Genomic DNA, 72,089 nt, shown 5'->3' with positions numbered 1-72,089 from the left:
TGAAAACCTTTGGCTTTTCCTTTGCTCATGTTCTCCTTAATTTCAGCAATTTCCTTATCATCCTTTTGAGCTTCTCGAATCTTTCCCAATAATGTAGACTGAACCTCCATTGCTGCAACAAAACCTCTTGGAACTATCTCCAAACGAAGTTCCTTGAGATCATCAACTAACTCATGCGGTAATCCTCCTCTTACAATGGTATTGGAATAACTCTTGCGGCTCAAAGCATCTGCTACGCCATTGGCCTTTCCTGGATGATAATGCAACTTCATATTGTAATCCTTTACGAGCTCCAACCATCTCCCCTGCCTAAGATTCAACTCCTTCTGCGTGGAAATGTACTTCAAACTCTTGTGATCAGTGTACACATAACATCTGTTTCCAATCAGAAAATGTCTCCAGGTCTTTAGCGCATGCACTACGGCTGCTAACTCCAAATCATGTGTGGCATAATTCAACTCATGAGGTCGAAGCTGCCGTGAGGCATATGAAACAACTCTTTCGTCTTGCATAAGTACACCTCCAAGTCCCAAGCGAGAAGCGTCGCAATAAACTTGGAAATCCTTGCATATATCCGGAAGAATCAGCACTGTGGCTGTAACCAAACGTTTCTTCAACTCCTGAAAACCGGCCTCACAATCTTCGGTCCATTTGAACTTGGTGTCTTTCTTCAACAACTCTGACATGGGTTTCGCAATCTTGGAGAAATTCTCAATGAACCTCCTGTAATATCCTGCGAGTCCTAAAAAACTGTGGATCTCTCCAACTAAGGTGGGTGCCAACCACTCAGTGATAGACTGAACCTTGGTAGGGTCTATGGCTATACCTTCTCCTGATATAAAATGTCCAAGGAATCCAACTTCCTTCAACCAAAACTCACACTTGCTGAACTTGGCAAATAGCTGATGTTCCCTGAGCTTCTCGAGAACTAAGCACAAGTGTTCCTTGTGTTCCTCTTCATTCTTCGAGTATACCAAAATATCATCAATGAACACCACAACAAACTTATCCAAGAATTCCATGAATACCTTGTTCATCATACTCATAAAATAGGCAGGGGCATTAGTCAATCCAGATGACATGACCGTGTACTCATATAGCCCATACCTTGTGGTAAAAGTTGTCTTAGGTATATCATGTTCCCGGATCTTCAACTAGGGGTATCCTGATCGAAGATCGATCTTGGAGAATACTTTAGCTCCTTGCAACTAGTCAAATAGATCATTGATCATCGGTAGTGGGTACTTGTTTTTGATCGTCACTTCATTCAACGCCCGATAATCAACAACCATTCTCAAAGATCCATCCTTCTTCTCAACTAAGAGCACTAGGGCTCCCCACAGTGATGAACTTGGTCGGATATAACCTTTCTCCAATAACTCCTTAATCTGCTTCTTAATTTCCTCCAGATCATTTGCGGGCATCCAATACGGTCTCTTCGATATTGGTCCGGTGCCTGGCAATAGCTCTATCAAAAACTCAATGTCTCGACCTGGCGGCATGCCTGGTAATTCCTCTTGAAATACATCCGGGTAATCCTTCACAACATGCACTTCTTCCTGAACAACTCCCGAGAGAGAATTCACTTGGGTCCTCCTTGGCGCATGCCTAGACACGTACTTGATCCTTTTTCCCTCCGGGGTGGTAAGGAAAATTGACTTACTAGCACAATCGATGTTTCCTCCATACTTCGATAACCAATCCATGCCTAATATTATATCCAATCCTTGGGAGTCCAAAATTATTAGGTCTGAGGGGAAAACGTGGCTACCAATGGCTAGGGGTAACCGATCACACCATCGGCTGGCCATATACTCTGCTCCTGGCGAGCTTACTAATATGGGTGACCTAAGGGCTAAGGTTGGCAACTTAAACTTGTCCACAAATTGCCTTGATATGTATGAATGTGATGCACCAGTGTCAAAAAGAACGAGAGTGGTAAATGACTTAATCAAAAACTTACCGATCACTGCATCAGGTTGTTCTTCAACCTCCTCCACATTGATGTGGTTCATCTGACCTCTGGTGAAAGGGTTTGGCTTCTTCCCTGAGCTTCCATTGCCATTTCCATTCTTTGCTTCAGGACATTCAGTGGCGTAGTGTCCAGTCTTCCCGCACTTGAAACAAGTAATGTGACTTAGATCCTTCCTGATGGGTGTTGCTGGGTTGGAACGGTTCTGTCCGTTGCTTCCTCCATTCCCATTCCCATTCTTAGGGCCACTGTGGTTATGCAAACTCCCTCCATTATGGGTATGGCCTCCATGGTTATGAGTGTGTCCTCCCAAGTTCGGGGTAAAATGAGGCTTCTACTGAGCTCCAGAATTGTACTTCCCTTGTCCATACTTCCTTTTGCTGCTCTCTATCTGTTGCTGCTTGCCTTCAATCATAAGGGCCCTGTCTACCAAATCCTGGTAGTTATTGAATGTTTCCACCATCAACTGCATGCTCAGCTCATCATTCAGCCCTTCCATAAACTTCCCCTACTTCGCGGCATCTATGGCCACATCATCCGGGGCATAGCGAGCTAACTTACTAAACTCATCCACGTACTACCCCACAGTACGATTCCCCTGGCGTAAGTTGCAAAACTCACGTTTCTTCATACTCATTGCTCCAGTTGAGACATGGGCTGTGCGGAAAGCTTGCTGAAACTGATCCCATGTGACATTGGCTATGGGAAAAGTAGTTGTGTAATTCTCCCACCATGAGGTTGCTGGTCCATCCAATTGATGTGCGGCAAAGCGCACCTTCTCAGCATCTACGCAACCTGCGGTGGTCAGCTCCCTTCCAATCCTGCGGAGCTAGTCATCAGCAACAATCGGCTCGGTGCTACTGGAAAACACCGGCGGATTCAACCTCAGAAAACGGGCTAAGTTGTCAACTAGAGGTGGTGGCGGTGGGTTGTTATTGTTGTTGTTGCCTTGGTTCTGGACTAATAGTTGCATCAAGGCATTCTGTTGTTGGATCAACAGAGTGAGCTCCGGCGGGAAGACAAATCCAGGGTCACGTCTCGGAGGCATCTGATAGGTTTAGAGGGGTGAGAATAGAATAGAGTGGGGTATAAAGAGAAAGCACTACCCATATGCACATGAGACAAACACATTCATACCACACCACTCAATTCAAACAAGGGCATACAATCGATCTAGCTACCGTTACAAAATACTCGGACTACTACTATATACATGGGGGAATACTACTGATAATATGGTGGTCGACTAGAAATTTCCATCGGAAGAAGACTCCATGATATCTGCTCTAGCTTCGTCTTCATAATCATCATCACCGTCGGGGGCGGAGTCGGTGTCGTCGATGATGATGTAGTCTTCGGGATGGTCGTCACCTCCTGGCACAGGGTCTCCCATGAATACTCCTAGCTTCTTCTTCAGGTCTTCATTCTTCTCCAGTAGTACTGCAATTTCCTCTTCATATTCATCGCGTGTAGACTTGAGTTCCTCTTCTAGCTCCATGTTCCTGGTCATCACCTTCTTTAGGTATATCATGCTGGCGCACATCTGGTTCTCCTGACGACGAATGTGTTGGTTCAACTCCTGGATGTAGGCTGCAATGGACTTGTCCCTCCTGGTGCAAATCATCTACCATTTCTCATCTTGGCGTCCACATATCTGGTAGATGGTGTCATTAAGATCCTTGTAGTAAGCTTCGTCCATGTGTCCCATGGCGATGTGAGCTGCCATGCTCTTTCCTAGACTCCGGGTTGGTGCATCAAAGGAAAACTCTATGGGCTCCGTAACTGGTGTGAATGTCCTTCCTGAAACATGTACTCGTATTGTCCAGCGCTCTTCTTCCGGTGGAGTGGTGGTGTAGGCCTCGGTGAAGCTTGGTATTCCGATGTTCAGGTATCTAGTGGCCTCCTTCAAGTGTCGTCCAAAAGGGGTGTCTTCATCCGGTTGAGCAAACTTGTTCCTTGGGTCCGCCATCTATGGAGTAGAAAGTGGAGAAGAGTCAGAAATGAGTAGAGAAGAGTGTCCTATGGCTTATCTTAGTGGTCGCGTCCTACAGTCAGCGTGTGCTCTGATACCATCTTCTAGCGATCCGACCTCAAACAGTCAAATCTCTGTGTATATGTGTCATCCCTGGATCGGTAATGCTGACACACACGGTACTCTAGGATTTATAACAGAGTTCAATCACACACTTATTACATCGAATGTCTCAAAAGAGAGTACTTATTACAATAATATGGCTGAAGGCCATCTAACTAAGATAACAACGGAAGCTTCGAAGGTAAAATGAGTCCATCAACTCCAACGGCATAGTTGAGTGCACGACAATGACCTAGCGCACCTTACTCTTCGTCTGAAAATTCTGCAACATAATACGTTGCAGCCTGTCTAGGTCAGCACATGGAATATGCTGGCAAAATAACATTGTAGAGCAATGAACATGTAACAGCTATAACTATGTGCATATTTGGCTGGTGGAGGCTCTATGGTTGTTTTTGCAGAAAGCTAGTTTTTTCCTACAACAAAGGAATAGATTTTATTTAACTACAAAGTTTGTTGAAAACATTGAGAAGGTTCCTCCAACTCAATCCCAAATTAAGTAATCATCAACCCAACAAATTAATTAAATAGAGTGATGAGATCAAATCAATAATTCAAATACCAGATACTCAAGATGTCCATAACCAGGGACACGGCTAACCATGATTAGTTTATACACTCTGCAGAGGTTCACGCACTTTTCCCCACAAGACTCGATCTCCTCCGTTGGATTTCTCGCACTACATGGTGTTTGAGAAACGGATGACCGAGACACAGTCTTCCAGAAGTATTAACTCTTTACTCTGGGTAGACAGTACCACCTACATCCCCTACATCTGCTAGCCTACCACTGAAAGAGGTCACACAACTTACTTAACTATGCAAGAGCCCATAATGGCTTGTGGCTGCACATGGAAGTTTCCAGCATGAATAATCTTATTATCCCTTTGAGCCTGGGTGGCAAACCGTAGGATGATCACACGGGTACTCCGGGATATCCCAGGACAACACTGGATTGCTCCAGGTGCCCAGACAACCACTGGGTGCTCCAGGGTGCCTCAACAAATCCACCCAGATGTGTATTAGATTATCCACCTTAAGTTTAACCATTAATTAAACTCTCACATCTGCCATGTATCACTCAATCCAAACCACATCTACTAGCATAGCAGTATAAGCATAACGTAGAAGTAACTCCCAGGGTTTGAAATAAAGGCAATAGGTACTACCTCATCACTACTTCCCAGTGCCCACAAGTATTCAAGTCCTAACCATGTAGTGTTTGAGGATTGAACTGATGAATAAAAACTGGGTAATAAGGGGTATGATCAAAGTGTTACTTGCCTTGCTGACGATCTAAAAACCCTAGTGACTTGTAGTAGCACGCTTCGCACTCAGGAAACTCTATCGAACAAACAATAACATACATAAGCAATCAAGCATAGGAAGCAAGAGTAAAACTCAAATGAAAAGATTCAAACTGAAAGTTCCACTATAGAGCTTCGATTCGCAAAAAGAATCAACCAAATCGGAGCTACAAAACTCAAACTACGATCAAAAGAAGTTCAAAATCAAATTTGCTTGAAACCAAAATTTAAATTGTCAAAACCATGTTCAAGTTGATTATCTGGAAAGAAGGGAACAAGACGAAGATTTTGGCGTTGGTTTCACTAGATTTGGACGAACGAGCAAAAAGTTGCGAGGGTTCGAGACTTGGGACTAATCTTTGAGAAAAGAAATCACGGATAGGTCCCTGGCCGAAAATAAAATAAAAAGAAAAACCTATCGAACGAACGTTCGCTAGCAGAACCAAACAAACGAACGTGTTCGTTTAAATGAGCTAAACAGTAAACATTCGCTAATAAGCGAACCCTAAAAAATGATCTAAACCATCGAACCGAAAAGAAAAACCGACAAAACCCTAAAAAACCGGTCTAGGTTTTATACCTAAAACCGGCAGGCGGCGGCGGTTTTCCGGCGAACGGCGAGGGGCGCGGCTCCGGTGGACGGCAGTGGCGCGGCTCCGGCGAACGGCGGCTTGGGCGGTGTGGCGTCGGGCGGTGGGTGGCGACACTAGGCGGCGGCTGCAGCAGCAGCGGGACGAGGTGAGGGAGGAGGCGGCGGGGTGGGGCGGTATTTAAAGGGCGAGGGGGGGTTGCGGCTTGCGGGAGGGGCACCGGGGCGGAGTCCGTCTTGGACTCGAGCTCCAGCGGCGGCGCGGACTCCTCGCGCGGGAGGAAGGCGGCGGGCGACGCGGGCCAGCGTGCTCGGCTGGGCCTTCCGCCAAGTCGGGCGGGAAGAAGATTTAAAAAAAATCCGCCCGAAGAAAAATCCTAATAAAATATAAAAAAATCTAAAAATACCAGAAACAATTTTCTTCGCTTCATTCGTGCTTCTGGGGAGCACCTTATCTTTCAGAAGAATTTCTTTGAAAAGACCTAACACCTTTGTGAAGCCCTTGTTTGATAGATTGTTTGCTGCTTTAAATCTGAGAAGCGCCAGGGTGGCACTCAACCTGGAATATTTCATTTTGCAACCTGGATACAATTCTTTCTTGGAGTCTGCATCAATGGTTGGCAGATCCTTGTACCCAATCATATCCTTTTTTGGGCCCTCAAAATCTGCAATCATAGTAGCAAAATCTAGCATATCAAGATCGTCGTCATCTGCGTCGACGTCTTGGTTTTCCAGTGGGCGTTTCGGCTTTCTAGTGTTCCATTAGTAGCTTGACGCCTCTGCCCCGATGTTAGATTCAACATCCATGTGACACTAATCGGGGTTTGGCATCTCGCTGCCCTGGGTATCTTCATCCATGACCTCATCTTCACCGTGTCTGGTCCAACGTGTATATCCATCCATGAATCCCCTAGAGTCTAGGTGCATCTGGACATCTGCAACTTCATGTGACTCTGTATTGGCACAATCAGTACATGGACATAGGATGTAATACACATCACCAATTCTTATCTTTGTACTTTCAGCCAAATTCATGAACTCTATCATGCCACTGATAAAATCTGTGGTTTTCGGTTTTTCGATTCTTCACCCATCGAGATCGTCTCATCTGCAGCACATGAATGGTAATTAAAAACAAAATAACAGCATTAATACACGGATTAACTGCTGCCCAAAGATGCGTGCATAAATCACAAGGTTTTATTTTAATAATTAGTGAGGGCGCTCCATGTTGTTATGCAGACGTGCAATGACAAAAATTAATGACCAGTCAATTTACACGCAGAGTACTAGTACAACACTACCCTTAGGAATTGAATTCCTTAATTAAGCCACTCACGAAAAGAATACCCTAATTAATTAGCCGTGCGGCGACCTCCACCTAGCAGACAGACAAGCGTGATGCGACAGCACACCGAGACAGCAAGGTCGAGGAGCAAAGCTTAGTGCGGCTGCCGCCTGAAGTTCGACCGCGATGGATGTGCTCGAATCACGCCTTCACCGAACTCGATGGTTGAGCTCCTCCTATCTCCCGCCGCAGACCGAGGATTGACCTCCTATGACGCCGCCACCGCCCACTGACCGAGGATTGACCTCTTCTCCGGTAGCTGCTGCCTGGGCCACCGCCGCCATCTTTATACGCAGAGCGGCTGTTTTTTATGGATATATCCGCAGAGAGGCTGTTTACACGGTATCTCACCGTAACTCAATTATATGGACAGGGTAGTACATCACATATGGTTATGTAACGGAAACCGTGTCTAACCTATGTTGTATTCTCACACGATTTAGTGCGAAAATCGTGTGTGACGTTGTAATACCTAATACACAAACGACATGTATAAACAGTGTGCCGTATAAAACATATAGTGCCATAAGTAGTTCCCGACCGTTAGCTTATCTCCACAGTTTCCCCATTTCCCCCAAATCCCTACATAGCCTCCAAATTCCCTCGCGTGGCGCTGACATTGGGGGAATGCGGACGAGTGGTGCTGATGGTTTCGGTGCGGCTGCTCCTGCTCGTATCACCGCCACGATGGCGGTCGCCGCCGAGCACTTGCCTAAGGTCATCAGAAGGCAGGTGTACTACAGATCCAAATCGTCCTGCCAGGTTCCAATCTATCACGATCTATTTTAGCATGTCCAAAGTATAGCTCCTTGCTGAATCCGTCCTGCATGACCCCCCCCCCTAGGAAAGCGATCTGCCGCCGGATCCGGAGCATGACTCCAGACTCCCGCAACACGAGTTCAACTCCGTGTTTTGCGCCACCGAGAAGTACCAAAAGCTGAGTTGTGTGCACGGGCACACTCCCGCTCGACGTGTATGCACGGAGGGATTTGACATTGGCAGGCGGTTTCTTAGTTGCCCCTTAGAGGTTAGTGCTAATTAAGTTGTCTCATTTTACTTCAGTTAATGCCACCGCTCATCCAGAATACTATTTAACATTGGCAAGGATATGAGGCTTGTGCCTTTGTTAACTGGCTGGATGAAGAATGGCATGGCAGGGCTCGGAGTGTTATTACCAAGCTCGCAGAAGATAACATAAAGCTGAAGAAGAAACTGGCTGATCTGGAATGTACAATCAATACGATGAAGCAAGAAAGAATCAATCACAGGCAACAGATGAAAGAAAGAGACAAGAAGGAACTAGCATGTGTAGTTGTGGTTGTCGCATTAGCCATGTTCTATGCTCTGTTTGCAATGATGATTAGGGGTTTTGTTTGACAATATTGCTAAAGCACATCTAGATGTGCTCTAAGTAATGCACATCTAGGTCCTATGCCATTGATGTTACGCGAAGATTCATGCGGATATTTTTCTTTGTATTTTTTCTTTTCCTTTCTAGTTTGATTATTAGTGGCTTTATCAATAAGAAGAGCTCAAAGTATTGCTTGCCAACTGTCCTACTCCGTTTGTACTGGTACTTGTGCATAATCCCAAAACGTGTTCCTTATTTTTGTCCTGAAAAAGGAAACCAGCCAAATAGCCAATAGGAGTCCTGCGCAACCCCGGGAATTTGGAGCGACTGGGTACAAATAATTGCGGTTGATTATATCAGCGGTTAGATAATATGTCAACCCCCGCTTCAATCCCCCATGCGCGCGCAAGAAAAAAAACCCCGCTTCAATTGGTAGTTCCTCTTCTCTGCATACCCCGCGCTTAAGTGTCCACCATCTTCATCGTCCCCGGCAGGCCGCGCTACACACTCGCACACACTCTGCAGCCATGTCGAGCGACAGCGAGGACGATAGTTCGGCCAGCAGTCTGGCGCCCAATGATAGGTCAACATTGGAATCATCCCACCCGTCTTCCATGAGTCCGGCGTCGAGCCTAGACCTCGATTATATCCCGTTCATGGAAGGGACGCCGCCTCCTTAGTCGTCAGATGACAACCAGACGGATGAGGAGCCGTCGGAGGATGAAGAAGAGGACGACGAAGAAGTGGACGACGATGAGGAGGAGGAGGAATCGTCGAACGAGGAGGAGGATGACGACGACAACAATGACGATGATGGCGGCGGCGGCGATGAAAAGCCAATGGTCAACGGCAAGAAGCGTCCTCGCCAAGACGATGTCGCGGGGGCATCCAACAACAACAAGAAGGACTAAATTAAGTAGAATGTATATATCTCTGTTTATCCTGTCAATCTCATCGCAGACGGTTAGTAATATGTATTCGATAGAGATCTTCTACATTATCGCCCACAGGTTGGTTTGTTGAACTGTGTGCCCTGACGAGCACACAATTCACAAAAAAAGGCCATATGGGATGTCTATAATGATCGCACACAATTCTGATTACCAACCTGTTTACCAGGTATCACACACATCTTGTTACGCCGAATCATTTGTGTTCACCTCAATCATCACAAACGGTTCATCGGAGTGAACTGTATGCCGTATATCGCACACACCTTGATCTGGCTGCCCATTTCTGTTGTTCTGTCTCATCGCAAATAGTTCGTACAGATCAACTATATGCCCCTCATCACGCATGCAACTAAAATTTGAACTGTGTTTGATGTATCATCCATCACAAATGTTTTGCAACTTTTTTGACGGTTTTTTACATCACCGTTTGCGACTAATGCATCGCACACAGTTTGTTCAAAGGCTCTCTGATCGTAGTGTCGCGTTAGTAGCATCCTGCAGTAGTGTATGGACCCGTAGGTCTCTGGTAAACTACTCATGCTTCATCAGCAGGGCAGTTGATGTAGATGCCCTCCGTGATCGAATCCCCCTCCGGCAGGATGCCAGAAAAGGCCCCAAGATGGGATCGCGTAGAAACAAAGGCTTGCGGTGGCAGGAAAGTATTTTGGTGAACGCTTGTGTTGCTTTGCGAATATTTGGGAATTTATAGGCCAAAGATTAGGATTGGTCGAGTCCCGTGGGGCCCACAAGCCAGCAGGGTGCCCCCCTAGGGCATGCCCTGAGGGCTTGTGGAGCCTCGGGACTCTTCTGGCCACCTCTCCAAGCTCCGTGGATGTCTTCTGGTCCAAGAAAAATCATCGTAAATTTTTATTCCATTTGGACTCCGTTTGATATTACTTTTCTATAAAACTCAAAAATAAGGAAAAAACAGAAACTGGCACTGGGCTCTAGGTAAATAAGTTAGGCCCAAAAAATAATATAAAATACAATAATAATGCATATAAAACATCCAAAAAAGATAATATAATAGCATGGAACAACCAAAAATTATAGATACGTTGGAGACGTATCAAGCATCCCCAAGCTTAATTCCTACTCGTCCTCGAGTAGGTAAATGATAAAAACAGAATTTTTGATGTGGAATGCTACCTAACATATTTATCCGTGTAATTTTATTTATTTTGGCATGAATATTCAGATCCATAAGATTCAAAACAAAAGTTTAATATTGACATAAAAACAATAATACTTCAAGCATACTAATAAAGCAATCATGTCTTCTCAAAATAACATGGTCAAAGAAAGTTATCTCAACAAAATCATATAGTCTGGCTATGCTCCATCTTCATCACACAAAGTATTTAATCATGCACAACCTCGATGACAAGCCAAACAATTGTTTCATACTTTTGGTGTTCTCAAACTTTTTCAACTTTCACGCAATACATGAGTGCGAGCCATGGATATAGCACTATAGGTGGAATAGAATATGGTGGTTGTGGAGAAGACAAAAAGAAGGAGATAGTCTCACATCAACTAGGCATATCAACGGGCTATGGAGATGTCCATCAATAGATATCAATGTGAGTGAGTAGAGATTGCCATGCAATGGATGCACTAGAACTATAAGTGTATGAAAGCTCAAAAAGAAACTAAGTGGGTGTGCATCCAACTCGCTTGCTCACGTAGACCTAGGGAAATTTGAGGAAGCCCATCATTGGAATATACAAGCCAAGTTCTATAATGAAAAATTCCCACTAGTATATGAAAGTGACAACATAGGAGACTCTCTATCATGAAGACCATGGTGCTACTTTGAAGCACAAGTGTGGAAAAAGGATAGTAACATTGTCCCTTCTCTCTTTTTCTCTCATTTTTTATTTGGGCTTCTTTGGCCTCTTTTTTTGTGGGCTTCTTTGGCCTCTTTTATTTTTTATAAAGTCTGCAGACTCATCCCAACTTGTGGGGGAATCATAGCTTCCATCATCCTTTCCTCACATGGGACAATGCTCTAATAATGATGATCATCACACTTTTATTTACTTACAACTCAAGAATTACAACTCGATACTTGTAACATCCCAAATTTTCAATTTGGAATGTTATACACTATATCATCATTGCATATCATATTTTATTTTGCTTTTGGTTTTGATCCTAGAAATTCTACGCAACTCAAGGACCCACGGAGAGAGTTGGGGATTTCGTTATTTTCATATTTGAGTTTTCTCAAATTTCGAGAATAGGATCATTTGATTTTAATTATTTTATCATCAATTATTTCTATTACAAAAATATGAGAGAGGGAATAAAATGACTTCCCCAAAATAAAGAAATATTGAGGATTTAATAATAAAATCAAATAAGATTTTATTTCGGAGTTTTTCGGTAGTTTATTTGAATTTAGGAAAAATGTGTGTTTTTCAAAATTGCATTTAGGCCCCAAATAAATTTTCACCTTGTGCGGCTTGATTTTAGAAGCTCTGGAAAATTTATTTCGGGATTTTTGGAGTCCGTTTAGTATTTCTTTTATTTGTTTTTCTGGGCGGAATATTTAAAAAAAACGCAACCGACCTACGGGGCGTGTCCGACCTGGACACCAGGCCCGATCGGGCTTTATAAGCCAGGGAGCCCAGCCCGGAGCCTCCCCAAAAAAACCCTAGCCGCCGCCCTAGCCGCCGCCCCGCCGCCGCCGCCGGAGTTCTCGCCGGAGTTGCCGGTAGTTTTTTTATATAGACACCGGGTTTTTTTTCCGAAAAACCGTTCGGTTTTTCTAACGGTTTTGTCAGTTTTTTTAGTTTCGTTTTTTAAAAATAGATCGGTTTTTCCGATTTATTTAAATAGCGAGCATTCGTCCGTTCTAGCGAACGTTCGTCGTTTTTCTTTTTCTCGGATTAAATCCGCGATTTTTCTGATCGCGATTCCTGATCCGATTTTCGTTTTAGTATAACTTTTCGCTCGTTTATCGGAATCAGGCGATTCAAGCGCCTAGAGTTTCGTCTCGAAACCCTCTATCCGTTTAACCAACTTAAACAAGTTTTTGCCACTGTAAAAACTGCCCTAGATCCAGAATAGTAAACGAAGCCTGTTTCTTTTGCCGTTCGACTTTCGTTGCTTCGTTTGATTTGATTTTTTTTTGCAAACCAGAGTTCTTAAGTTGAACCTTCTGGTTAGATCTCTTATTTGAGTTTTACCTGTGCATTAGATGAATACTTATTGTATGCTTGTTTGTTTGTCTACGATAGAATACCCGGAGTGCGCCGCCTATTACTTCGAATCTCTAGGTTTCGCGGATCATCAGCAAGGCAAGTAACACTTTGATCATACCTCCTACTACCCAGTTTTATTGCATTAGATCAATCCTCAAACATTGCATGATTAGGATCTAATTAAATTGTGGGATGGGAAGTAGTTGAGGTAGTACCTATTACCTGTTTATTTTCAAACCTTTGGTAGTTACTTCTACGTTTGCCTATTATGCCATGCTATGCTAGTAGACGTGGATTGGGTGAGTGATATCCATGACAGATGTGAGTTTGTTAATTAATGGTTTATCTAAGGTGGCAACTTAAACACACATCTGGGTGGATTGAGGTACCTGGGTATTCCAGGATTGCCTGTTTTTCTTTATGGACCGCCACCCAGGCCCAAAGGGATCATGAGATTTTTCATATTAGAAACTTCCGTGTGCAGCCACAAGCTATTATGGGCTCTAGCATAGTTGATTAAGTCATGCGAACTCTTACAGGGTAGACTAGCAGATGTAGGGGAAAGTAGGTGTAACGGTCTATCCATCGTAAGGTGCTAGCGCTTCTGAAAGACTATGTCTCGGTCATCCGTCTTCTCAAACACCATGAAGTGCGAGAAACCAAACGGAGGCGATCGAGTCTTGTGGGGAAAAGTGCGCAAACCTCTGCAGAGTGTATAAACTAATCATGGTTAGCCGTGTCCCCGGTTATGGACATCTTGAGTATCTAGTACTTGGATTATCATGTGAATCTCAACATGTTACTCTAAATTAATTTTGTTGGGTTTTATTAATGATGATGCTTAATTGGGATTGAGGATGCTGTCAACCATTCTCAATGTTTAACAAATACCATGATAGTTAAATAAAATTTATTCCTTTACAGTAGGGAAAAATTGGCTTTACGCAAAATTGTAACCATAGAGCTTTCCACCAGCCAAATATGCATATAGTATAGCTGTTTTATTCCATTACTCTCGATGTGTTACATTGCCAGCATATTCCATGTGCTGACCCGTTTCGGGCTGCAACGTTAATGTTGCAGACTTTTTAGATGACGATTAAGGAGTTTTTAGGTCGTGGTTCTATACTCAGTGATGCCGTTGGAGTTGATGGACTCACTTATCTTTCAAGCCTTCCGCTGTTATCGTTATTAGATGGCCTTAAGCCATATTTATTGTAATAAGTTCTCTATTGAGACACTCGATGTAATAAGTGTGTGTTTGCTACTATGTTATAAATCCTTCAAGTACTGTGTGGTGTCAGCATTACTGATCTAGGGATGACACCTGAGCACAGAGATCAGATCGTTTGAGGTCTGGTCGCTACAAAGATGGTATCAGAGCACACGCTGACTGTAGGACACGACCACTAAGCTAAAGACCTACATCACTATTCACTCTCTTCTCTTCTGAACTCTCATCTTTTCTACTCTTTAGGATGGCGGATGCAAGGAACAAGTTCACGCAACCGGATGAAGATACACCCTCTGGACGCCACTTGAAGGAAGTCACTAGATACCTGAACATAGGAGTACCAAGCTTCACCGGAACCTACAACGCCACCTTACCTGAAGAAGAGCGCTGGATGATTCAAGTTCAAGTTCCAGGAAGGACGTTCATGCCAGTCACTGAGCCCATAGAGTTTTCTTTTGATGCACCAACTTGGAGTCTAGGGAAGAGCATGGCAGCTCACATCGCCATGGGACACATTGGAGAAGTCTACTGCAATGATCTCAAGGATACTATCTACCAGATTTTTGGGCGCCGAGATGAGCACTGGGAGATGATCAGCTCCAGAAAGGATAGATCAATTGCAGCTTTTATCCAGGAATTAAACCAGCACATTCGACGATAGGAGAACCAGATGTGCGCCGACATGATAGACCTGAAGAAGGCAAGGACAAGAATCAAGGAACTGGAGGAAGAACTCAAGGCTACATGTGAAGATTATGAAGAAGAAATTGAAGTATTGGTGGAGAAGAATGACGATCTGATTAAGAAGATCGGAATACCCTAGTAGATGAAGACGAAGAACCCAAGGAGATTCGCCTGGAAGACTACATCATCATCGACGACACCGACTCGGACCCAGATGATAGCGATGATGACTATGTTGATGAAGCCGGGGCAGATATCATGGAGTCTGCAACCGAAGAATATTTCTAGTAGACCACCTCATCAGTAGTAGTAGTCCCCCATGTAAATACAGTAGTCCGAGCACTTTTGCGATAGTTAGATCGATTGTATGCCCTTGTTTGATTGATTGAATGAAGTGAATTGTTTGCATTTGCCTCATGTGCATATGGGTAGTGTTTTCTCTTTAGACCCCCTCTATTCTTAAATCTCATCTTTTCTAAACCCTCAGATGCCTCCGAGACGTGACCCCGGATTTACCTTTCCACCGGAGCTCACCCAGTTGATCCAGCAGCAGAACACATTGATGCAGTTGCTAGTCCAGAATCAGAATCAGGGGAACAACAACAACAACCCACCACCACCACCACCACCTGTTGATCACTTAGCCCATTTTCTTAGGCTGAATCCACCGGTGTTTTCCAGTAGCACCGAGCCGATAGTAGCGGATGATTGGCTCCGCAAGACAGCCAGAGAGTTGACCACAGCAGGATGCACAGATGCGGAGAAGGTGAAGTTTGCCACACATCAGCTTGAAGGACCCGCGGCATCATGGTGGGAGAATTTCACAACCACTTTCCCTATCGACACTGTCACATGGGACCAGTTTCAGCAGGCTTTTCATATTGCCCATGTTTCAGCAGGATGCTATGGCCATGAAGAAGCGTGAGTTTCGCAACTTGCGCCAAGGAGGACGAACAGTTGGCCAGTATGTGGAGGACTTTAGTAAATTAGCATGATATGCCCCAGATGACGTTGCTACGGATGCAGCTAAGTAGGAGAAGTTTCTTGAAGGACTGAATGATGAGTTGAGCATGCAGTTGATGATAGCAACCTTCAACAACTACCAGGAGTTGGTAGATCGTGCTCTTATGATTGAAGGCAAGCAGCAGCAAATTGAGAACCGCAAGAGGAAGTATGGACAAGGGAAGTAAAATTCTGGAGCTCAGTAGAAGCCACGTTTTACCCCTAAATCGGGAGGACATTTTCAGCATACACATGGAGGAGGTAGCTCGCACAATCACAACGGCACCAAGAATGGTAATGGCAATGGAGGAAGCAGCGACCAGAACCGTACCAACCCATCAACCCCAGCCAAGAAAGACCTAAGCCAAGTCACTTGCTTTAAGTGTCAGAAGACCGGACATTATGCCAATGAATGTCCTGAAGGCCAAAATGGCAATGGAAGCTCTGGGAAGAAGCCGAACCCTTTCAACAGGGGACAGGTGAACCACATTAACGTGGAGGAGGTTGAAGAGCAGCCGTATGCCGTAAAGTTTTTGGTTAAGTCATTTACTGCACTCATTCTTTTTGATACCGGTGCATCGCATTCATACATATTAAGGGGATTTGTGGATAAGTATAACCTGCCCACTAAGGTTCTTAGAACACCTATGCTAGTAAGCTCACCAGGAGCGGAGTATATGGCCAGTCAAGGATGTTTTCAAGTGCCATTGAGTATAGGTAGGCATGTGTTTCCCTCGGATTTAATCATTTTGGAATCACAAGGATTGGATGTAATTCTGGGTATGGATTGGCTGTCGATGTATGGAGGAAACATCGAGTGCGCCAGTAAGACAATTTTGCTTACCACCCCGGAAGGAAGAAGGATCAAGTATGTATCCCGACATATGCCAAAAGGGACTCAAGTAAATTGTTTAACAGGAGTTGTGCAGGAGGAAGTACCAGTGGTAAGGGATTTCCCTGAAGTATTTCCAGAGGAGTTGCCAGGCATGCCACCGGATAGAGATATTGAGTTTTTGATTGAGCTTTTGCCAGGCACCGGGCCAATATCAAAGAGACCATATAGGATGCCTGCAAAGGATTTGGTAGAGATTAAGAAGCAGATTAAGGAGTTACTAGATAAAGGTTACATTCGCCCAAGTTCGTCGCCTTGGGGATCACCAGTACTTCTAGTGGAGAAAAAGGATGGATCGTTAAGGATGGTTGTTGATTATCGTGGGTTGAATGAAGTAACGATCAAGAACAAGTACCCACTACCAATGATCAATGATCTATTTGATCGATTGCAAGGAGCTAAGGTATTTTCCAAGATCGATCTGCGATCAGGATACCACCAGTTGAAGATTCGAGAACAGGATATACCTAAGACGGCTTTTACCACCAGGTATGGGCTGTACGAGTATACCGTTATGTCATTTGGTCTGACTAACGCACCTGCCTATTTTATGAACATGATGAACAAAGTGTTTATGGAGTTCTTGGATAAGTTCGTTGTGGTGTTCATTGATGATATCCTGGTTTACTCGAAGAATGAAGAGGAGCATAAGAAACATTTGCGTTTGGTACTTGAGAAGCTCAGAGAACATCAGTTGTATGCCAAGTTCAGCAAATGTGAGTTTTGGTAGAAGGAAGTAGGATTCCTCGGACACGTTATATCCGGAGAAGGAATAGCAGTTGACCCCACTAAAGTTGATACCGTGACCAAGTGGGAAGCACCAACCATAGTTGGAGAGATCCGGAGTTTTCTTGGGCTCACAGGATACTACCGGAGATTTATTGAGAATTTCTCCAAGATTGCAAAGCCTATGACGGAGTTGTTAAAGAAGGATACCAAGTTCATATGGACTGAGGAGTGTGAGGCTAGTTTCCAGGAGTTGAAGAAACGCTTGGTTACTTCACCAGTGTTGATTTTGCCAGATCAGACCAAGGATTATGAGGTGTATTGCGACGCTTCACGACGAGGACTTGGAGCAGTGCTTATGCAGGAAGGGAGAGTTGTTTCATATGCCTCACGACAACTGAAACCCCATGAATTGAATTATGCTACGCATGATTTGGAGTTAGCAGCCGTAGTGCATTCATTGAAAACATGGAGACATTTCCTCATTGGAAATCATTGTGAGGTGTACACGGACCACAAGAGTTTGAAATACATTTTCACGCAGAAGGAGTTAAACCTCAGACAAAGAAGATGGTTGGAGCTCATCAAGGATTATGATATGAGATTGCATTACCATCCCGGAAAGGCTAATGTAGTAGCTGACGCATTGAGCCGTAAAAGCCATGTTAATACACTAATGACGGGAGAAATACCAAAGGAGTTAGCCGAGGATCTTCGTGAACTATGTTTGAAAATAGTACCGAGAGGCTATGTAGCAGCATTGGAGATTCAATCAACTTTGATGGATAGAATCAGAGAAGCTCAGAAGACTGACAAGGATATTGCCTCTATAAAGGAGAAAATGAGCGAAGGAAAGGCTAAAGGATTTCGTGAGGATGAGCACGACACCCTATGGTTTGAAGACCGTGTTTATGTGCCCAATGACCCGAGGATCGGGAAGTTGATTCTGCAAGAGGCACACGATTCACCATATTCGATTCACCCAGGAAATACCAAGATGTATTTGGATTTGAAGGATATTTTCTGGTGGACCGGAATGAAGAAGGATATTGCGGAGTACGTAGCAGTATGTGATGTATGTCAGAGAGTAAAGGCAGAGCATCAGAAGCCAGCAGGATTGCTACAACCATTGCCGATACCCGAATGGAAGTGGGATAAGTTAGGCATGGACTTTATCACGGGATTACCCAGGACTCGTTCCGGCTATGACTCAATTTGGGTTGTAGTTGATCGGTTGACGAAAGTAGCTCATTTCATCCCAGTAAAGACCACTTACACCAGTGCTAAGTTGGCAAAGATATACATGACCAGGATTGTATGCTTACATGGAGTTCCGAGGAGTATAGTATCAGGTAGAGGAACCCAGTTTACCTCAAAGTTCTGGAATCAGTTGCACGAAACTTTGGGTACCAGGCTAGAGTTCAGCACAACTTTTCATCCACAGACAGATGGACAGACCGAGAGAGTCAATCAGATTTTGGAGGACATGCTGAGAGCTTGTGCGCTAGATTATGGATCTAGTTGGGATGAGAATTTGCCGTATGCAGAGTTCTCTTACAACAAAAGGTATCAATCCAGTTTAAAGATGGCCCCTTTCGAAGCCTTGTACGGAAGGAGGTGTAGGACACCGTTGTCATGGGATGAAGTTGGAGACCGCCAGTTGTTTGGACCTAATTTGATTAAGGAGTCTGAACAGAAGGTGAAATTGATTCGCGATAGGCTTAAGGTAGCCCAGTCCAGACAGAAGAGCTACGCAAATTCTAAACGCAAGGAGACAGTTTACGAAGTCGGAGACAGAGTTTATCTTCGAGTATCCCCACTTCGGGGAATAAAGCGTTTTGGTGTTAAGGGAAAGTTAGTGCCACAGTTTGTAGGACCATACCGAGTATTGGAACGTATGGGAGAAGTGGCCTACAAGTTGGAATTGCCCGAAGGATTGTCAGGAGTTCATGATGTGTTCCACGTTTCTCAGTTGAAGAAGTGCCACGCGGAGATGGCTGACATACCCTTGAGAGACACTGTGCCATTGGAAGCAATTCAGTTGGATAACGATTTGACTTATGAGGAGAAACCAGTTAAGATTCTAGAGTATGCCAGTCGAGTCACCCGCAGCAAGGTTATCAGGTTTTGCAAGGTTCAGTGGAGCCACCACACGGAGGATGAAGCCACCTGGGAGCGAGAGGAAGATTTGCTCAAGGACCACCCTCACCTATTTTCTAGCCAACCCGAATCTCGAGGGCGAGATTCATCTTAAGGGGGGTAGGTTTGTAACATCCCAAATTTTCAATTTGGAATGTTATACACTAGATCATCATTGCATATCATATTTAATTTTGCTTTTGGTTTTGATCCTAGAAATTCTACGCAACTCAAGGACCCACAGAGAGAGTTGGGGATTTCGTTATTTTCATATTTGAGTTTTCTCAAATTTCGAGAATAGGATCATTTGATTTTAATTATTTTATCATCAATTATTTCTATTGCAAAAATATGAGAGAGGGAATAAAATGACTTTCCCAAAATAAAGAAATATTGAGGATTTAATAATAAAATCAAATAATATTTTATTTTGGAGTTTTTCGGTATTTTATTTGAATTTAGGAAAAATGTGCGTTTTTCAAAATTGCATTTAGGACCCAAATAAATGTTCACCTTGTGCGGCTTGATTTTAGAAGCCCGGGAAAATTTATTTCGGGATTTTTGGAGTCCATTTAGTATTTCTTTTATTTGTTTTTCTGCGCGGAATATTTAAAAAAATGCAACCGACCTACGGGCCGTGTCTGACCTGGACACCAGGCCCGATCGGGCTTTATAAGCCGGGGAGCCCAGCCCGGAGCTTCCCCAAAAAAACCCTAGCCGCCGCCGACCGCCGCCGCCGACCCGCCGCCGCCGCCGGAGTTCTCGCCGGAGTTGCCGGTAGTTTTTTTTATAGACACCGGTTTTTTTTCCAAAAAACCGTTCGGTTTTTCCGACGGTTTTGTTCCTTTTTTTAGTTTCTTTTTTTAATATATCGGTTTTTCCGATTTATTTAAATACCGGGCGTTCGTCCGTTCGTCCGTTCTAGCGAACGTTCATCGTTTTTGTTTTTCTCGGATTAAATCCGTGATTTTTCTGATCGCGATTCCTGATCCGATTTTCGTTTTAGTATAATTTTTCGCTCGTTTATCGGAATCAGGCGATTCAAGCGCCTGGAGTTTCGTCTCGAAACCCTCTATCCGTTTAACCAACTTAAACAAGTTTTTGCCACTGTAAAAATTGCCCTAGATCCAAAATAGTAAACGAAGCCTGTTTCTTTTGTCGTTTGACTTTCGTTGCCTCGTTTAATTTGATTATTTTTGCAAACCGGAGTTCTTAAGTTGAACCTTCTGGTTAGATCTCTTATTTGAGTTTTACCTGTGCATTAGATGAATACTTATTGTATGCTTGTTTGTTTGTCTGCGATAGAATACCAGGAGTGCGCCGCCTGTTACTTCGAATCTCTAGGTTTCGCGGATCATCAGCAAGGCAAGTAACACTTTGATCATACCTCCTACTACCCAGTTTTATTGCATTAGATCAATCCTCAAACATTGCATGATTAGGATCTAATTAAATTGTGGGATGGGAAGTATTTGAGGTAGTACCTATTACCTATTTATTTTCAAACCTTTGGTAGTTACTTCTACGTTTGCCTATTATGCCATGCTATGCTAGTAGACGTGGATTGGGTGAGTGATATCCATGACAGATGTGAGTTTGTTAATTAATGGTTTATCTAAGGTGGCAACTTAAACACACATCTGGGTGGATTGAGGTACCTGGGTATTCCAGGATTACCTGTTTTTCTTTATGGACCGCCACCCAGGCCCAAAGGGATCATGAGATTTTTCATACTAGAAACTTCTGTGTGCAGCCACAAGCTATTATGGGCTCTAGCATAGTTGATTAAGTCATGCGAACTCTTACAGGGTAGACTAGCAGATGTAGGGGAAAGTAGGTGTAACGTTCTATCCATCGTAAGGTGCTAGCGCTTCTGAAAGACTATGTCTCGGTCATCCGTCTTCTCAAACACCATGAAGTGCGAGAAACCAAACGGAGGCGATCAAGTCTATAAACTAATCATGGTTAGCCGTGTCCCCGGTTATGGACATCTTGAGTATCTAGTACTTGGATTATCATGTGAATCTCAACATGTTACTCTAAATTAATTTTGGTGGGTTTTGTTAATGATGATGCTTAATTGGGATTGAGGATGCTGTCAACCATTCTCAATGTTTAACAACTACCATGATAGTTAAATAAAATTTATTCCTTTGCAGTAGGGAAAAATTGGCTTTACGCAAAACTGTAACCATAGAGCTTTCCACCAACCAAATATGCATATAGTATAGCTGTTTTATTCCATTACTCTCGATGTGTTACCTTGCCAGCATATTCCATGTGCTGACCCGTTTCGGGCTGCAACGTTAATGTTGCAGACTTTTCAGACGACGATTAAGGAGTTTTTAGGTCGTGGTTCTATACTCAGTGATGCCGTTGGAGTTGATGGACTCACTTATCTTTCAAGCCTTCCGCTGTTATCGTTATTAGATGGCCTTAAGACATATTTATTGTAATAAGTTCTCTATTGAGACACTCGATGTAATAAGTGTGTGATTGCTACTCCGTTATAAATCCTTCAAGTACTGTGTGGTGTCAGCATTACTAATCCAGGGATGACACCTGAGCACAGAGATTAGATCGTTTGAGGTCTGGTCGCTACAAAACTAGAACAAAATATGACTCTATATGAATGCCTCCGGCGGTGTACCAGGATGTGCAATGATCTAGCATAGCAATAACATCAAAAAATGGACAAGCCATGAAAACATCATGCTAGCTATCTTACGATCATGCAAAGCAATATGAGAATGATGGAGCATGTCATAATAAAATGGAACGGTGGAAGTTGCATGGCAATATATCTCGGAATGGCTATGGAAATGCCATAATAGGTAGGTATGGTGGTTGTTTTGAGGAAAGTATATGGCAGATTTAATTCACCGGTGAAGGTTGTGCAGTACTAGAGAGGCTAGCAAAGGTGGAAGGGTGAGAGTGCGTATAATCCATGGACTCAATATTAGTCATAAAGAACTCACATACTTATTGCCAAAATTTATTAGCTATCGAAACAAAGTGCTACACGCATGCTCCTAGGGGGATAGATTGGTAGGAAAAGACCATCGCTCGTCCCCGACCGCCACTCATAAGGAAGACAATCAAAAAATAAATCATGCTCCGACTTCATGACATAACAGTTCACCATACATGCATGCTACGGGAATCACAAACTTTAACACAAGTATTTCTACCAATCCACAATTACTCAGTAGCATGACTCTAATATCACCATCTTTATATCTCAAAACAATCATAAGGAATGAAACTTCTCATAGTATTCAACGCTCTTTATATGAAACTTTTTATTATATCCCTCTTGGATGCCTACATATTAGGACTAAATTCATAAGCTAAGAAAATTACCATGTTGTTTAGAGACTCTCAAAATAATATAAGTGAAGCATGAGAGTTCAACAATTTCTATAAAATAAAGCCACCACCGTGTTCTAAAAAGATATATGTGAAGCACTATAGCAAACTGCCTAGCTCAAAAAATGTAAGTGAAGCACATAGAGTATTCTAATAAATTTGCAATTCATGTGTGTCCCTCTCAAAAGGTGTGTACAGAAAGGATGATTGTGGCAAACTAAAAATCAAAGACTCATATTATACAAGACGCTCCAAGCAAAACACATAGCATGTGGTGAATAAAAATATAGCCTCAAGTAAATTTACTGATAGATGAAGGTGAAAGAGGGGATGCTATCCAGGGCAAACCCAAGCTTAGATGCTTGGTTGTACTTTAATATTACCTTGGGGTGCCTTGGGCATCCCCAAGCTTAGGCTTTTGCCGCTCCTTATTCCGTTGTCCATCAAATCTTTACCCAAAACTTGAAAACTTCCCAACAAAAAACTCGTGAGATCCTTAGTATAAGAAAATAAATCACCACTTTTGGTACTGTTGTGAACTAATTGTTTATTTATATTGGTGTAATATCTACTGTATTCCAACTTCTCCATGGTTCATACCCCCCGATACTACCCATAGATTCATCAAAATAAGCAAACAACACATAGAAAACAGAATCTGTCAAAAACAGAACAGTCTATAGCAATCTGAAAACTTTGTATACTTCTGTAACTCCACAAATTCTGAAAAATTAGGACAACCTGGGAAATTTGTATATAAATCTTGTGTAAAATATTCAGATCAAAAACACTCTTCTGTGATTTTTCAAAATTGTTTTCCTGGGCGCAAAAGTTTCTGTTTTTCAGCAAGATCAAGTCATCTATCACTGTAGACCATCCCAAAGGTCTTGCTTGGCTCAAATGCTAATTAAAACACCAAAACACAATTATTACATAGGTAATAATTTGTATTTATTAAAAAACAGAACCAAGATCAAAAAACATTAAAAATAAAATTGGGTTGCCTCCCAACAAGTGCTATTGTTTAACGCTCCTAGCTAGGCATAAAACATAGATCTAGGTATTGTCATGCAATTCCTTCTTAATCAAATCTTCCAAAACGTTTCTTAACAAATCTCTCTTTTCTTTTCTTTCCTTTCTAGTATGTAAAACTTAATTGATGAAAAGGACTCTAATTAGTGATTTTGACATTCATAAACCCATAGTCTGGATCGTCACCATATATATCATCATACAAAATACGTATCTCATTTTTAATGGGTTCCCTTGTCATTTCTTCCAACCAATCATCGTTAAATCCTACATAAATTCCCCTTGTAAACCAATAAAATTTATCATAAATCTCAAGGTACATGGTTTGAGTAATTTCTGAGTAGGGTAATCTCCTCCTAAGATTATTACTATAAGATTGATAATCTCTAGATTCCAAACTATGCAAAGTTTCTTTATAATGGAGAATTTCTTCAATTGGAGGGTGTTCAATATCTTTATTATAGAAAGCAAAAATTTCCCTGGGCTCTTGTATTATAAAATCAAATTCCCGCATAAACATAATACTGGCTATCTTTTTAGCTTTAGGATGATTAATATTAGGGAGTTCATAAAACACTTTTTGCAAAGCGGGATGGATGTGCACAAGTTTTCTTTCTAATTTATCAATAAGCATGACAATGGCATCTGCATAACAATTTGTATCAAGAAGAATATATCTCTTATTAATAGGCATAGTTCCCGTACAATCAAAGATTTCTTAAAATAACACTTTTCCCAATAATATTACCATTTCCCACATGAAAAGTTTTTGCTTTATAATTAGGAGGAGTTGTAGCTTCGTGGTCCAAAGAACAAGACCCAAGTTTTTCCTTAACATTTATACTAGCAAGATCCTCAAAATTTCCAATGATAATCTCCCTAGATTCAGACATGGTGGTGAGAAACCAATCTAACAAACGAGCAAACAAAACACAAACGAAAAGACGAACTGGGGAAGGGTGAATAGAAAGGCAAATGTTTTTATGTTTTTCTAAAAAGTTTTAGAAGTGGAGGAGAGGAAAACAAGAGGCAATTGGCAAATAATGTAATGCAAGAGATGAGAGTTTATGGTGGGTACTTGGTAGGCTTTATGTAGATCTCCCCGGCAACGGCGCCAGAAATTCTTCCTGCTACTTCTTGAGCTTGCGTTGGGTTTTCCCTTGAAGAGGAAAGGGTGATGCAGCAAATTAGAGATAAGTATTTCCCTCAGCTTTGAGAAGCAAGGTATCAATCTAGTAGGAGATACACGCAAGTCTCCAATCTATGCACCTGCACAAACAATCAAACACCTGCACCCAACATGATAAAGGGGTTCCCTTCACGGTTACTTGCAAGGATGAGATCTGATAGAGATAGACATAAAAGATTACTAAAACGTAAAACAAAGTAAAAGTAAATAAATTGCAGCAAGGTATTTTTGGGTTTTTTGGTTTATAGATCTGAAAATATATGATGGAAAATAGACCCGGGGCCATAGGTTTCACTAGAGGCTTCTCTCTTGAAGGAAAATAAAATGGTGGGTGAACAAATTACCGTCGAGCAATTGATATAAAAGCGCAAAGTTATGATGATATCCAAGGCAATGATTATGAATATAGGCATCATGTCCGTGTCAAGTAGACCGACTCCTGCCTGCATCTACTACTATTACTCCAAACATCGACCGCAATCCAGCATGCATCTAGAGTATTAAGTTCATAAGAACGGAGTAACGCCTTAAGTAAGATAAAATGATGTAGAGGGATAAACTCAAGCAATATGATGAAAACCCCATCTTCTTACCCTTGATGGCAAAAATACAATACGTGCCTTGCTACCCCTACTTTGTCACTGGGTGAGGATATAGCAAGATTGAACCCAAAACTAAGCACCTCTCCCATTGCAATAAAAACCAATCTAGTTGGCCAAACCAAACCAATAATTCAAAGAGAAATACAAAGATATCAAATCATGCATATAAGAATTCAGTAAAGACTCAAATAATATTCATAGATAATCTGATCATAAATCCACAATTCCTAGGATCTCAACGAACACACCGCAAAAGAATATTACATCGGATAGAACTCCAAGAATATCGAGGAGAACATTTGTATTAAAGATCAAAGAAAGAGAAGAAGCCATCTAGCTACTAGCTATGGACCCGTGGGTCTGTGGTAAACTACTCACGCTTCATCGGTAGGGCAATAGAGTTGATGTAGATGCCCTCCGCGATCGAATCCCCCTCCGGCAGGATGTCGAAAAAGTCCCCAAGATGGGATCTCGCGGAAACAAAGGCTTGTGGTGGCGGAAAAGTATTTTGGTGGACACTTCTATTGGTTTGGGAATATTTGGGAATTTACATGCCAAAGGTTAGGGTTGGCGGAGTCCCGTGGGCCCCTCGGCTAGGGCGCGCCCTGAGGGCTTGTGGAGCCCTCGGGACTCTTCTGCCCCCTCTCCAAGCTCCGTGGATGTCTTCTGGTCCAAGAAAAATCATCGTAAAGTTTTATTCCGTTTGGACTCTATTTGATATTCTTTTTCTGTAGAACTCAAAAATAAGGAAAAACAGAAAGTGGCACTGGGCTCTAGGTTAATAAGTTAGTCCCAAAAATCATATAAAATAGCATAATAATGCATATAAAATATCCAAAACAGATAATATAATAGCATGGAACAATCAAAAATTATAGATACGTTGATGACATATCAATGCTTGCATCGGCATGGCCAGTGTGGTTCACGCCTCGTCTCGACTAGACATTGAGGTTACGGCAGTCTGCAAAGACAAAGACTCCGCCTCATGAGGCTGGGAAAGGTAACATCTTAGAGCGACGTAGTGGACGCCTCGTCTTGGCTAGACGCTGTATTCGGTGGTCTTCCAAAACAACGATCACGCCATGGGGCCGAAGAAAGGTGACATGGAGGGGCGTAGTTGATGCCCCGTCTCTACTAGATGCCGTATTCGATGGTCTGCTAAGACAAGGATCATGCCGCCTCTATGACAACGAGACATGTATGCAATGAAGGGTGCACCTCGTCTCGACTGGATGCCGCATTTGGTGGTCCACCAAGATAAGGGCATTACATTGCGGTGCCAAAGAAAGGTGGCGTCATGTAGTGGCGTGGTTGATGCCTCGTCTCAGCTAGACGTCGTATTCAGTGGTCTGCTAAGATAAGGAGCACGCCGCCTCTACGCCCAGACCTGTCGCTATGAAGAGTGCACCCCGTCTCGGCTGGACACTGTATTCGGTGGTCCGCCAAGACAAGGGAAACACATTGTGATGCCAAAGAAAGGTGACGTCATGGAGGAGCGTGGTCGATGCTTTGTCTCAGCTAGACGTCGTATTCGGTGGTATGCTAGGACAAGGAGCACGCCGCCTGTACACCTAGACCTGTACACCATGAGGAGTGCACCTCATCTCAGCTGGACACCGTATTCGGTGTTCCGCCAAGACAAGGGAAACACATAGTGGGGCCGAAGAAAGGTGACATCGCGAAGGGGCGTGGTTGATACCTCATCTTAGCTAGATGTGTATTCGGTGGTCTGTTGAGACAAGGATCATGCCACCTGCACGCCAAGACCTGTACGCCATGAAGAGTGTACCTCGTCTCAGCTAGACACCGTATTCGGTGGTCCGCCAAGACAAGGAAACAATATCACAGTGCCGAAGAGGTGACATCATGGAGGGGCATGGTTAATGCCTCATTGTTTAGCTCCGTCCGGACCTGATCACGTCGTAGGAAGATGAAGGGCTTAGTGTAGACAAGCTCTGGCGGTGTCGATGTAGTCTCCTAGTCGGGTGGTGTCGCTTCCATTGCACCTGGTACGAAAAGGGCGCCCCGTCGTCCTCGGTCATCTTCATTGGGTACGTCGACTGCCATCTTCATTGCACTTAGTACGAGAAGAGCACTGTGTCGTCCTCGGCCATCTGTGCTGGATGTGTTGTCCGCCATCTCCATTGCATCTGTACATGAAAAATAATATGTAAGTACCGTAGGGAAAGAAGAGGACGTCCATGTGATGCCCACATATATGGACATCTTGAAGGTCTTCATGGTTGTTAACAGACTCAACGGTGCGGGCGGTGTCGCGGCCTCCATGGCCTTCGACTGTGTTGTCGTTGCCAGTCGGCGCAGCTTCGAGCCCAAGCGAGCTGCCATTGCCCGTCGGCACATCCTCTGGTCGGTCTTCTCATGTGTGTATGTGCATCTTCTTGACTCATGAGCAAGGCCGTCGTACGCGTGGCTCTCCTTCCTTTGCATGCCTAAGTTCTCCCGTACAAGAGATGTGCCCTGCTACATGTTGGTTATGGTCTGGTGAGTTGTCTGCCTCCTCTATATATAGGTAGAAGGGGTTGGGTGTTCGACAAGGCATGACGCCACTGGATCTTCTTATTCCTTTTAATCATCTTCTTGTAGCGCTGCGCAATGCAAAGGAAACGCCATACGTATGAATGGAAGATCGGATGTACGAGCGTCTTGAAAGAAATCACGGTAGATATACTTCCTTTTAAATGGACTTGTCTCTGGTGCTTCTAGACGTGTGAGGTTGTCGGCAGGTGCAAGTATACGGATACGTCCCAGCTGCTGTACATAGCCGAGGTTGTGCGGTACTTTAGTACTCCACCTAGTCGACTCATTGCATGAACATGAAGATCTTTCACGTATCTTGTACATGTATGACACTTATTTTCATTCTCTTTCTCTTCGAGGGTAATGCACGTATTTGGGCACGTACACGTGTGACCTTGTCGGCCGGCCGAGATACCCGAATACGTGTACATGATGTATACATGTACTGTCTAGGCCAAGCTTGCCACATGCATGCAAAACTTCTCCTTTTTTAACAAGCATGCATAAGATGTACATGTGACAATAAGCCAGGTCTCACATATATTACCTGCATCAAAACTCATAAAAAATTATTTTTATGCAAAAATGCACAAAAACTTCTCGAATAGCAAGGTTGATGTAGAGGCCCTCCATGATCGATTCCCCCTCCGGCAAAGTGCCGGAAAATGCCTCCAGATGGGATCTCGCAAGAACAGAAGCTTGCAGCAGCGGAAAATGCATTTTTTGGGTGGCTCTCTGTTGGTTTCCTGATTTTAGAGAATTTCTAGAGATGGAATTAGGTCAAAAGGAGGAACAAGGGGCCCACAGGCCACATGGGCGTGCCTACCCCCCTGGGCGCGCCCATGTGCCTTGTTGCCTACTCCTTCGCCTTCTGACCTCTTCCCAAAGCATCCAGAGTCTCTTATGTTCAGAAAAAAATCGTCAAAAAGTTTCATGGCATTTGGAATTTGTTTGGTACTAATTTCCTAAAGAACCAAAAGCAGGCAAAAAACAGCAACTGGCACTTGGCACTAAGTTAATAGGTTAGTCCCAAAAATGATATAATATTGCATATAATTGCATATAAAACATCCAAGATTGATACTATAATAGCATGGAACAATCAGAAATTATAGATACGTTGGAGACGTATCAAGCACCCCCAAGCTTAATTCTTCCTCGTCCTCCAGTAGGTAAATGATAAAAACAGAATTTTTGATGTGGAATGCTACCTAACATGTTCATCATGTAATCTTTCTTTTATGGCATGAATATTTAGATCCGAATGATTCAAAACAATAGTCTATAATTTGACATAAAGACATCAATACTCAAGCATACCAATGAACAATCACGCCTTTCGAAATACCAATGCTAAAGAACGTCATCCCTACAAAATCATATAGCCTTGTCATGCTCCATCTTCTTAACACAGAGTATAAAACATGCACCCCGGTGTTAGCCAAGAAATTGGTTCATACTTTTTAACGCACTTCAACTTTTTCAACCCTCATGCAATACATGAGTGCAAGCCATGGATATAGCACTATGAGCGGAATAGAATATGGTGATAGAGATTAATACGAAGAAGACAAAAAAGAAGAAAGTCTCACATCGACGAGGCTAATCAATGGGCTATGGAGATGCCCATCAATTAATGTCAATGTAAGGAGTAGGGATTGCCATGCAACAGATGCATTAAGATCTATAAGTGTATGAAAGCTCAAAAGAAAACTAAGTAGGTGTGCATCCAACTTGCTTGCTCATGAAGACCTCGACATTTGAAGAAGCCCATTATTGGAAGATACAAGCCAAATTTATAATGAAAAATTCCGACTAGCTATATGAAAGTGAAAGCATAGGAGACTCTTTATATGAAAAATATGGTGCTACTGTGAAGCACAAGTGTGGAAAAAGGATAGTAGCATTGCCCATTCTCTCTTTTTCTTTCATTTTTTTGTTGGGATCTTTTTTACCTCTCTATTTATTTTTATTTTTTATTTCCTCACTTAGGACAATGTTCTAATAATGAATAATGATGAGCATCACACATGTATTTACTTACAACTCAAAATTACAACTTGATACTAGAACAAAATATGACTCTATATGAATGCCTCTGGTGGTGTACCAGGATGTGCAATGATCTAGCATAACATGTATTAAAATGATGAATAGCGGCTGAGCCACAAATACCATGTCAGCTATATGATCATGCAAAGCAATATGACAACGATGATGCGTGTCATAAAAAAAGGAACGATGGAAGTTGCATGACAATATATTTCGGAATGGCTATGGAAATGCCATAATAGGTAGGTATGGTGACTGTTTTGAGGAAGATATAAGGAGATTTATGTGTGATAAAGCATATCATATCATGGGGTTTGAATGCACCGGTGAAGTTTGCACCACATCTCGAGATGAGAAAGGGCAATGCACGGTACCCGAGAGGCTAGCAAATGGTAGAAATGTGAGATTGCGTATAATTCATGGACTCACATTAGTCATAGAGAACTCACATACTTATGGCAAAAGTTTATTATCCCTCTAATCAAGGTACTACTACGCGTGCTCCTAGGAGGAGGTTGATAGGAGTTAACCATCGCGCGCCCCCGACCTTCACACAGAGAAACACACTCAATAATAAATCATACTCCAACTTCTTAGCATAACGAGAGACTATACGTGTATGCTTTGAAAATCACAAACCTTAACACAAATATTCTTACTAAACCACAGTTATTAACTAGTACCTCCCACATATTACCATCTTTATACCCTCTTGAATACCTATCATATCAGGACTAATTTCATAACTTGTACATATTGCCATTACTATTATCAACTCTCAAAATGATATATATGAAGCATGAGAGTGCAACTATTTTTTTAAAATATAACCACCGCCGTACTCTAAAAGATATAAGTGAAGTACTAGAGCAACTGCCTAACTCAAAAGATATAGGTGAAACATAAAGAGTATTCTAACAAATCATGAATAATGTGTGTCTCTCTCCAAAAGGTGTGTCCAGCAAAGATGATTGTGGCAAACTAAAAATCAAACAAAGCAAAGACTCATATAATACACGACGCTCCAAGCAAAACTCATATCATGTGATGAATAAAAATATAACTCCAAGTAATTTACCGATGGTTGGTAGAAAAAGAGGGGATGCCATCCGGGGCATCCCAAGCTTAGATGCTTGGGTCTCCTTGAATATTACCTTGGGGTACCTCAGGCATCCTCAAGCTTAAGCGCTTGCCACTCCTTATTCCTTCATCCATCACGATCTCACTCAAAACTTGAAAACTTCACCACACAAAATTCAAGAGAAAACTCGTGATATCCGTTAGTATAACAAGCAAATCACCACTTTAGGTACTGTTGTAAACACATTCATATTTTATTATTGCATAACACCTACTGTATTCTAACTTCACCATGATTTATACCCACCGATACAAACCATTGATCCGTTAAAACAAGTAAACAATGTAACAAAAACAGAATTTGTTAAAGACAGAACAGTCTGTAATGATTCAAACAATGACCATACTTCTGTAACTCCATAACTCTACAAATTTTAAAAAATTAGGACAACATGAGCAAATTGCATATCAATCATGTATAAATTTTTTAGAAATTAATCACATTCCAGTGAACCTAAACAATTTTCTGTTCACGTGATTCCGTTTCAGCCCGCGCGCTGAACTAGATATGCCACGCGCGCTGTTTTTACGCGCCCACTGAAGCCATAATACTAGTTGCGCGCCCTAAAACGAACAATTTTTCGGCGCGACGCTAGTTTGACGCGGTTGTCGGAGATGCTCTAAAGGATCGAGTAGGGCCGAGCATGCGGGCCGCGCGTGCCCGCATCAACGATTGGCAAGGTCCACCATATCCATCGACCACCATTGGATTGCTGTGCATAAGGATAGCCACGTGTCCTCTTCATTCCGTCCCTCTTTTTCCTCCTGTTGCCACCTCTCCCCTCCGCGTCGCACCCCGTCCAATGGCGGCGCCCGCGCTCCTCTCCGCACCGCCCCCTCTCCCACCAATGGAAGAGGATGGTCTCACCTCCCACGTCGCACCAAGCCCAACCACACCCCCACCCCCGTCAAAGCGCGGTTTCTTGCGTGGGCGGCCGCCCATCAGGGTGACATCGGAGTTCGACAGCGAGCGCCAGCTCTTTTCCCACCGCATCTCCTGCCGCGTCCTCAACGGCCTTGCGAAGCTCCGTTTCCGAGTTCACCACGGGGCCGCGGGAGGGGCCCCGACTCCCGAGGTGGCGCTCATGGGGCGGAACTTCTCCGCCGTCGTCGACACCGCCTCCCGCGGCGCCGTGCTGCGAGGAACGGCCGACCTTGCTGGATCGCTCCACCTTAGTGCGGCGCACAACACGAAGGTGCGATCTTTTCTTACCCACCGCTTTTCTATTGATTCTTCGCCTCTTCGGTGTGATGACGTTGTGAAGTGTGGTTGCTCAACTGAACTATCTCGGATGCATTTGAGCATACGGAAAGGCTGTTAAATATGTACGTTTGTGTAGTTCTGAGACTTGATATTGGATATGTAAGGGCATCTCCAACGCTGATCCTGACACTGCATCCGTCCGCAGACAGGAAACATCCAAACCTAGCGGCATACATCCACCCCAATTTTTTTTAAAGTCCGCATACATCCGCACGCTCAAAGTAGCCGCATATCTGGTTTCAGTTTAGTTAAAAAATGTTCAAATGTTGAAATGCAGCAGCAGTTCAAATTTAAATATTACACTCCAACAATGTTGTCCCCTTTAACCGCCCTGCACCCACAGATGCTCAATTAGATCTTCCTTCATTTGCTCAATCAAATCTTCCACGAATCAGTGGCCGTGCCATATGCTAGCATCCGCAGTTGCGGCCGTACACTTCTGGTAAACAGAGAACCCAATCCTTCTCGCGATATCCTCTTCCACGAATCAGTGGCCGTGCCATATGCTAGCATCCGCAGTTCGGCCGTGCACTTCTGGTAACCAGAGAACCCAATCCTTCTCACGATATCCTTCTTCAAGATGAAGAAGTCATCAAAGGCCCGGAAGCCATGGTAGAGAGGATCGAAGATATTTTTTCGCATCCGAAAGCGGCGGCGAAAATTGTCAGCGATTAGGACAATCGGGGCAAAGTAGTCATCCATCAGCTTCAAATGGCCCCCCACCATGTTGTGGTTGAGCACTCGATGACCTTTATCAATCCCTTGAAATTGAGAACATGCTCTTCCGCATGCTCCGCGTTTGCAAGGACCGCCTGCATCATCGCCGTCTCATCTGTGTAGTCCTCGTCGGACAAGCCGTCAAACGACTCAACATAGTGCTCGTATATGTAGTCCATATCCGAATCCATTGCTTCATAGAAGAAGGGACAAAAGAATTTAGCACGGGCATTTCACTGAACACTTGCTGGGCATGGTGAGTACTGCAGGGGCGGATGGTACCTATGCGACGGAGAGAGGAGAGGCGTGGAATGGCGGGGGAGGACAAGCAACGTGGAGCCCTGGCGTAGCGATGGAGGCGACGGAGTCGTCGAGTTCCGTCAAGGGTGTGTCGGGGCGGATGGGGTGGTGGAGCGGCGGCAAAGGCAAGAGAGAAAACGGATGCACAGAAAGATGGGAGGATGGAGGTGCGGGGTTCACAAGGGGTTTTGGGTGGACCAGGGGTGTCGGAGTCCTACGTGGCTGTTGTCTGGACTCACACAAAGCCCCCCAAGTTTCTTTTGGGTTTGCAGGAAAAAGCGCGCCCGGACTGGTCGGCGGACCGATACAGGCTCGTGTTGGATGGCTAAACATGTCCGGACCGCGCAGTTTGGACGGTTGTGGGTGGTTTGAGAATCCGCTTTGGAGATGCCTTAAATTTTAGAGGCATAAAATTGGACATGATGTAATGGAAGTGTTTTTTTTTACTTTGGGTAGTTAAAACAAAATCCATAATAACACCAAAACTACAATTCATGGAAGAGTGGACCAGGCAGACATACCAAAACCCTAGCCGCCGCCCCATCTACCCCCTCTCGCGTCACCGCCCGAGCACGTCGTCGGGCAAAGCCTGTCTGTTGCCATTGGCGGCGGGGAGGTCCTGCCTGCTTGTGGAGGAGTTGGAGGGCTGTTGCGGGATGGCGAAGTATATGTGTGCTCGAGTGGCGGTCTTCGTCAGGCGGTGCTCAACGACGGCGCTGGCAATCTAGCGTGGCGATCTTCGACAGTGACCGCTAGGTTACCGGAGAAGAGGGAGTCGATGCACGATCCTGGACATCGGCGAGCTCGACATTTGTCGCGCAACGGCATGGGTGATTTTTTTCCAGGTTTTCTTTAGGGAGTCGTAGAGTTTGGTTTGGGGCAGCAAGAAGGCGGCACTGTTCCAGTGCAGGAATAATGTTCTGCCTGCTCATCCCCATTTTGTTGGTCTGCTTATCGCGGGGGGTGGGGGGGGGGGGGATGTAACTCTGGCGGGTCTTTCGGGATCCGATCGGTTTAGGTTTGCGGCGGATCCATCTGGATTCGGCCGTCTTTCGTTGTCTTCGGAGTTTCTACAGGCCCTTATCGGCATTTTCTTCTCCGAGTGGCGATTTGCTTCGCAGATTGCGGCCGTCGGCGTCTCCTGGTTTGCATTGACGACTTCTCGGCCTTTGCTTCTACAAGCTCTTGGTTTTAAAAATAGTTTGCTCCGCCGAGGCGGAGGCCCATAGGCGGCATCGAGCTATGCTCATGGTGCGGCTCTGGGGGATGCAGGAGGAAGAAGACTTTGGCACCCCCAAGGATTTGATTATAATTTTGTTTTTTTGTTTGTATGTGTTTGTAAGGACATGTGATGCTTAAAATATGACCTTAGGCCCTTTCACAAAATAAGTTAGACGGAATCGAAGTTGAAGATGTCGGTTAAAAGTTCTGCTTCAGGGGTGATAGCCCATGTTTGACTTTGTGGTTAGACCAGCTAACATTGGCGCGCGAGCACCGCTTCCTTCTTGAAGGGGTTGTGTGGGAGTTTTGGCCCTTTGTTAAGTCACATGTCGCTTGAGCGGTGGATTATGGTTCAGGGTCATAAGGTTTGTGGCAGGATTATGGAGATCCTGCCGCGAGGCAGACCAATGTGGATAGCGGTTTTCTCTTTATTTTTTGTAAACTGATTTGTTTGATTTTAATGTTTCACTTTGCTTGGCATTGTTTTTAATAATATATAATATATGGATGTAGAGGCCTGGGGTTATCCTCCTCAATGAAAAAAGGGTAGATGAAATCAAGCGGGTTGTGTCAATGCGGTGAAAATTAGTGCTGAGGAGCTCTTGCCTTGGGTTAGCAAAATGATTGAATACTGGCTAGAAATTTTTCTAAGGTGTTGCATTAGTGGACTATTCATGTTCGGCTTAAAACTTATGTATTCATGCAGAATATACAGCTCAAGGGGAGAACAAAATCACATAGGAATAATGGTTTGAAAACGCTAGTATAGTTGTATGCTATCTTATATGCTGGAGGAGTTTCAATTAAGCGGTTGCTGAATTCTGTCCAAGCCGGCGCATATACTCTACATCGCCCCATGCTAAAAAGTATTGTGTTCACTGCATAGGATTTATAGGATGCGGAGTAGTTTAGCAACGAGAAGAGCTAATATGTAAATCCATGTCAATGGAACACATTTTATTGGCACTTTAATCTTTTTGAATTAGGTGGCATCCCATGATCTGTTGCTATCAAAATACCTACTTGTTATATAGTTTCTGCTGGCAATAGTTTTTTGTTAGGGCATCAATAATATGCATCATACCGATTCTGATATATGGCAGTAATGTGCGTCTACCTGAGACTGCCTTATGTTCCAGAATTACCAGAATGGAGAGCAATCTTACATTCATATTGGCTGTTCGACACACTGTTTGTCCATCTCTTGTGACCATGAATATGATGATTCCACTGTTTCCTGCATTCACATGGATAGATACTTCCAGTTGAAGTACAACAGTAGAAAGGTGCGTGCTCTGTACCTAGATGTGAGTTGTTGCAGTCGTCTCCCGCGTGTTTTCCTGTAATATTGTCTCTGAGAAGCTTTTTGTAGGAAGCTGCAATGTAGTTTCTGAGTCTGATTTTCCTTCTCAACTTAAAAACTGTGAAGTTGTAAACCTTCCATTGTCCAAGGGTCGTAACCAGTGCAGATCATGTGCCATAAGTGCTCTTCCATGGTGGCTGCCACACCATTACTTTACAATTTCAGTAGACACGTGGCATACGAGTTGAAACAGCTGTCTGCTAAAAGCACCGGCGAAAGAGAAAGAGGAGGAAGACGAAGAGATAACAAAAGCTGATGGGTGGGCTGCTCCAGCATGCATTTCTTGTTATGGAAGCAACATAAGCCATTGATATTATTAGAGCATCTCCAACGGTTCCTCACTAAATCATCCCTATAGTGTGTTATTGGAGCTACCCCAATAATACTTATCTAATTATTGTGTGTGTGTGTGTGTGTGGGGGGGGGGGGGTCCCCATAAGAAGGCTTAAACAAAAGCAAAGGGCACTACCTTTTATTCCCTCTCGCATCTCCTACGAGGAAGAACCCACAAGGCACTCACACAGTTGGCAAGTTTTAAGATCATAAGGTTTAAGTTGTTCTATGATCAAGTCAACAAGATCCAAGTCGCCCATAACCGCGGACACGGCTATTCGTGTAGATTTATCCCTGCAGGGTGCACTATTGTACCCAACACGTTCGACCGTCCGTTATAGGTCAGTCAAACACATCATACATCATATGCCCAAACAGGCGGGTTTAGATCGACTATGACACTCCCCTAGCTACATCCAAGCTGGTCAACCCCCTCAAATACATCACTCAAATCTGTTTTCTCACCATAAAAGGGGTTAGATTCCCAGAAGGTAACATCAAGACTTACAAATGTGCGCCGTTCGCAGGGACTCCAGCATTTATATCCTCGCTGTCCAGTAGGATAGCCAATGAAGATGCATTTAACAGCTCTTGGGTCAAGTTTTCTTACCAAGGGCCTGTGGTTTCGAACAAAACAAGTACAGCCAAACACCTTGGGAGGAATCACCAACTTGTTCTCACCTAGCAATAATTCACTCCCCTAAAAAAAAAGCAATAATTCACAAGGAGATTTCATATTTAATATTCTTGAAGACATGCGATTTATAAGAAACGTAGCAGTCATCACTGGCTCACTCCAGAGAAATTTTGGAACATTCATGGTATACATCAATGATAGAGCCATTTCTAAGCTGTGGCGATTTTTCCTCTCTGCTACACAATTTTGAGGTAGAGTGTCTGGACATGATGTCTGATGTAGAATACTCTTATCAGACAGGAACCCCCCAAACTTGTTGATGTATTCTGTCCCATTATCAGATTTGAGCATTTGGACCTGCACCTTGAACTGAGTTTTAACATATGCAGAGAAATTCTGAAAAGAAGATAGCACTTCATCCTTATGCCTCATAAGGTACACCCAAGTCATTCGTGAGTAACAGTCAATGAATGTCACAAAATACTTCATCCCACCGATATACTCCCTCCGTTCCGAATTACTTGTCGCAGAAATGGATGTATCTAGAACTAAAATACATCTAGATACATCCATACCTTCGACAAGTAATTCGGAATGGAGGGAGTAGGAAATAGGACATGTCCACACACAGTGGCGGAGGACGGACAAAAGCTGAGGTAGGGCAGGCTTTGGTCACTTGCCATTGGCAACGCCGCTGCGCCGATGCGCGCACCCTTCTTGCACCGGATAAATCAAGGTAGGGCGGCCGCTAACCCTTGCCCTACCGGGTCCGCCGCCACTGTCCACACATCAGAGTGCACAAGCATAAATGGGGATATACTTTTGAGCCCCTTACTTACATAGATGGTTCTAGTGTGTTTTGCATACTCACATGCTTTACACTTAAGATTGTTCTTATCAATTCCACTCATTACATCTGGAAAAACTTACTCATTTTTATCAAACGCTACATGTCTCATTCTACAATTATGCATCATGACAATTTTGTGTTGCAGCTAGTGCTGAACCTCCTTGCTAGCCGGATTCATGGTCCATGTACCACAGGCCTCTACATCTGGTTCCGGTCCCAATCTTCCTTCCACTTAGCCTCTCCTGAATCAGGAATACATATTTGTCAACGATTACATGACAATCTATTTGATCAACCAATGCGTTTAGAGAGAGTAAATTCACAGGAAATACCGGTAAATCTTCCTTCCACTCAGCCTCTCCTGAATCAGGTACATATCTGTCAACCATTACATGACAATCTATTTGATCAACCAATGCGTTTAGACAGAGTAAATTCACAGGAAATACCGGTACGTGTAGCACTGATGATAGCTTAATATTTGTCGTACATTGAACTACTCCAGTTCCTTTGATTGGCTGAGTTGTACCATCGGCAGTTTGAATTGTTTCTTGCTATGTTTTTAAGGCGTCTCTAAGGCGACGCCTAGGCGTCGAGGCGCCCCCCCCAGCGCTTTGCAAATATGTCCGCTTTAGGCGTCGAGGCCCCCCCCCCCCCCCCCCCCCCAAGCGCCTTAAAGCAAAGCGTCGCCTTAAAAACATAGGTTTCTTGATGCATAGATGGACTATACGATTCAACTTCCCCAAGGTTACCAGCAACATGTTTAATGCTCCAGAATCTAGTATCCATTCTGATTTTAATCTATGCATTGCTAGAGGCATTTTCAGTCTTACCTTCATCGGTGTAGACAAAGTGGGCAAAATGCCAAAAGCTTGCATCAGTCTGCTGCTTTGCCTTCTTCACTTCATTCTGGCCTGAACTAGACTGTCCTTGCCCTTGATCCATGGCTGACATGTTTGCTCTAGCACTCCTTTGATAACTGAAGTTGTTGGAATTCCCTGCATTCCTGCCTCTCTAACTCCCCTGTAATTCCTCTGCCTCCTTCCACGGCCACATCTTGGGAACAAAACAGTTCTGACTTAGATGTCCATTTATTCCACAGTTGTAACAATCCCGTGTCTCCTGCCTATTTGACACATAGTAAGCTGTTTAGGTACCACCTCCACTTTCTCAATCTGTTTCAACCTTTTTCTTCCTGTGCCATGGCTGCAATGGCCTCTTCTAGTGTAGGCAACTGGGGCAGATGCATTGGTGCAGCTCTCCTGTGATGCCCCCGATTCAATCGTACACTAATCATACACGCAAACGTGTACGATCAAGATCAGGGACTCACGGAAAGATATCACAACACAACTCTATAAATAAAATAAGTCATACAAGCATCATATTACAAGCTAGGGGCCTCGAGGGCTCGAATACAAGAGCTCGATCATAGACGAGTCAGCGGAAGCAACAATATCTGAGTACAGACATAAGTTAAACAAGTTGCCATAAGATGGCTAGCACAAACTGGGATCATATCGAAAGAGGCACAGGCCTCCTGCCTGGGATCCTCCTAAACTACTCCTGGTTGTTGTCAGCGGCCTGCACATAGTAGTAGGCACCTCCAGTGTAGTAGGAGTCGTCGTCGACGGTGGCGTCTGGCTCCTGGACTCCAACGTCTGGTCGCAACAACCGGGTATAAAAAGGGGAAAAAGGGGATCAAAGCAATCGTGAGTACTCATTCAAAGTACTCGCAAGCAAGGAGCTACACTACATATGCATTGGTATCAATGAAAGGGGTAGTATATGTGGACCGAACTGCAGAATGCCGGAATAAGAGGGAGATAACTAGTCCTATCGAAGACTACGCTTCTGGCAACCTCCATCTTGAAGCAGTAGAAGAGAGTAGATGGTAAGTTAACCAAGTATCATCGCTTAGCATAATCCTACCCGGCGATCCTCTCCTCATCGCCCTGTGAGAGAGCAATCACCGGGTTGTATCTGGCACTTGGAAGGGTGTATTTTATTAAGTATTTGGTTCTAGTTGTCATAAGGTCAAGGTACAACTCCGGGTCGTCCTTTTACCGAGGGACACGACTATTCGAATAGATAAACTTCCCTGCATCACATTTCCCAACACACTCTATCCCCTTTGGCCGGACATACTTTCCTAAGTCATGCCCGGCCTCGGAAGATCAACACGTCGCAACCCTACCTAGGCACAACAGAGAGGTCAGCACGCCGGTCTAAATCTTATGGCGTAGGGGTCTGGGCCCATCGCCCATTGTACACCTGCACGTTGTGTGGGTGGCCGAAAGCAGACCTAGCCTCCCTAATACAAGAGCAGGCGTTCCAGTCCAATCCGGCGCGCGTCGCTCAGTCGACGTCAAGAAGGCTTCGGCTGATACCACGACGTCGAGTGCCCATAACTGTTCCCGCGTAGTTGGTTAGTGCGTATAGGCCAGTGGCCAGACTCAGATCAAATACCAAGATCTCGTTAAGCGTGTTATTTGGAAGTAACCGCGGACGCCGACCAGGGCCAGGCCCACCTCTCTCCTAGGTGGTCTCAACCTGCCATGTCGCTCCGCCACAAAGTAACAGTCGGGGGCCATCGGGAACCTAGGCCCACCACTACCTGGGTGGAACCACCTGCTCCTTCAGTCCCCAACATCGGAATCACTTGCAGGTACTCTACGAGTCGACCCGACTTTAGTCACCACCTGTATAGTACGTATGTATATATGTATATACCCGTGATCACCTCCCGAGTGATCACGGCCCGATAGTATAGCATGGCAGACGGAGAAGAATATAGGGCCACTGATGGAATACTAGCATCCTATACTCAGCATTTAGGATTGCAGGTAAAGGTAACAACAGTAGTAGCAAGGACAGGCTATGCATCAGAATAGGATTAACGGAAAGCAGTACCATGCTACACTACTCTAATGCAAGCAGTAGAGAGAAGAATAGACGATATCTGGTGATCAAGGGGGGGGGGGCTTGTCTGGTTGCTCTGGCAAGGAGGGGTCGTCAACACCGTAGTCGTACTGGATAGCAGCAGCGTCGGTCTCGGTGTCTAGCGAGAGAAGAGGGGGAAGAAATAATGAATATAATGCAAACATATGCATGACGATGCATGACAAGACAACGAGCGATGTTAGGTGTGCCCTAACGCAGTAGTAGGTGATACCGGCGAAGGGGGGAAACATCCGGGAAAGTATTCCCGATGTTTCGTGTTTTCGGATAGATGAACCGGAGGGGGAAGTTGCGTGTTCGCTATGCTAGGGATGTGTGGCGGACAAACGGGCTACGTATCCGGATTCGTCTCGTCATTCTGAGCAACTTTCATGTACAAAGTATTTTCATCCGAGTTACGGTTTAATTTATATGAATTTTCAAATTTTTAAACAGTTTCTAGAATTATTATTAATTCGAAAATAATGGTCAAAACGCTAAGTGCACCCCATAGAATGTACACAGCAGTGTACCAAGGGGCTGACAGGTAGGGTCCAGTTGACTGCCCAGTCAGCAGTCAAGGCAGTCAACTGGGACCGTTGACTGGTCAGAGGGTCCACAGGGACCCACGTGTCATACTCTACTGGTTTAACAGTGTTTAAACTAAACTAATTAAGATTAATTAGGAGGGGTGGGCCCATGTTCTCAGTGTCTCCAAAAATTACCTAGTTAATTTAACCTAACTAAGTGCTACAGTGGCGGGCCCACATGTGAGTGGGCCATTAGCTCCTAATTAGCTACCTGACGGGCAGGGGGGCACTTGGCAGTGCCCCAACCACGTTCAACTGCGGTGGCGCGCCGGCGGCAGCGCCAAACAAGGCGAAGGGCCACGGGACCTCGTCGGAAACGGGCGGTGGTGATCCAAACCGGGCACGGTCGGGCTTGTTCGAACGCGGGCTTGATGCCGCATCGAATGGTGGTCCTGGGTGACGTTGGGGAGGCCGGAGGTAACCGCAATGACGACGGCCGGCGGCAACAGGAAGTGCGGTGGCTGTGTTCGACGGCGCAGCTCGCGTTCGAGCCACCTAACTAGCAGGGGAACATCAGGGGGGAGGGGGCGCCCTGAGCTCATCTGAGCACTCATCTAGCCCGGGGATAGACCAAAACGACAGGGGGTACATGGCGGTGGAAGCAGAGTTCCGGCAATGGGGACAACAAGCAGCGGGAGCGGATCAAGCGGCAGAGGGAGGAAGGAGGCACACGGAGCTCACCAAGGAGCTCGTGGAGGGGTCGACGGGGCTGGGGAGGTTCAAGGGCCAGTGGATCGACGACGACCGTGGCGTGCGGCGCAGGCGAAGAAGAGGACGAGGGCGACGGCGTTGAGGCTTCCCCGCCTCGATCTAGAATGGAGGTCGACGGAGAACAGTTGGGCGGGGCTCCTCGACGCGTCGGATTGGCGAGCTGCGACCGGTGGCCACGCCAACGGGACGGCGCGGCCATGGGCGTGCTTGGGCGAGCTTGCCTAACAGGGAAAGGGGGCGCGTGAGAGAGAAGGGGAGCTGCGAGGAGGAGGCCGGGGGGCGGCCCTCGGCGCCGGCGGGTGGCGACCGTCCTCGGGCGCGGGCGCACCGAGAGGAGGGGAGCGAACAGGGGCGCCCTCCTCCGTGCGTATGTGTGTGTGTGTGCGTCGTGGGTGACGACGCGGGGAAGGAACGAGGGAGAGTGGGGGATCGTGCGGGAGAGAGTGGGTGAGGCCTAGGGTTAGGCAGCTGGTGGTGGTGGTGGGGGGGGAGGGAGGCAGTGGGGTTTTCTTGCTTTCTCTTTTTTTTATACTTTTGCTTTTTTCTTTTCTGTTTTCTTTTATTTTAGTTTTTTTTAATAAAATACTAAAGTTGTACCTAAAATAGTTTTAACAAATATGCCACTACCACAATTAACTTGACACCTAAAGTAAAATAGTGTGTAATGGTTTATTATTATAAAAGCTTTTTAATAATTGTTTTTGCTACTATTTTGTTAATTTTTTAGTATTTAAACATTTATAAAAGTGTGATTACTACACCATAATTACCTGTGCATTATTAGACTCACCCCGAACATTTTAGTTTTAATATTTCAAAAGTTTTATTGTTTGCTTGATTTTGAATTTGAATTTGAATCGGTTTCAAACTAATGCGAGATTAGCAACAGTAAACGAAAGAACGTGACATCATTAGCAGAGGGTTGCTGTAGCTTAATTATAAGGGCGTCACATCTCCTGCCCTCAAATGCAGCCCCTTCAAAAATTTCAGTACCCTTCTGTCCTCGATCCACTTTTTTGCTGCTCCTACACATTTAGAGTGAAGCAACAAGGGGGGAAGGTGGTCCAGATCTACCCATGCATTCCTCAGCTCTCCCACATTTTTTTTTCAAGAAAACGCAAAGGACCTTTGTGTCTCATTGCATTTAAAAGATAGAGTTTGGTTGCAATCCTCCTAGGAGGGCAAGCTCAAACGAAAAACAGGAAAACTAGTGCACATCCCAGGTGGACGGCAGGATGACGCGTATGCCAGGGGCACCAGCGCGTGCCCACTGCTTGGCTTCGTCCTTGATCTTGGAGACCAGGACATGAACCAGGGGCTGGGCGCCATCGAAGATGCAATTGTTGCGCTACTTCCAAATCATCCATGGCCTCAAGAGGGCAATGGAGGCGAGGTGATGTAGGGTAGGAACCCTAATCGGCCGATCTTTCACGAAAGGAGCGAATCCCGGGATGAACACGAAGAACACGAGGAGGGAAACGAGGGGAAAAACACAAGGGGAACACAAGAGAACACTCAAACCAACAAGTATGATCACACATGCGCTAGATCCATGAACATAAAGGGAGATACAAGATCCAAAGTCAACAAAGGACGATACACGAGGTAACCGGTCTTCTTTGTGAGGAGGTCTTGAATCCACGAGGGGATTTCTCCGCAAGGAGGTCTTGAATCCAAAGGGATCTTCGAAGAGGGGCCGCGGTCTCTCTCGTGGAGTAGATCCGATGTGGATGAGCAATGTTCTATCTCTAAATATGAGCTAAACCAATGCTAACCCTAGAAAGTTGGACGAGGTGGAGTATATGTAGTCTAGGGGGTAGAAGGGGTACACGGGCCTCGGCCCTTCACTGTGCGCAGACAGGGAGGCCGGACGTCCGGGCTTTCACGCGGGGCCGGATGTCCGGGCTGGCGAGGCCGGATGTCCGGGCGTTCGCGAAGGGCCGGATGTCCGGGCTGGTGAAGCTGGCCATGTTGCTCTCGGGAAGGTGGTGTCCGGATTTCCGGGCCGGGCCGGATGTCCGGTCTGGGGCCGGATGTCCGGGGCCTGTAGATGCGCAGCGGCTGATAGGCTGTTGTGGTCGAAGTCTCCAGCGGCCGGATGTCCGGGCTTGGGGTTGGATGTCCGGGTCCTGGAGCTGCCTTCTTCTTCTCTCGGCGTTCCTCTTCATCCGTGAACTTGGGGACTTGTACATCTTCACGTGCATCTTCGGGAGGGTCCTCTTGGTACCTAATCATGCACAACAACTCGGACTTAGGTAGTAGCCATGTCTCATGCATAGAAAGTGGAAGTTCGGAGAGGAGAGAGTTCACCTTATCTTCGATAGCCTTCGTTCGGGCTCTTGTCATTGGTCCAAGTGGTGTCGTAGGGGACGTAGGTAGGTCCATGGGGATGACCTTGGGATGCTTCGCATCATCTCCCCTCCCTTGGGGAAGATCCGTCCTCGGATCAAATTCTTCATCACCATGGAAGGGCGAGAGGTCCTTGACATTGAAGATATCGCTCACGTTGTACTTGTTGCGGGGGAGGTCGATCTTGTAAGTGTTGTCGTTGTAGCGTGCAAGCACCTTGAAGGGTCCGTCCGCTCGTGGTCGAAGTTTTGACTTGTGTTCTTGTGGAAAGCGGTCCTTGCGAAGGTGTAGCCACACGAGATCACCAATGTTGAAGACCATGGGGTGCTTGTTGATGTTGAGCTTGGTCGCAAGTCGTTGTACTTGGCGCTTGATAGTATGTCTTGTATCTTTATGCACCTTCTTGAGATGAGTCACACGTGCACTTGCGTCTAAATTGATGCGCTCTTGGAGTGGAAGGGGAAGAATGTCCAATGGTGACAATGGGTTGAATCCGTAGACAACCTCGAAGAGGGACTTGCCGGTTGTTGAGTGTCTTGCTCGGTTGTAGGCGAACTCAGTGATAGGCAGGCACTCCTCCCACTCCCTGATGTTCTTCTTAATGAGTATTCGAAGTAGAGCGGAGAGTGTACGGTTGGTCACCTCCGTTTGGCCGTCGATTTGTGGATGATACGCCGTGGAGAAGAGTAGCTTGATTCCGAGCTTGGCGCATAGGGTCTTCCAAAAGTAGCTAAGGAACTTGACGTCGCGGTCCGAGACGACCGTCTTTGGCACTTCATGTAGACGCAATATTTCCCTACAAAAGAGATTAGCAACATGTGAAGCATCGTCTATCTTGTTGCAAGGAATAAAATGTGTCATTTTAGAGAAACGGTCCACAACGACGAATACCGAATCCTTTCCATTTCTAGTCCTAGGCAATCCAAGTATGAAATCCATGCTAATGTCTTCCCATGGTTGATATGGAATTGGGAGAGGCATGTAAAGGCCATGGGATTGAGCTTTAGACTTAGCTTTGCGACATGTAGAGCATCGGTTGGTGAAGCGGTTGACGTCGCGAAACATCTTGAGCCAATAGTAGTTCTTGGAGAGCGTGGCGAGAGTCTTGTCGCGTCCAAAATGTCCCATTAAGCCTCCTCCATAAGATTCCTGCAAAAGCAACAAACGAAGAGAAGACTCGGGGATGCAAAAGTAGGATCATGCTCATACAAGTCTTTTATGTGCTCAAAGCCAATGACATTCAACTCAAGTTGAGTAACAAGCATGCATATGCGGGAAAGGGCATCCGCCACAATGTTGCCTAATGTACTTGATGACATAAAGAAAAGACTCAATAAATTCACTCCATTTAGCATGGCGCTTGTTCAACTTGGTTTGGCCCTTAAGGTACTTGAGTGTTTCATGATCAGTATGAATGATGAATTCATGAGGGCGAAGATAGTGTTCCCATTCATGCAAAATGCGGACTAAAGCATATAGCTCTTTGTCATAGATGGGGTAATTGAGTTGCGCTTTGAAAAGTTTCTCACTAAAGTAAGCTATGGGACGCTTCTCTTGCGTTAACACACCTCCTATGCCATTACGACTAGCATCGCAATGAATCTCAAAAGATTTGTCAAAGTTGGGTAAGGCAAGCACATGAGCATGAGTAAGCAAATTCTTAAGCTCATTGAAAGCGGTATCTTGGGATGATCCCTAAACAAAAGGCGCATTCTTCTTGCTCAAAGCATGCAAAGGCGAAGCAATGGTGCTAAAATCTTTCACAAAGCGACGATAGAAACCCGCAAGGCCAAGAAAGCTACGCACTTGTTGCAAGTTCGTTGGTTGTGACCAAGTCTTAATAGCATTGATCTTGGACTCATCTACGTGAACACCCTTAGAAGATACAACAAAACCCAAAAAAACAAGCTTATCAACGCCAAAAAGGCATTTCTCCATATTAGCATAGAGATGCTCTTTTCGAAGAGTTTGTAAAACGGTTCGGACATGGGTGACATGCTCTTTGAGAGACTTGCTAAAAACAAGGATATCATCGAAGTAGACCACAACAAACACACCAATGTAAGGGCAAAAGACATGATTCATAAGACGCATAAAATTACCCGGTGCTTCCGATAGACCCATAGGCATGACTAACCACTCATACAACCCAAACTTGGTTTTGAAAGCGGTTTTCCATTTATCACCCTCTTGTATGTGGATTTGATAGTAACCATTCTTAAGATCAATTTTTGAGAAGATAGTGGCACCACTAAGTTCATCAAGCATATCATCAAGGTGTGGAATGGGATACCTATAGCGAACGATGATAGCGTTGATAGGTCTACAACCGGAGCACATGCGAAAGCTACCGTCTCGTTTTGGCACAAGAATGACCGGGGCGGCAGAAGGGCTCAAACTTTCACGCACATGTCTATGGTCTATGAGATGCTTTACTTGCCTTTGTATTTCTTTGATTTCTTCAGGGTTGACACGGTAGGGAGTTTTGTTCGGTAGAGATGCTCCGGGGATGAGGTCGATGCGGTGCTCGATGCCTCGTAGTGGAGGTAGTCCCGAAGGTAGCTCGTCGGGGAAACATCTTGAAATTCCTGCAAAAGAGAAGACAACACTAAAGGTAGAGCGTGAGAGGTGTTAGCTTGTGTTGCATTGTCCTTGCACAAAAGGACGTAGTGTAGGACACTAGATGGATTCTCACACACTCCTCTTATCTCACTTTTGGTGGCAAAGAGAACTAAGTTCTTGTCGCTCATCGTGGAGATGCTCGATTTGGGCTTGTGGCGTTCACTCTCTTTTTGGTGGCTCGCTCTCTCACTATTCTCTCCACGATGGGTGGCTTGCTTGTCGGCGATCACTTGACTTGGAGGCATGGGACGAAGTACGTACTCCTTTTCCTTCATCTTGAAGATGTAGTGGTTCGTTCGGCCGTTGTGAATGACACCTCTATCAAATTGCCATGGGCGTCCAAGAAGAAGGTCATTGGAACGATGTCACACTCCAAAGTGTCTTCATAGGCGCCAATTTTGAAGGAGACTTGTACTCGATGCTCGACTTGGAGAGTGCTGGAGTTGCTAAGCCATTGAACTTTGTATGGATGTGGGTGCTTCGTCTTGGGCAATTGGAGCTTGGAGCAAAGTTCTTCACTTGCGAGATTATGACAACTCCCTCCATCGATGATGACCTTGATGAATCTTCCATTGATGCCGGCCTTTGTATGAAAGATATGGCATCTTTGGTCTTCTTCTTGGTGATGTTGTAGAGTCAAGACCTTGGAGACAACAAGAGCGGGACTTGAATCTTTATCGCAAAAGACTTGTTCCTCTTCATCGTTCACTTGCCGGTGCATGGCGACTTGCTCAAGGGCGTCCATTTCTCCTTCACTCATGGAGTCATAAGTGCCGTCGTCGTTGAGGATCATGGTTCGCTTGTTGGTGTACTCATAGGATTTATGGCCTCGGCCTCCGCATGTGAAGCATTTGAAGGAACTCGTCTTGACGGTCTCATCGGTTGGAGTGGATGATGATGAAGCTCTCGGCTTGAAGTTGCTTGTAGTAGGAGGATGACTTGGAGTTGACGAAGTTTTCTTGGAACTCGACTTGTCGACGTTGCTTGTAGAAGGCTTGGTAGACGGTGTTGGAGTCGTTGAAGCTTGGGTGTTGGAGAAGCCGTATGACTTGGATGAGCACTTGGCATACTTGTAATCGTCTTGCACTTGACGTTCCGCTTTTGTAGCTTGATGCACTAGCTCGATGAGGTTCGAGTATGGTTGGAAGTCGGCGATCTTCTTGATAGGATGGTTGAGTCCATTCAAGAAACGTGCCATTGTTTGCTCATCATCTTCCGTGACGTTGGCTCTTATCATGGCAATCTCCATCTTCTTGTAGTACTTTTCAACGCTTTTGGTTCCTTGCTTGAGTAGTTGGAGTTTCTTGAAGAGGTCGCGGTTGTAGTAGGTAGGCACGAAGCGTGCTCTCATGACATCCTTCATTTGCGCCCAAGTAGTGATGGGTGGTTCACCTCTTACCTCTCGGCGCTCGATAACTTGTTCCCACCAAATGAGGACATAGTCTTGGAACTCAAAGGTTGCCATCGCGATCTTCTTCTCTTCTTCATAGTTGTGCAAACGGAAGATTTTGTCGACCTTCAATGCCCATGAAAGGTACTCTTCGGGATCGTTGCTTCCATTGAACTTGGGTATGGTGAACTTGAGCTTGTCATAGCGTTGCTCTTAATTGTGTTGGGGTCGGGGATGATGACGTCCATGTTGTTGATGATTGTCAAGCTCATGTTGCTCTTGGAGAAAAGGGTTGTCGACCTCTTGTTGCCCTTGTCGTGGAGGATTTCCATTGTCTTCATGCTCTTGATGAGCTTGATGTTCTTGGCGAGCTTGTGGAGGAGCTTGTCGAGCTCGAGGAGGAACTTGAGGAACTTGACGATGCACGCGAGCTTGAAATCTTCGTTCTTGAATTTCTTCGTGAAGTGCTTCTTCATGTTCACGAGCTTGTCGGCCTCGGTTGGCTATGGCGCGACCTGCATCTTGGAGGGCTTGTTGCGCCTCAAGTGCTTGAGCATCTCGCAATTGTTGCTCTTGACGTTGTGCCTCGGCATCTTGTGCTTCTTGGTGTAGACGCGCTCGCTCTTCTGCTTCATGTTGGCGTTGTCGTTGCCGTTCTCGTGCTAGCGTAAAAGCCTCTTGGGTTTGACGTTGTCGGTGCTCTTGAGAGTTGGTGTCGTGTAGAGGATTGAGGCTTGCTTGATGATCGTTGCGCGCGGCACGTCGAAGAGTGTTCGATGTCGGTATACTTGAGTCGGAGAGGGTGAAGTCGGAGTGTCGACTTGAGCGAGTCCTTGATGAAGATGAAGTGGAAGAAGAGCGGTTGAGCAAGAAAGCGCGAATCTCGTCCATTCTTGCGTCGTTCTCTTGCTTGTGATCGTCGAGCTTGTGGTCGAAGTAGTCCTTGTACGTTGCTCGGAGAGTCGCAAGTCAGCGGCGAGGTTGTCGATGCGTTCACTCATTGCTTGTTGCTCTTGATGCAAAGCACGTTGTGCACCAAAGAGGTGGCTCTTGGTGACGTAGGAGTTCATGTCGTCGTTGTGCTCAATGAAGAGTGGGTTGGTAGAAGTACTTGGCCTATCCATCATTCCAAGATAAAAAATGTGAGTGGCAAAAAGAGAAGAATGAATACCAAATGTATCTTGACCGAAGTTGAAAGTGGATCAATGATCACTCCAATGTGGACAAGGAAATAGCACAATTGGTACCAATTCTTGTCGGTTTCTCACACCTACACAAGTAAAAGCTTATGGTGGAGCTTGGTTAGGATGGTGGCACAAAATTTAATGCAATTGTAAGTGAGCTTCAATAATGTTGGAAAAGATTCGCAAGATTGCAATGCAACAAGTAGACCAAGCAATGTAATGTACACGGAAACACACACGCAAAGAGATAAGTGGGGTTGGGCAACCAAGGATGAGCCAAAATGTGGAATTCACAAAAATGCTCTTGTTGCACAACACTAGAGAGACGCTAGCACGATTGCACAATAGGCAGATACAAGATTTGTGCACAACCTACTTAGCAAAAATGCAACGACTTCTATCCCAAGTATGTTCTATGCAAGGTGTTTCGATGATATGATCCAAGATGATCTAATATGACAATCTTAATGTTGTATGATGCTATGGTTTTTGCTTAAAAGCTCTTTGCTTATCTTTTCCGTTTGCTTAAAAGCTTGTTTGGCTCTTTGATGTTTGAGCTCTTTTCTCATGCAATGCTTGACGAACCAAGATAGCAATTGTGTATGCGATGACTACCTTGTGACACAAGAGATGATACAAGATATGCAACAATGATGTATGTATGCTATGGGAAGTATGATCACTAATGTGCACAAGTCTCGTTGCCGGCAATACTCAAAGGCTAGTCTTGATGGGTAAGCAACGCAAAGGAGTAAGGCTATGATGGCTATCAATGTAATGGCAAGAGTGATATGTCCAATACCAAGGTGAGGTTACCGTTTCTTCGGTTCCTCGTCCGTAAGCAAGAATGGATGACGGTGATCCAACCACGAATACCAAGATGTAGTCGATGTGGTCGTTGTTGATGACGCGTCCGTGGTGAAGGTGAGCGGCGGTGATGTTGATGTCGAACCGTACCTAAAAAGCCGAAACACAAGTAGGACACAGTACCACAACTCAAATTCTCAAAGCAAAATTGGACCAAAAATGTCGGAGTTGGTGTTGGTAAGCGATGGTTGTGTATGTGGTATAAGGTGGTGCTATGCGAAAGTGGTGGAGGTATGCGGAATTATATGTGGGCACCGGAACAGAATTTGGCGAATATGGACGGAAAACGGGCGGTGGAGAGGAAGTGGTGCTGCCAGGGGCCGGATGTCCGGGCTTGTCGGGCCGGATGTCCGGGCTCTGGATCCGAGGATGAACGTGAGGATCTTCGCGAGGAGAGGTCAAATCCAGGCAAAATTCGGGGGAATTTGTGGATGGAAATTGGAGAAAAATGGATGGAAAGCTAGATCTACCTGCAACACACGAAATCTGCGGATCAAATCCAACAAAACTTCATCACACGAGCAAATCACAAAAAAAAAATTTGGGGCTATTTTTGTGGGGAATTTTCAAATTAGGGACGAAATCAACAAAACTAGGCTAGCAACACAACGGGGAGGCTCCAAAATCGTGATCAACGTGGCTCTTGATACCAAGATGATGTAGGGTAGGAACCCTAATCGGCCGATCTTTCACGGAAGGAGCGGATCCCGGGATGAACACGAAGAACACGAGGAGGGAAACGAGGGGAAAAACACAAGGGGAACACAAGAGAACACTCAAACCAACAAGTATGATCACACATGCGCTAGATCCATGAACACAAAGGGAGATACAAGATCCAAAGTCAACAACGGATGATACACGAGGTAACTGGTCTTCTCCGTGAGGATGTCTTGAATCCACGAGGGGATCTTCTCCGGAAGGAGGTCTTGAATCCAAAGGGATCTTCTCTGAAGAGGGGCCGCGGTCTCTCTTGTGGAGTAGATCCGATGTGGATGAGCAATGCTCTATCTCTAAATATGAGTTAAACCAATGCTAACCCTAGAAAGTTGGACGAGATGGAGTATATATAGTCTAGGGGTAGAAGGGGTACACGGGCCTCGGCCCTTCACTGTGCGCAGACAGGGAGGCCGGACGTCCGGGCATCGGGCCGGATGTCCGGGCTTTCACGCGGGGCCGGATGTCCGGGCTGATGAGGCCGGATGTCCGGGCGTTCCCGGAGGGCCGGATGTCCGGGCTGTGGAGGCCGGATGTCCAGGCTGGTGAAGCTGGCCATGTTGCTCTCGGGAAGGTGGTGTCCGGATATCCGGGCTCGAGGCCGGATTTCCGGGCCGGGCCGGATGTCCGGGGCATGTAGTTGCGTGGCGGCTGGTAGGCTGTTGTGGTCGAAGTCTCCAGCGGCCGGATGTCCGGGCTTGGGGCCGGATGTCCGGGTCCTGGAGCTGCCTTCTTCTTCTCTCGGCGTTTCTCTTCATCCGTGAACTTGGGGACTTGTACATCTTCATGTGCATCTTCGGGAGGGTCCTCTTGGTACCAAATCATGCACAACAACTCGGACTTAGGTAGTAGCCATGTCTCATGCATAGAAAGTGGAAGTTCAGAGAGGAGAGAGTTCACCTTATCTTCGATAGCCTTCGCTCGGGCTCTTGTCATTGGTCCAAGTGGTGTCGTAGGGGACGTAGGTAGGTCCATGGGGATGACCTTGGGATGCTCCACATCACAAGGCCTTTGCGCATTAGTGCCGGCGTGTTTTGCCTGGCGTGCAACCACCAGTCCATGAGGGATTCTCCGTGATTTGGGCCTGCGGTGGTCATCCGTAGCCAGGAGAGGATTTCATGCCAAGTCTGCTTGGCAAAGGGGCACCCCAGAAGGAGGTGACGCATTGTCTCGGGGGCTTGGTCGCAGAGTGGGCATCGTGGCTGGTGCTGGAGACCATGCCTAGCAAGGCGATCAACTGTCCAACACCTGTCTTGGTTGGCCAATCAGTGAGAAAACTTCACATGCGGCGTCGCCCAATTCTTCCAGATGAGCTTCTACGAGGAGCAAGTCGTGGATCCCTGGGAGGTGGCGAGGTAGCATGAGCTAGCAGAATAGGTACCGGAGGCCGGCCATCTCCAAACAAGTTGGTCGGGGGTGTCCGAGAGCATGACGTGCTCGATCGCCAGCCAAACTTGCAGGTACTTGCCAATCTCGTGTATGCCCAGGGTCCTGTGGATGTCTCTAGCAGCTATGTCCTTGCAAACCTTGAGCGACGGTTCGGATCTTGCGGCGGCGCTTGGGGATGCAGTTGTAAAGGGCTAGGGCGATCTCCCTTAGGGACTGCTCATTGATCCAGCGGTCCTCCCAGAAATATGCCGTTGATCCGTTCCTGAGAGTCATCATGGTTGACGCGAAGAAGAGCGCTCGCTCGTCGGCAGAGAATTGCAGGTCCAGGCCACTCCAGGCGCGCTCATGGTCAGTGCGCGAGAACCAGAGCCAGCATAGTCTTAGAGCAAGGGCCCCAGGTCTTGAACACCCAGGCCTCCATGCGATATGGGACGGCAGACGCGGCGCCAATTGATGTGGCAGTGCCAACATTGGCGGCAGCGCGGCCAACCCACAAGAAGCTACGCTGAATCTTCTTGATTTGACGAAGCATCTTCTTCGGCGGCATGAAGGTGAGGAGCTGGTGCACGGGGATGGCACCTAGGACTGACTTCACTAGCGCGAGACACCCACTTTTGTTCGTCGGGTTGGCCTTCCATGCGGGGAGCCGCCTGGCAATCCCATCGACGAGGGGTTGCAATTGGGCGGTAGTCGGTCGGCCTATTGTGAGGGGGATCCCAAGGTAGGTGATCGGCAGGTCGACGGTAGGGCAGCGAAGGTGCGCCAGCGCAGATGTCGCCTCGTTCGTGTTGCAGTGCAACAGCGAGGCGGAGCTCTTGACGTAATTAACCATCAGGCCGGAGGCGCGGCCGAAGAGCATCAGGACTTCGCACACGACGATGATGTCGCTGGACGAACAGTGACAGAGAAACACCACGTCGTCGGTGTATAGGGACATCGTGGGGATCGAACGCGTCGGGTGCAGCTGAGCCATGACTTCCAAGTCAATTGCGTGCTCGATAAGCCTGCCTAAGATGTTGACAACAAGCACAAACAGCTGCGGTGACAGGGGTCACCCTGGCGGTGCCAAATAGGTGGGCCTGGCTCGCCGTTCGTAAGTACTCGTGTGCTTGTTGATGAGAGGACGATAGTGATCCACTCCAGAAACCTGTTCCCGAAGCCATATTACACAGGACCTCCAAGAGTCGAAGGCATGCGTGAGGTCCAATTTGAGCAAGATTCGCGGGGCACCCAACTGGTGGAGAAGCCGGGCCGATTGCTTGACTAGAATGAGGTTGTCATGTAGGCTTCGACCGGCGATGAACGCATTTTGGCTCCGTCTGACAAGGCCATCCAGCTTGGGGGCAAGTCGAAGGGAGAGTACTTTGGCGAAGATCTTCGCCACCAGGTGGATAAGGCTTATTGGCTGGTAGTCGTTCAATGTGCTTGCGTCCGCGTGTTTTTGCGGGCCTGTTGGAGCACGGTGCTCTCCCACACATGTCTTCACTGTTTTTTCATCTCGAGTCAGGTTGTGTATTGTGTCTTCAGTCTGAGAGACCAGCATAACATTTCCCTTGCCTGAATACATCTTTGACAGGGCATCCCATACCTGACGTGGAAAGCGCTTCCACTGGTGCTGCAACAGCAGGTGTCAAGGAATTCAGCAATCAAGTGAGTACCAGTGAATCCGTAGCATTTCATTTCTTCCACTCATCTCCCAGCTTCTCTTCAGGCTTCACTGATCTTTCCTAACACATACCCTTCAATTGATTTCATCCTAAAAATTAGCATTCCCCTCCTGGACCAACTCAGGTAGTTTCCAACCCCATCCAGCTTGATCTCATTTGGCATGAGCTCAAGCTTGTACTGCACCTCTCTCTTTGGGGCTTGCTTCCTACCTTCCCCAGAAATATCAGAAGAGGGTGACCCATCTGCTGCCTTTGCAGCCAGCAGATTGGCCAACCTGTCGAGTTACCTAGGCCAGATCCTGTGCCATCTCCACTCACAGCAACACAAACTCCATCACAAGCACCACTGCCTTCAATCTCCTTTATACTGCTGCGACCTACACCCTGCTTTCAACCTCCTTTGGATCTGCTGCCACCTACACCACTGCCTTTAACATCCTTTGGATCTGCTGTCACCTACAGCAGATTGGCCAGCCTCTCTGATACCATGCTCTGTAAACTAATATAAGACGTTTTAGGTCACTACTTTAGTGATCTAAATCATCTTATATTAGTTTACAGAGGGAGTAGAAAGGAAGGAAGGAGTGGCTAACCTAAGAGAGCAGCCAGCTGCTGTAACGTCCTAGGGTTACAAGAGAGAGCCCCCCTCCCCCAAGTTATATACTCTGTCCACCAATAGACAGATGGGCCACATGGGCTAGGAGATGTAGCACAGGCCGAAGCCTAGTTAGTATCCAACACTCAGTAACAAGTTGATCAAGATGCGACTAACTTGCTTTTCAACTTTCATGATTTTTCATGGCATTCATGAAGCTCCTTTTCAATTTTCCAAGTTTCAACATTTGCACTTGCAATATTTATTGTCCACTCGGAAAACACTTCATTCTTATCTCTAAATACCTGGTTTGTCTTTAGTTCAACAACAACAACAATGCCTTTAGTCCCAAACAAGTTGGGGTAGGCTAAGGTGAAACCCATAAGATCTCACGACCAACTCATGGCTCTGGCACATGGATAGCAGGCTTCCACTCACCCCTCTCCATGGCTAGTTTGGTGATACTCCAGTCCCTCACATCTCTCTTTACGGACTCCTCTCATGTCAAGTTCGGTCTACCCCGACCTCTCTTGACATTATCAGCATGTTTTAGCCGTCCGCTATGCACTGGAACTTCTGGAGGCCTGCGCTGAATATGCCCAAACCATCTCAGACGATGCCGGACAAGCTTCTCCTCAATCGGTGCTATCCCAACTCTATCTCATGTATTATCATTTCAGACTCGGTCCTTTCTTGTGTGGCCACACATCCATCTCAACATTCACATCTCCGCCACCCCTAACTATTGAACATGTCGCCTTTTAGTCGGCCAACACTTTAGCGCCGTACAACATTGTGGCTCGAATCGCCGTCCTATAGAACTTGCCTTTTAGCTTTTGTGGCACTCTCTTGTCACAGAGAATGCCAAAAGCTTGGCGCCACTTCATCCATCCGGCTTTGATTTGATGGTTCACATCTTCATCGATATCCGCATCCTTCTACAGCATTGACCCAAATATCAACAAGTGTCCTTTCGAGGCACCACCTGCCCATCAAGGCTAACCTTCTCCTCATGCCTAGTAGTACTGAAACCGCACTTCATGTACTCAGTTTTAGTTCTACTAAGTCTAAAACCTTTCGATTCCAAGGTTTGTCTCTAGTTCACCTGGATGAATTAATTATGGCAAATGCAACTTGATGAGCAACTCTATCTATTTCATCGTATTTATAGGTCAACCCCCAAAGGTTTTTCTAAAGTCACATACTTGTCACATATCGGACCTGCGTTTGATCATGAAATGATTCCTTTTTCCTCAAATACGCACGACTGTGCCATACTATATATCATTGTTTAGGAAATCGTTAATTGGTAGCTGCTCGGTCGGCTGGCAAGTAGGGGATTAATAAACTAATCGGCAATTTAATCAGCCAGTTAATCAATTAATCGGACAATTTATCATTTTATCGGCTACTCGGTGACCCTACGAGTAGGGATTAATCGGCAACTTAACAGGTTAATTGGACGAATTCTTGAGCAGGGCTATATATTAAAGAAGAGCCCCTCCACGTTGGTGATTACATATTACATGAACACCAACTCCACCCTCCTACTCGAATCTAATTTCTTACGCTAGCCCACCTCACCAAAGCCCCAAACAAGGCTTCCACATCTCCCTTCAAGATTCCCGCTTGCTTCCATGTTCTACCTTCAACCTCTATTATATGAACTACATGTGACAGTGATGGTGAAGTTCCATCGAACACAATGGCATTGTGGTGCTTCCATAACTTCCACATTACTAGAAGGAAGATCACCCGTACGTCTTTCTTGCTTAGGTCAGCCCCAAACTTGTTAGTGCACCACTCCACCAATCTTGATCCCCACGGGGGGACCCAATCCGGTTTGTTGAGAGCTAGGCAAACACTGGTGCAGACCTCCCTCGCAAGAACACAGTCCAGTAGGATGTGATTTATGCTCTCCTCCTGGGCACAAAACGGGCAAGCCTCTTGGTGTGCATACAAAATTCGAGCATGTGTGCATATAAAAATCTTTCGTTTTTATTGACATAATGACCTGATTATTTCAGTTTATTTGGCATAGAAATGTGCACTAATGAAATCGAGCCTTAATTATGTACCTGAATTTTGCTAGGGAATCCCCATTAGCTATGTTTGCATACTATGTACTCCCTCCGTCCCAAAATAAGTGCCTCAACTTTGTACTAACTTTAGTACAAACTTGTATTAAGCTTGAGACACTTATTTTGGGACGGAGGGAGTAGTAATTAACACTTGTTTGTACTCCCTCGGTCCCGTAATATAAGAAAGTTTTAGACACTACACTAATGTAAAAAACGTTCTTATATTATGGGACTGAGGGAGTACATTCTACTGTAAAATGAGATATTCTTTCTATTGTAGAAAAGACACAACTCAGTATATGCTACCTATTTTTCTCCTTTTAGTTGTTGAGGCTTGTTCACGGCTTGTGACTATTTCTGCTCCTCCTGGAACTTATGTCCATTAGGATCTTTCCCTATTGTTCTAAAACAAAAGGTATCATATCCAGTGATATTTTGGTTGTTTGAAAAGCACGATCATTGTGTAGTCTTGTCGTGTCCTATGAAAACCAAAGCACAATCATTTTTTGCTGCTGCCACCTAAGACCTAATGGTCGTTGTTGGGGTTATTCGGGTCGTTGGTTTTTGTTGCAGGTGCATGTTTTTCCCGTTGTAGTTTTGGGTTGAATGGCATGTGTCGGGTCTTCCCAGTAAATATATATTTTATCCTTAATGCAATGATACACAGTTCTCATGCATCTTTGAGAAAAAAATACCATGTTTCCTTTGTGAACAATAGGTAATTTGTTGGAAGTTGGATTTATGGGCTTGACCAGTGGTACAGATATCCCTGAACAATGAGAATAACATGCAGCTTGTTCCTGATTTGGTTCTCTGCCGTAGCATCTGATGATTAATATACATACCATCCAATCTGCCGGCTAAAATAACTATTGTTTTCGTCTGACATTTCTCAGATAGTAGCAGTACCCATCCAAAATTGGGATGTGGTTTCTACCATTATATAACATCACCCAGTATTCTAAAGTTGGCATTCAGCTTATAGTTTTATACTTGATTGCCACTTCTATTTGCTCTAAATGAAATATGAGTAATGATTAGCACATGGTCAGTATATTCCTTTGTTCTTCTAAATCTAATGGAAGGCTTACCCAACGTTAGAAAATGTTATGCTAATCTTATATTTTGTTGTTCTACAGTGTACATATATCATATAAGATAGGTGACATCATTTTATTTCTTAGGAGGGACAAGGAGAAGTGGCAGTAACTACTAGTTTGGGAGATTCACCATGCAAAATTGAGTTATCATCGCTGGTTCCTCCTGATGGATTGGTCAGTATTTTGTATTCCAGAGGAATATTTTTTTAGCTGAAGACAGCTAGTGTTATGCAATCACAAAGATCTTCCTATATGTATGCTGTCATTCCTTGTGTTGACAATTTTTTCAGAAGCTGTCAAATCCTTGGTACTAATGACCATGTGAACGTTGCAACCCTTTTTAGTGTGCTAATTGAGTTTATTACTTAGATACCATGATAATAGATATCTTTTGTGTGTAGCCAAGAGCAACCTTCTTGTTTCCTAACGGGGAAGTTTCAGTTAAGGAGAAGAAGTTGGATGAGGGTGAGAAAATTTTGTCAGTAAATGGTATAGTGAAGTCTCATGTTCTGAATGGAGTTTGCACTGCATTGTACAATGATAATATGATGAATATCAAGTATCGCTATAAGGTAAACATCCCTAAGCTGGCCTGGTTTAATGAATATTTGCTCCGTCATGCTGCTTGTAATGGATCATTTGTTCAATTTTGTAGGATGATGAGCTATCATTTATTCCCAGCCTCACTTTACCATCAAATTCACTATCATTTGCATTTAAACGCCAGTTAACTCCTTCAGACAAGTTCAGGTAAATAAAAATGGTGTGAATGATTTCCATCTTTTTGTTGGAATCCAGTATCTCTACAGGTTGATGTAGAGTAGCTGATCTAGGCTTAGAAAAGAAACATCATATGATTTGCCTCCTGGATCTGTGAGACTGTTTTGAGCGTTGCACTTGTAACCTTGCTCTGCGTTCCAATGCACAGGGAGCTTGAAGCACCCTGTTTATATGTTACGTCCATTGCTTAACGATACTTATCATCTTCAGTTACCGGTACCATTTTGACACGAACTACTGGAGTGCTGTCTATAAACAAAAGGCCAGTAAGCATGTCAAATGGAAAGCAGGTTATGGGTCGGACGAAAGGCTTGGCTGGGCATCTGTTTGGGTAAGGATTTACTCACAACTGACAACAATAACTAGGCAGCTTAATTTAGCTCATCATAGGAGTTAAGTTATTTTTTTTGCTATATATTTTTGTTGGATTCATATAGATTTGCACCATGTAATGCAGGTTGGCGACGCAGGCGGCAAGACAAAGGAGGCCCCCCTGAAGACAAAAGTCCAACTCATGATAAAAGTCCCTCAGAACAATATACATAATTCAACTGTGGTGTTCCGGGTGAAGAAAAGATGGGATTTTTAGTTTGGATATTTATTGCGCAGAGAAGGTGAGCAACAATAAGAAATTTGAATGCATGTGCATCCGCTGTGTGTGGAAATTGAAAAGACAATAGTATGTTACTCCCTGTCGCCAGTTGAAGTTAAACTGAAGCGTTTGGTAGGAGGTTTGCATATGCAAGTGTAATATTACGGAAAGTGAACAGTGCACCAGCGGTGTCCTTCCCTTGGCCTGCCCGGCCCGTCTATGGCACATAGACCATTCATCCCCCAACTAGCACCCCATCCTCTTTGCCATCGCCATCGCTGCCGCCATCCCACTTTTGGCCTCTACGCCATCGCCCCACCCCTGCTGCCGCCTCATCCATCGACGCCCTTTTTGCCATCGTTCTGGCCGCTTCTTCCATGGCCTGCCTATCCTAGGTCGATGACAGCCCACCACTGCCTCTAAGGTCATCGCCGGAGGAGACAGGGTTCGACAACCTTGTTGCCTCCGTCTCCGTGGACTCCATTCATCGATCGCGACTCGCCACCCACCCTCCTGCAAGGAGTTCGGCTGTTTGCCCGACTCGGCCGATACTTGTCCATGCCCGCCTCCATGCATTGATGGTACTTGTCCATGCCCGCCTCCATCCATTGATGTACTGTTTCATCACTGGACAACTCAGATGAGTTTTTTTTCTTCTAAATAACTAAATATGTTCATCTTTGTTTGAAGAATCGTCCGATGATTAAAGTGATGTTGTGATAGCTACTTTGGTCGTCAATGAGCACATTGCTAGGCAGCGGCCAATGTTTAGGGGGTCGATCCCGGGCCATGCTCCGGCGTTGAATCGTAATAAAGAAAACAACTATTGCCTACTCTACAACTATTATTTTTAACTCAATGACTCGCTATTCGTCCCAAGCTTTTTCGATGACTTTTTCGGATGAGGAGGCATGTGGTCAATCGTATTTCGAGACGGAGTGGTGGAGTATGATGACCACTTCAAATGCAAGTATGATGCCCATGGAAAGGTTGGCTTCCTCTCTTATAAATAATGTAAGGGGTTATAGCAGCGAGTATGTGGTGGTTTTATGGAACGCGACAGATGTATGGTGGTTTTATGGGACGACGGGTATGTGGTGGAGGTATATGGCAGCGGAGGTAACATTTGTGTGGCGGCAACATGACGACCAGCAACTCGACACGACGAGGCAATTGCAAATTCAACAAAACAAAACACTGAAAAGAAAATTTGCAAAAGGGCCCAGATGGGTTCAGATAGGATGATCTAACACTAATTTTTGGCTTGTTCATGGACCATAGGTATGAAGAACATATCTAATCTAGACTACGAAAATTGGAAAAATCTCACCAAGCAATATGGAGTGGCGAGGGTCTCGATCTTTCGATTAGATGACTACTATAGTTTTTGATGGAGTAGACCTTGACGATCCGACTATGAATGTACGAAGACGTCGCGCGTTAGCAATCGCTAAACCAACTCTGAGAGATCATTGACCATGCTGGAGCACGACCAATCTAACCATAAGGGTCTGTTTTTTGTAGGCAAACTAAGAACAAGTAAGAAACTAAGATTGTAATTTGGATATTGTGAATTGAAGAGAAAATCTTTATTAAAAGTGGGGTTTTGAAACATCTTACCTGGCCGTTGGACACAAATGAAGTATGCGTGTTGCACTATGCTGAACTTTAATTTAAACAAAACCTAAGCCTAAACGACGCCCTAAGGACTGTATTTATAAGGAGACAGAGGGGGATTTTGTCTATCCTTGTAACGTGGGACTAAATTATGTCCTAAGTCCTTTTCCCTATTAATACAGACTAAAAACAACCTATTAAGTGTATTTTGAAATTACATGGGCCTGACCCAAAAATAAGTTGGCGCAACATCTATAATAAGCTATGGTTGAAATTTATGAAAGAACATCTTATATATTTCGGCCATGTCCTTGTCTGTCATCATGGTGGCTTCAAAGTGCTGAAAACTCCACTGGAAACTCTGTTCTTGTTTCGTTCGCACGTGCCTTCATCTTCATGCTCGATCCTACTCCAACGTTCATCCTTCCTGTCCATGATAGGCTCGATCCTACTCCAACATTCATCCTTCTTGTCCATAATAGGCCCTTAATTCATAAGAAAAACAAATGTATCCAATTTAGGTAGCATCATATTCTCATGAACATTAGAATCATTACCAAGAAAATAAAGTACCTGGTAATTCAATTGGGATGCGCGAGCTTTAGTAATTGGTCCAGTATATGTAGCAGCAGGGGTTATGGGTGTAACTGTGGTAGTGATGTCCTCATCAACGCTGGCGGACGGCGAGCTATTTAGGACTGTGTCAATGAGGAGCTCCTCGCAAGTAGGCCAGCCTCTCTGTGCCACCCCCTCTTTATGTAAACACTGTCTTTTCCTCTTCTATTTCCCCTTAATCTATGACCCGTTTGTTTCTCCCTTTCTAATGCAAAATATATAGGTTTGGTTGGATTTGTTACTTCCGTTTGGGAGAGGTGGAGAAATCCAAACCTATAGATTTCTCCACCTGTCCCAAACATAGCTAGAGGAGATGACGAGGCCTATAGGTTTGTCCACTTATCCCAAACAAAGTGGACTCTCTCATCTTTGAGGTGGCATGCAGACGATAGGAGCATCCGCCTAAGTTGACACCGAAGCACAGGTACGACCATGTTCCCACTTCGCCTTTTCCTCTTCTATTTGTCCTTAAATCTCCGACCCCTTTGTTTATCCCTTTCTTTAGCGACAAAAATGACTGCAATGACGTATTTGGAGAACCAAAAAAATGGGCCATTCAACAAAAGGAGGAGAGAAGCAGCATAGAAAAATGATGTTGACAAAGACGACAACAGACTGTGGTTTGTGACCATCACATGCCCGGAGAATGACGGGCATGTTGCCACGACCTCATAGTAGCATAGATTTAGGTAATTTCTCCACTTCCGCTTGGAGAGATGGAGAAATTTATGTATAGAGCACATCCCCTCTAGTCCAGAGTCCAAACATAAATACATTGCATTGGGGCACCGTATAGAGGAATTACTATGATAGTTTTGTTTCAACAAATACCGAGTTAGTGTAAGTCTAATATATGTATGTGTCGTAGTACGAAGTGAATTGATGATCCATAAAAAGTGAATTGATGATGCTTGTACAACTAACATTAGAGCCATATCATGCATATAAAATCTTTGGTGGGTCTGTCCTACATGGGCCCTACATGCACACACTACCTAATAGCAGAATTCAAAAACCCATCACGCTAACTGTCTAGTGGCTTTAGAGCATCCACAATGCTTAGAGGCTGTCTTGCCTCTAAGCTGGACCCCACAGTCTGCCTATAAGTTTAGCTTAAAATCACACAGTGTATAGCAATGTTCTTCTTCCTTTATTGATGGGCCCACCATCTATTAAAGGAAGTATGGGAACCTCAACCTAGGAGGCTTCTCATACATGAGTTGCAGGGCTTGTGGCAACAAGAAGTCTGACAAGTGGGGACACACATTTATTCTATTTGAAAGAGGCAGCCTCTTTGCTAAGAGGCGACATTAGTAAAATTTTGTTAGAGGTGACAAGCTGCAATGTATGGAGGCCTCCTCTAGTAAGAGAGAAAGAGAGTGTTTAGAGGCAGCCAAAAATGAACATTGTAGGTGCTCTTAGTAGTACTGACTCCATGTGAGGGAAGGCAGGTGGCGAATCCAGGCATTTTTAGCCGTTCGATCTAGTGAGTATTGGTTCGATGAGCGGTTCATGGCAACTCCAGCTTCCTGACCAATAGTTTGAATCACTCTAAAGTAATGAATCCAAGTTCAGAAATTCGTGTATTGTAGAGTGTTATAGATATAGATAAACAAAATCTTCGCCCTTGGTGATTTTCTTGAACAAGAGGAGGGAGAAGCGAATTCAGTGAAGAGTAAAAATGATGGTTGCTTCTTCTTCCCACCTTACCACAGGAAAGGTGGGGGTTTGTGATTTGATGCCTCATTGCTCATATACTGGTATTATGGCGCTATGACCGAATGCCTCCCCCCGCTGCTCTGAACTATAATTTGGCGCATGACACGTGGACACCGATGTTCGATGTCCCACATGTCAGCGAAAGGCGTGCTATAAGTGTGATGCCATTTCATGTGAGAACTAATTGTGTGGAGCTGCGATGCGAATGCGGCAGGTGTGATGTAAGCGTCCTGCCATTTCGTTTTGAACTGTAAAGTATAACAATTGGTTTTGCTCCTTGGTACGATCTATAAAATCTCAAATAATAATCTAAAGAAATAAATCAAGATTAGTAAAAAGGCAAAACCAATTGTTATGCTTTTTACTAAAGGAGCAAAACCAATTGTTATGCACAATTCAAAACCTCGATTAAAACGGCGAGTGTTGGTACCATGAATAGTTGGCTCATGGGACCAACTATGCACGGGCAATGAGGGACCCCCCTGGTCAGAAGCAGTAAAGCATCTAAGGACAAGACCCAAGAATGGAGCACCCCGACAATGACTATGCTGACTTACCCCTAAGTATCCATGCCAAGCAACCCAATGTGTGGCGCGTCAGTTTTGCCTCATCAGAACCAACATGACATGTTGCGAATGGGCAGCCTGGGCGGTGAAGATACATCATTAACCAGGGGTGAGTCACAAGCTCGCCTGTCGCAGGGATGACACCTACACCAGTGCGTGGCACCACTAGACCAGGTCGCCACTGATACGACCATTTTGCATCATGTTTTCCTATTGTTATTTTTAATGTTTTTATGCATTATAAAACTTTGTGGAGTAATTCTAATGCCTTTTCTCTCATAATATGTAAGGTTTACACAAAGAGAGAGAATACCGGCTGATACGTCACCAACGTATCTATAATTTTTGATTGCTCCATGCTATATTATCTACTGTTTTGAATGTTTATGGGCTTTATTATACACTTTTATATCATTTTTGGGACTAACCTATTAACCCAGAGCCCAGTGCCAGTTTCTGTTTTTACCCTGTTTTAGGGTTTCGAAGAAAAGGAAAATCAAATGGAGTCCAATTGACCTGAAACTTCACGGAACTCATTTTTGGAAGGAAAGAAGCCCAGAAGACTTGGAGTGCACGTCGGGGGATCTGCGAGGAGGTCACGAGGCAGGGGGCGCGCCCACCCCCCTGGGCGTGCCCTCCACCCTCGTGAGCCACTCGTGGCCCCCCTGACGTACTTCTTCCGCCTATATATCTCCATATACCCTAAAAACATCCGTGAGCACAATAGATCGGGTGTTCCGCCGCCAGAAGCCTTCGTAGCCACCAAAAACAAATCTAGACCCGTTCCGGCACCCTGCTGGAGGGGGCAATCCTTCTCCGGTGGCCATCTTCATCATCTCGGTGCTCTCCATGACGAGGAGGGAGTAGTTCTCCCTCGAGGCTGAGGGTATGTATCAGTAGCTATGTGTTTGATCTCTTTCTCTCTCTCTCTCTCTCGTGTTCTTGATTTGGCACGATCTTGATGTATCGCGAGCTTTGCTATTATAGTTGGATCTTATGTTTCTCCTCCCCCTCTTCTCTCTTGTAATGAATTGAGTTTCCCCTTTGAAGTTATCTTATCGGATTGAGTCTTTAAAGATTTGAGAACACTTGATGTATGTCCTGCCGTGCGTATCTGTGGTGACAATGGGATACCACGTGATTCACTTGATGTATGTTTTGGTGATCAACTTGCGGGTTCCGCCCATGAACCTATGCATAGGGGTTGACACACGTTTTCGTCGTGATTTTCTGGTAGAAACTTTGGGGCACTCTTTGAGGTCCTATGTGTTGGTTGAATAGATGAATCTGAGATTGTGTGATGCATATCGTATAATCATACCCACAGATACTTGAGGTGACATTGGAGTATCTAGGTGACATTAGGGTTTTGGTTGATTTGTGTCTTAAGGTGTTATTCTAGTACGAACTCTAGGGCTGTTTGTGACACCTATAGGAATAGCCCAACGGATTGATTGGAAAGAATAACTTTGAGGTGGTTTCATACCCTACCATAATCTCTTCGTTCGTTCTCCGCTATTAGTGACTTTGGAGTGACTCTTTGTTGCATGTTGAGGGATACTTATGTGATCCAATTATGTTATCATTGTTGAGGGAACTTACACTAGCGAAAGTATGAACCCTAGGCCTTATTTCCTATCATTGCAATACCGTTTACGCTCACTTTTATCATTAGTTACTTTGCTGTTTTTATATTTTCAGATTACAAAAACCTTTATCTACTATCCATATTGCACTTGTATCACCATCTCTTCACCGAACTAGTGCACCTATACAATTTACCATTGTATTGGGTGTGTTGGGGACACAAGAGACTCTTTGTTATTTGGTTGCAGGGTTGCTTGAGAGAGACCATCTTCATCATACGCCTCCTACGGATTGATAAACCTTAGGTCATCCACTTGAGGGAAATTTGCTACTGTCCTACAAACCTCTGCACTTGGAGGCCCAACAACGTCTACAAGAAGAAGGTTGTGTAGTAGACATCAAGCTCTTTTCTGGCGCCGTTACCGGGGAGGTGAGTGCTTGAAGGTATATCTTTAGATCTTGCAATCGAGTCCTTTAGTTTCTTGTTTTTTCACTAGTTTAGTCTATAAAAGAAAACTATAAAAAATGGAATTGAGTTTGTCTCATACGCTTCACCTTTTTAATATCTTTCGTGAGTATGATAGAAAGGATAATTGTGCTCAAGTGCTAGAAGAAGAAATCTATAAAATGTTTGGCACTAAATCTTTGAATGGTGAGCATGATTGCAATGTTGTTAGTATGAAATCTTTGAATACCCATGATGCTAAGGATGATTGCACTAGTTATGATGAAAATGCCTCCTATAAACATGTCAATTTTTGTGGAGTGCATGTCTGCAAGTACACAGCAAATAGGGAAGATAGATATTGCAAGGGGCATAAGTACTTAGAAACCAAATTGTTGCAAGAAGAGCTAGATGAATGTGCTGAAAATTTAAGATATCTTACCCATACTTGCGAACTTTGCAATGAACATGGTCATTTAAATATCAAATGCAAATTGTTTCATGACCGTATCGTGTCCAAAAATTGTGATGACTTGATTTCCCTTGCACATCATAATGAACTTAGTTTGCTCTTGGGTTATGAAGAAATAAAACGTATAACTGAGGGTATTCCAAAATTTAATCTCGATAAACTTCTTGGTTTTGATCTAGAGAAGATTTATATGTATTGTGCGGTGAATTGCATTGAAAATCCTTATATTGCCAATTACATAAAGAAAAGAAAACAAATAGGAGATGAAGAGAATACTAATGAAAGGGAAGAGACTTTCCAATATCCTCCTATTATTTCTTATGATGAATCAGGTAACGAGGAGGAGCCTTCTATTCAACCAACCTCATTAATAAGGAGCTCCAAAAAGAGGATTGAACCCACACATGAGGTGAAGAAGAAGAAAAGAAAAAGGAAGAGAGGTAAAAAGGTATCGCTCCCAAATAAAGTTGCTCCTATTATTGCTGTGCCTCATGAAAATGAAGATGATACACTTGATGATGATCTCGTCATGCCTATTGCTTGTTGTGATGATTATGATTGGGAAGATAATGATACTTCTTATGATCTTGAAAATCTTTTTGGCACTTGCTTGGAAGGATATAATAATTGCTATACTATTGGTGCTATCCATACTATTAATGATGAGAGTGATTATGCTTATGATATGAAAAGGCCCAAGCTTGGGGAAGCTATGTTTGATGAGGATGAAATATTTGAGAATATATTTGCTGCAATTAATGTTTGTCCCAAGCTTGGGGATGCTATGTTTAATGAAGATGATATTTTTAGCCTCTCAAATTTTGATATGCAAAGTTGTTATGATGATAGCATGCCTTTTACCTATTATGATTATATTGATGAAAGTGGGTTTGGAAGAGTGTCAGCTTTAGGGAGTAGTGATCCCACAATATTGGAGGATGTTGAATCTTATAATATTTATGAAAGTGGATTTGGAGAGGTCATGACTTTATTTAGTGATGTTTCCACTATTTCGGAAGAGGTTTCAATCGATTATGATGAGAACAAAGTTGCTACTTATGATGATTATTGTGATAAAACTTATGCTATAAAGAGTAGTGATGATTATATTTATAAAACCTGTCATGATTATGAGTACCCTTTCTCTGAACATTACTCTTTTAATGTGAAAACAATTTATAGTATTCAAGTCTCTTATGAAACTCCCACTATTCCGAATGAGAAGAATTTTGCTTATGTGGAGAGTAGTAAATTTTCTATGCTAGTAGGTCATGAAAAGAATGATTTAGGTGCTGGTTATATTGTTGAATTCATTCATGATGCTACTGAAAATTATTATGAGGGAGGAATATATGCTTGTAGGAATTGCAATAATGTCAAGTTTCCTCTCCATGAGCTTAAAGTTTTGAAGTTATGCTTGGTTTGCCTTCCTATGCTAGTTGATTATTGTTCCCATAAATTGTTTGATCACAAAATCCCTATGCATAGGAAGTGGGTTAGACTTAAATGTGCTAGTCATATTCTTCATGATGCTCTCTTTATATTACAATTCTTATCTTTTATGTGAGCATCATTGAAATCATCATGCCTAGCTAGGGGCGTTAAATGATAGCGCTTGTTGGGAGGCAACCCAATTTTATTCTTGTTCTTTACTTTTTGTTCCAGTTTAGTAATAAATAATTCATATAGTCTCTGTTTAGATGTGGTTTTATGCTTTTAATTAGTGTTTGTGCCAAGTAGAACCTTTGGAAAGACTTGGGGAAAGTCTTGTTGATCATGCTGTCAAAAACAGAAACTTTAGCGCTCACGAGAATTGCTGCCATTTTTATTTGGAGAGTGCTATTTAGTTAATTCTTTTTTCAGATGATTAATAGATAAATTCCTCAGGTCCAGAAATTTATTTTAGAATTTTTGGGTTTCCAGAAGTATACGTTTGGTCCAGATTACTACAGACTGTTCTGTTTTTGACAGATTCTGTTTTCTATGTGTTGTTTGCTGATTTTGATGAATCTATGAGTAGTATCGGAGGGTATGAACCATAGATAAGTTGGAATACAGTAGGTTTAACACCAATATAAATTAAGAATGAGTTCATTACAATACCTTGAAGTGGTGATTTATTTTCTTATACTAACGGAGCTCATGAGTTTTCTACTTTAAGTTTTGTGTTGTGAAGTTTTCAAGTTTTGGGTAAAGATTCGATGGACTATGGGATAAGGAGTGGAAAGAGTCTAAGCTTGGGGATGACCAAGGCACCCCAAGGTAATATTCAAGGACAACCAAGAGCCTAAGCTTGGGGATGCCCCGGAAGTAGGGATGGCAATTGGTAGGGTATGGGCGGGTACAACCTCCTTCTACCCAAACCCATACCCACAGAAAATTTCTATACCCACCCATTTCAATACCCATGGGCATAAATTGGCACCCATGCCCATACCCAACGGGTATCCAATACCCAATGGGTATCCAGTGGATATAATATATAGAATTTAAAATTTTAAAATGTAGAGAAATGGGTTTAAACTTCAAGTGAGCATGGACGAGTAGTATATCACTAACACATGCTACTGTGGTGGGTGGTCTCTTGGAGGCATCAAGGGAGTATGAGCGGCGGTTAGTATAAACCCGGTACGGTGGGAGGTCGTGTTGGGAATGGGGAATCGCTGGATCGAGCGTTGGATAGGAGTTTGGTAGCGAAGAGTCAAGATTTCATCTTTTCAACGAATCACATAGGACGCATGAGGAGTGGCAAGCAGGTGATTACGGGCCTATGGGCTATGGCCAATTTAAGGAATCGAGACTTAGGGTGGGCCATAGGAGTTGGATGATGACCCCACATGTCATAGGAGTTATTTTCATTTATTAATTGTTTCTGGGTATCCATTGGGTTACCCATGGGCGCAATGTCATACCCATATCCTACCCATATATTTTGCGGGTATGGATACCCATTACCCATGGGTAAATAATCTCTTCAGATCTTGCCCATACCCGTTGTTTTCGAGTTGGGTACCGGCGGGTACCCATACCCACGGGCAAAACTGCCATCCCTACCCGGAAGGTACCCCCTCTTTCGTCTTCGTTCATCGGTAACTTTACTTGGAGCTATATTTTTATTTACCACATGATATGTGTTTTGCTTGGAGCGTCATTTTATTTTATTTAGTTTTGCTTGCTGTTTGAATAAAGTATCAAGGTCTGAAATTATTAAATGGGAGAGTCTTCACATAGTTGCACAATTATTCGACTACTCATCGATCTTCACTTATATCTTTCGGAGTAGTTTGTCATTTGCTCTAGTGCTTCACTTATATCTTTTAGAGCATGGTGGTAGTTTTATTTTGAAGAAATAGATGAACTCTCATGCTTCACTTAGATTATTTTGAGAGTCTTAAATAGCATGGTAATTTCCTTAAAATCCCAATATGCTAGGTATTCAAGAATAATAAAATTCTCTTATGAGTGTGTTGAATACTAAGAGAAGTTTGATACTTGATGATTGTTTTGAGATATGAGGATGGTAATATTAGAGTCATGCTAGTTGAGTAGTTGTGAATTTGAGAAATACTTGTGTTGAAGTTTGTGATTCCCGTAGCATGCACGTATGGTGAACTGTTATGTGATGAAGTCGGAGCATGATTTATTTATTGATTGTCTTCCTTATGAGTGGCGGTCGGGGACGAGCTATGGTCTTTTCCTACCAATCTATCCCCCTAGGAGCATGCGCGTAGTACTTTGTTTCGATAACTAATAGATTTTTGCAAGAAGTATATGGGTTCTTTATGACTAATGTTGAGTCCATGGATTATGCGCACTCTCATCCTTCCACCTTTACTAGCCTCTCTAGTACCGCGCAACTTTTGCCGGTATCATACACCCACCATATACCTTCCTCAAAACAGCCACCATACCTACCTATCATGGCATTTCCATAGCCATTCCGAGATATATTGCCATGCAACTTTCCACCATTCCGTTCATTATGACACGCTCCATCATTGTCATATTGCTAGCATGATCATGTAGTTGACATCATATTTGTGGCGAAGCCACCGTCCATAATTCTTTCATACATGTCACTCTTGATTCATTGCACATCCGGGTACACCGCCGGAGGCATTCATATAGAGTCATATTTTGTTCTAAGAATCGAGTTGTAATTCATGAGTTGTAAGTAAATAAAAGTGTGATGATCATCATTATTAGAGCATTGTCCCAGTGAGGAAAGGATGATGGAGACTATGATTCCCCCATAAGTCGGGATGAGACTCCGGACGAAAATAAATAAATAAAAGAGGCCAAAGAAGCCCAAATAAAAAAAAGAGGCCATAAAAAAGAGAAGGCCCAAATAAAAAAATAAAAAAAATAAAAAAAGAGAGAAAAGGAGAGAAGGGACAATGCTACTATCCTTTTACCACACTTGTGCTTCAAAGTAGCACCATGATCTTCATGATAGAGAGTCTCCTATGTTGTCACTTCCATATACTAGTGGGAATCTTTCATTATAGAACTTGGCTTGTATATTCCAATGATGGGCTTCCTCAAAATGCCCTAGGTCTTCGTGAGTAAGCGAGTTGGATGCACACCCACTAGTTTCTTTTGTTGAGCTTTCATATACTTATAGCTCTAGTGCATCCGTTGCATGGCAATCCCTACTCACTCACATTGATATCTATTGATGGCCATCTCCATAGCCCATTGATACACCTAGTTGATGTGAGACTATCTTCTCCCTTTTTGTCTTCTCCACAACCACCACTCTATTCCACATATAGTGCTATGTCCATGGCTCACGCTCATGTATTGCGTGAAGATTGAAAAAGTTTGAGAACATCAAAAGTATGAAACAATTGCTTGGCTTGTCATCGGGGTTGTGCATGATTTAAATATTTTGTGTGGTGAAGATGGAGCATAGCCAGACTATATGATTTTGTAGGGATAGCTTTCTTTGGCCATGTTATTTTGAGAAGACATAATTGCTTAGTTAGTATGCTTGAAGTATTATTGTTTTTATGTCAATATTAAACTTTTGTCTTGAATCTTATGGATCTGAATATTCATACCACAATTAAGAAGAATCACATTGAAATTATGCCAAGTAGCACTCCGCATCAAAAATTCTGTTTTTCTCATTCACCTACTCGAGGACGAGCAGGAATTAAGCTTGGGGATGCTGATACGTCTCCAACGTATCTATAATTTTTGATTGCTCCATGCTATATTATCTATTGTATTGAATATTTATGGGCTTTATTATACACTTTTATATCATTTTTGGGACTAACCTATTAACCCAGAGCCTAGTGTCAGTTTCTGTTTTTACGCTGTTTTAGGGTTTCGAAGAAAAGGAAAATCAAATGGAGTCCAATTGACCTGAAACTTC

The 72,089-nt window shown here is 44.4% G+C and overlaps 1 protein-coding gene across 7 annotated transcripts; it reads left to right on the top strand.

The window, feature by feature from the left end:
- Nucleotides 1-32,141: 32,141 nt before the first annotated feature.
- On the top strand, nt 32,142-59,867 carry LOC125508556 (outer envelope pore protein 37, chloroplastic). 7 transcript variants are annotated; one of them, XM_048673293.2, is made up of 8 exons: nt 32,146-32,622; nt 36,068-36,214; nt 38,257-38,445; nt 58,398-58,487; nt 58,715-58,885; nt 58,969-59,063; nt 59,304-59,424; nt 59,551-59,867. In XM_048673293.2, the coding sequence occupies exons 1-8, from the start codon at nt 32,230-32,232 to the stop codon at nt 59,680-59,682; spliced, it is 1,338 nt and encodes a 445-aa protein (XP_048529250.1). In that variant the 5' UTR covers nt 32,146-32,229; the 3' UTR covers nt 59,683-59,867. The 7 variants fall into 7 exon arrangements, with proteins under 7 accessions (XP_087381954.1, XP_048529250.1, XP_048529249.1 ...); XM_048673292.2 differs by having other exon boundaries at nt 38,257-38,481; XM_087525828.1 differs by lacking the exon at nt 59,551-59,867 and having other exon boundaries at nt 32,142-32,622; nt 38,257-38,481; nt 59,242-59,376.
- The last annotated feature ends 12,222 nt before the right edge of the window (nt 59,868-72,089 follow it).

The sequence above is a fragment of the Triticum urartu genome, chromosome 5A, assembly GCF_056163025.1.
Source record: "Triticum urartu cultivar PI428250 chromosome 5A, HENAU_Tu73, whole genome shotgun sequence".
Taxonomy (NCBI): Eukaryota; Viridiplantae; Streptophyta; class Magnoliopsida; order Poales; family Poaceae; genus Triticum; species Triticum urartu.
Note: the sequence above shows the minus strand (reverse complement) of the source record. Positions and strands in the feature narration are given on the sequence as shown.

Bases quoted from the DNA above. Each gene is read 5' to 3' on its own strand.
- LOC125508556 (XM_048673292.2), top strand. From the start codon at position 32,230: ATGGCGGCGCCCGCGCTCCTCTCCGCACCGCCCCCTCTCCCACCAATG. The intron at 58,886-58,968 runs GTAAACATCCCT...TCAATTTTGTAG, and splicing joins ATATCAAGTATCGCTATAAG to GATGATGAGCTATCATTTAT. The intron at 59,425-59,550 runs GTAAGGATTTAC...CATGTAATGCAG, and splicing joins TTGGCTGGGCATCTGTTTGG to GTTGGCGACGCAGGCGGCAA.